Consider the following 72,089-nt stretch of genomic DNA (forward strand, 5'->3'; position numbering starts at 1 on the left):
AGATAGGACGTAACATAACTAGTATGATATACTAGAGTGATTGCTATATCAAGCTTTAACCATTTCAAAGTACCACAAGGGTTTCACAAACGGTTGAGAGAGTGACGTGAATTTTTTAGATTCAGTTTTTGTTCCTAAAATATACTAGACCTACTGTATTACTCCATAATCAATAATGATAGGTACATAGAAAAAGCCACACAAATGATCGAGTACTAAGTTATATAGTGATAAAATCCACTTACAATTGGCATACGGTTGTATTAGAATTATAGAATTTTTTGAAAAACCCACCATAACTTAAAATGTGATATGGTAAACCTACCCAGCCTTTAAATATTTGAAAGCAAGTATAAACTAACCTCACACTGATGACACCCATCAAGGTTGAAACATGTCTGTGAGTGGTTTGTACTTGCTATGCTAGTCCCATGCTGTGCTTAAAAGCTGTGTGAACGGTGATGCATCAGCTTAAATGGGCTCCATGTGAAAGGATATTCCAGGCAAAAGGTGACACATGATATATATATGAATATATGTATATATGTATGTATGTATATACAGTGTTCGACAAACCTATACATTTGCTCGCCCCGGGCGAGTGGATTTAACATCGTGGCGAGCTCCTATTGGCCCAAGCAGCACACGTGTGGTACTAGGTGGCGAGTAGATTTTTTTGTTCGGCGAGTAGATTTTTTTGGTGATTTGTCGACCACTGTGTGTGTGTGTGTGTGTGTGTATATATATATATATATATATATATATATATATATATATATATATATATATATATATATATATATATAATATGCGCGTGCACACACACACACTCACACACTTTAAGATATGGTGGGTGAAAAAGGCAACAAGAAACCTCCACTATTCGGTGGGGGTTTCTTGTTGCTTTTTTCACCCACCATAACTTAAAATGTTTATGGTAAATCCTACTGCCTTGAAAATTGCAAAGCCAGTACAACCAACCTCACACTGATGAGACCCATTAAGGCTGAAACATGTCTGTGAGTGGTTTCTCTGGCTTTGCATCTGATTTCCATGCTGTGCATAAAAGCTCTGTTAACAGCGAGCATTAGTTTATAAGGGTTCCATGTAAAAAATGGATTTCAGGCAAAAGGTAACACGGTGTGCTCATTGCATGTAATTTTCCAGAATCCCTTGCTGCATTGGAAGCACTGTATGCTACTGTAGTTGATAATGCTGAAAGGCAGGGTTGCAGACCTGTCTAAGACATGTGTGTGAATGTGCTCACAAGTGATATTTTTATTTGATATATATATATATATATTGTGTGTGTGTGTGGGGGGGGGGGGCGGGACAAAACATTACCATAATGAGAATGTGACAATAGCCTCATTCTCAGTATTTTAGTACCCAGCAGAGAGGGAGCAGAACAGAGCCTGGGTTACTCCAGCCTCAGGAGGATGGCAGTAACTCAGTATAATTTTGTGCAGATGTTAGGCTGGCTTTTGATCCTAGGGCTGAGTAGGAAAGAAAACTTTTCCAGACATGCCTAGGGGACTTGCTCACCAGAGTATCAATCTCTGCAGAACAGATTACTGCTGCTGTACAGTCATCCTGTACATTAACATAACACAGTTATGGCAGTGATTGAATGCTAATTAGGGAAGTGCAGGATTGTTTACAGTACAAGACTTTTATATTAGGGAAGTAGAGAGCGTTAGAGGAATACTACAGAAAGAGCATTTAGGAAACCTACTTTATATGGTAACATACTAGTTGGGGTCTAAAAACAAATATCTGTTTTTAGTGACAACATTATAAAAAAAGGCTATATTAAAATATTTAAATTATGTATAATATTTGAAGTGACAGTTTTGTATACAGAACCCCAAAAATATATGCAAAATATGTCCTACTAGAGCAGTAACATTTGAGGTGCATAGAAGCTAAGTGGGTTAGGAAGGCAGCAAAATGTTAAAGGGTTCAACAGTTCTTAAAAATGTGAAAATCTCTGATTTAATGCCATACTTAGGTTTTTACTTAGCCAGAGAAAGGCAAAAATAAAATACCCAGTGCAACTTTTGGAAATACTGTATCTCAAAAAGAAGAAAAGAGCATCAATAAGCCAACTGATTTCTCCAAACATAAATACCATGCTTAATGTTTAATGTTTAACCTGCTCTTCATATCCTTTGGTCCTTCTCCTTCCTAAGATGCCCACTTATTTCTTATACCTGCCCGATGTATACTATCATTTTCCAATTTGGAATAAATTCTATCATTTTCTTGTCCTTACAATAAAGAACCATTGGGTAATTTGTGAACCACTTGTAACTTTTCACCAATAGATCAAAAGTGACACATCATACACAGACCATAACAGTACACTTTTGATACCTTAAAGCAACAATACTACTTTCCCCCCTTTTTTTATTTTTCTTCTTATATTTAATTGTAAGACATGTGGCAATGTATAATTCTACATTTTTACCTAAACTGGCAATCATTTGGAGCTCCTGTTCTAAATCTGTAAAAATCCTGATTGTGTGCCGAGCATAATGGTCACCTTTCAGTTTCAATCAATCCATCAATCAGTGTACTGTACAGTAACTCAGGAGCTACAATATATCCTTATATTACTACGGTAACATTGCGTATTGTTACAGTTTACAGCTCAAACTGCTGGGAACATTGGCAACAAATGATCACATACAGGAAAGCGTTGCAAAGTCCCTGCTTTGCTTGGGAGGTGGGCAAAAACCTGCCATAGACATCAAAGGATGCTTTAAGACACATTAAAAATGACATTAAGAGATGAATAAAAAAAAACATTTAAGATTTCACGTTTTGTTGCTTCAATATAAGTAAACCTACAAACCAATGGCCATGAATAATCAATTTGATATGAATACTTTTTGATATCTCAATATAAGTAATGTACTGTACTATATTACAGCAGCCTAAAATATAATACAGTGTATTTTCTATAATACTTAATTTTAAAAACTTTTAAATTAAAGCTGCAGTTCAGGCAATATCCTGCATGTGTGTGTTTTTTTTTTTTTAAATAAATCAGTTCTGTAGTAAGAAAAAATACTTTTAGCATTTTCTGTTTTTAAAAAAAAAACAATTTTGAAAGACCAATTTTCTTGTATTCTATTTTTAAAAGCATGCTTGTTGCTATAGTAACCATTTACATTCCCCATATTTAAAGATGTCGCCAAACTTTGCCGATCAATACACGGAGAACGAATTGACCGGCAGCTATGCAGTTCTTTAGGTAAGTAGAGATAGCCCACATGAAACTATTGAAGTAAAAAAAAAACTAAAAAAAAAAGACTGAACTGCAGCTTTAAAGAAATAGATTTATATTTAATGATATTCTATATCAGTATATTTTTAATAAGTATCACTAGCTCATCTATTGCATATATTATGGTAATTGTCACGTATGGCACACCTATGAGCATGTGATTTGTACATGTGACAAGGGCTCATACACAGCTATCTAGCTGATCCAATTTTCGCCTGCCGTAAAAGGCCCTCAAATGTCTAATATCTCCCCTCATCCATCCCAATATACAGTCTATCACGTGTATCATTGTGAACACATGACAAAGGTTAACTAGCTGACTCAGCTTTAACTGCGCACAGGGCCATCACATAAATAATAATCTACCCTCAATCCATCACAATATATATTTAATCCGCCGCCACCACAAAATAAATATAAAAAATATTAATTTGCAAAGTCTCTGGTCGATGTTTGTTAATAAAATTAATGCAGTTAACACACAAAAATCTGTTGTAGCAAAATGTGTCTGAAAATGTGTCTGTAAATTACTCGCTACAAAGCATGCAACAGTTCAATCCGAGAACAAAGTCATTACTTATTAAAGTTTACATTTAATATACAAAAAAGTACAGTGCTTAGGTTACAGAAAAGGATTATTACAAGAACATACAATATCACCACAAGTATAAGGTTTTTCCCAGAGAGGTCACTCGAGTAGAAAAGATGAAAATTCACGTGTCTGATCTCAAAACACACCTCTGTTGAATTCTAATTCATAATTAAAATGCATGAATTATATACTAATTCCCTTTAATTGAAAATAACATATGGTCCCCCCTTTTGGGCGTGTTCTGAACCCACCCCTTTTCATCAATCAACCTCACGACCGTTTTCTGGAGAGAAAAAACCCTTTCTTTTGATGTTTGTTTCAATCTTTTTTATTGTTTTAACAGGGATATACAAGTTTTTACAGTACATTAATCTCAGGACATCAGAGGAAACAGAGTACAAGATCTGGAATTATAACATGCATTTCTCCATTTTGATGTTAAGTTTCTATTAACATTTTGTGGGTTGTGAGTTTAAACATGTTTTATATCCGTCTGTCCCCCCGGTACATTGTTGCCATCAACATTATTTTATTCCCTGTGACAAACTTAAAGTGGAAAGAGAGAGATGAGAAAAAAAAGGATAGGAGAAGAAGAAGGAGCCAGATGGGGATGGAAAGAGAGGGGGGATGGGTAAAGGTAGGGGGGAGGAGGGAGGGGTTCTTTATAGAGAGACGGAATAGGGGGACAGGGGGAGGAACAAAAAAACCCCTCCCTCTGCCCAGCCCCCCCCCTCCCAGCCCATCCAACACCGCCCTATTTTCAAAAGCCTACTGCTTTTACCCTCAGATTAGGAACCTTTATCTTCTATTGGTTTCTACATTTTCCTAGTTCTGAAGCCACGGCTTCCAAATTTTGTAGAATTGTTTGATGGACTGTTTCAATTGGTCTGTTAATTTTTCCATGGTCATAACCTCGTTTATTCTTTTAGTGACAGTTCTTCTGGAAGGTGGGTTGGATGTTTTTCCATGCCGCCGCTATGGAGCATCTAGCAGCGGTTAGGATAAAAGAGATCAGCCGCCCCATGGGAGCCGGGAGATTTTCTATTGGCTTAGCTAGCAAAAAGGTCAACGGGTCTAAGGGGATTCTCAGTTCTGAGATTTCCTAGATTATATTTTGTACCATAGTCCAGAAATTCTGTATTTTCGGGCATGTCCACCAAATGTGGGCCATATCAACCTCTCAGACCACACCCTCTCCAACAAAGATTGGGCGATCCAGGGAAGATCTGGCTCAGCCTACTAGGAGTTAGGTACCATTGAAATAGAATTTTGTATATATTTTCCTTTGTTGTTGTACAAATTGAGGTTTCAGCTGCCGATTCCCAGATATCCTCCCAGTCGTCCCTATCTATCGCAACATTGAGGTCTTCTGTCCATTTTAGCATGTAGTTATGCTCTGGGGATTTTACTGACGACTCTATTCCCGCGTATATTCCTGATATCTGTCCTCTCTGGTAGGATCCCTTTTTGCAGTATGTTTTGAATTTTGATCAATTTGGGAGGCTAGTGTTGTGAGAAATTGCTGAGAGAAAATGTCTAATCTGAAGAAAAATGAAAAGCTGGAGGTCTTGTGTTTGGTATTTGGTTTGGAGTTGCTGGAAAGACATGATCTTCCCCTTCTCCACCAGGTCAGCTGCTATTTTAATATTTCTTTTTTTTAATTGGGTGAATTGCTTTTGGGAGCATCCAGGGGAAAACGCTGGGTTATTGAATAAGGGTGTTAGCTGGGATGGGAAGGATGCCAATGCAAATGTCTTCTTATTTTTGGACCATATGTTCCACGTACACCTCATCGATCCCAAGTCAAACCTTCCTATAGGCGTCTCCCTGGTTCCTGAGGACCACAGAGCCGCTGTGAGGTCTCACATAATAAGCTTCAATTCCTTGCCAGCAGCAAGTAACTGGGTCATTATTCCATACCACGACTTGTTCTAATTGGGCTGCTTGATAATATTTAATAATATTCGGGACTCCCAGGCCTCCTCTTGCTCTTGAAGTTAGCATTACCGATGTTGTAGCATTACCGATCACTCTCAGTCTTTTATCTTTCCAGATTAACTGAAATATCCGGTTTTGAATATTTTTTCGCTCAGACTCGGGGAAGTTTATCGGGAGGGTTTGAAAATTATATCGAAGTCTGGGGAGAATGTTCATTTTGGTGGAAATAATTCTCCCCATCAAGGATATCTGGTGTTCATTCCATGTTTGTAAATCTTTTTTCATTTTATCAAAAACGGGCGGGTAGTTACACTGGTAGAGGAATTCGCGCGAGTTTGCAATCTTAACTCCTAGATAGTTAATATATGTGGAGCTCCATTTATAGTTACAATTTGATTGCAGTATCTTAATCTTTCTTTTGACGTTTAAACTTTGCCTCAATATATAAAAGACTTCATAACTTTGTTTCTATAATACTTAGACAAACTCCATCTTCACTGCTGTATCTGTGTACTTGATATGCACAAGTGAATATGAAATATGACCACATAATTTCTATTTTTGCATGAGAAACAGATATCAGAGATTATATATAGAAAACACCTTTTGGTATAATTTGATTTGTGTAATCGCAGAGGTTACAAATATCTATTTGTTATTCTTGTAAATTGCTGGCAGGCCCATAATTTAATATTTAAAAACTTTGCTCCAACCTTAGGGCTGTCATCTTTGCACACACACCCTCTCCCTTGATATTTCACAGATCATCTGAAGAATGCTGTAAGAGATGTGTGTAGAGGTATGCTAATGGAGACCGTTTACGGTGAAATTAACATAAGGCTTTATTGCTTGTTCCTTTAAACAACATAGAAAACAAAAATATACATAAAACAACAAACACCTATCCCTGTGTAAGGGCTAACTCACTCCCCAGTCCCTATCTGTAAGACTGGGAGGAAAAGCCCGTTACCAGCATACCACCCTCAAAGTCTCAGCGGTAACTTAAAGCCGGTGGCCCTTCAGGTCAGTGGTGTCCAGTTATCTTGGTGTGTTTGAGGGTCCTTCCACTGGCAGGTTCCTGGGTCCTTTTGTCCAGGAAAAGAGGTCTGGTCCCCTTCTGTCTTGTTTTCAATACACAGTCCTCCGGTGCACTCAAGGCCTCTTCTCATGTCAGCATCCTTGTGTGCTGAGGAAAATCTCTCTCCTGTGTCTCACATGACACTCTTTCACTGAGCTCTGATTAGTCCAGGTGGAGGCTGGCTAATTGAATGGCTGCAGTTAACCAGCTCTGTGCTGGATTCAGAGCTTTTCTCTAAAACAGGGATAAGTCCCTGTTACAAATGCCTTTCAAGGTACATTTAAATGGTCTACGTTTATTCTAGTGTCAGGACAGTCATATTTCAATCCCCCCAATTAGAAAAACAGAGATCCTTATCTCTAGATAGCATCAGTCCTATAAACCACAGGCCTGGTCTGTGGTTTAACATGCCATAAAAACAATTTTTGTGTTTTCAAGGCAAGTTGTCACCAACGTGTGCCAGATTGATTCTACTACTTAATACTTTCTGCCATATTCATTACTGTAACTATTAGGGGTATTACAGTAGAACTGTTTTGTATGTAAAATGTATGTAAAATGAGTAAGGCAACGATGTTGCGAAACGCGTATGGAGTACGGAGTGGGCCCGGATTCCAGTTTGCTTTTTCACCTGCACCATGACTGTAGATTTTAAATGGGGAGAAAATAAAGACATGTTTTTATGAAGGTTTGTTTGGGGTGGTATGGCTTGAATATTGTGCAAGGGGAAGATGTCTGAATGCATGGCCTTCTGTCTGAGCCCTTCGGAAACTTGTTTTCTTTCTCTAACAGTACACTTGACTGTTATTAAACCTTAGCATCTTTATTTACTACACTGTAGCCATTTATATGACACATCTGACCTCTATTAAAAGGGAATGCACCTTTCAAGGATATTTAGACAAGTCAAATGGTCATTTTATATCAATGGAAAGTGGAGTGAGAGGGAGAATGGAGAAGTGGATAGTCAGAGCAGGGAAGGGAGAAGGACCAGGGGGGGAACAGGAAATATGGTTCTAGGACTAGACTGAGGTAATAATCCTAAAAGGAACAGATGTAAATGAGAGAAAGCAGGATACCTTAGCTCATAATGACATAATTTCATAGCACGGATACTTTTGCTAAATTTTTAGCTTAAGAACACTACCTGAAATGAAAAACCAAAGGAAATGAAAACGAGTTTAAATACTTGCAGATTTCAAGGCAGCTTTTAAAAAGAGGGTTGCACTGGTATACGACTGATTGCTTAAACCAAAATATGGTCACTAATTGCATTGAATTGATGGTTGAATGCAAGAAAAGGTCAACCTTGATTAATACATAATTCAAGTGGGATGTACAATTCTGAATGTTATTTCCTCAGAGTATAATATTTGATAAATCAATCAACTCTTTTTTTGTGTGTGTGTTGGAACCGCACTTATTTCAATAATAATATTACGGTAAACTGGAAACTGATTCGGAAAAAAAAAATGCTTAAGTAATGAAAATTGTGAATTAAGCTTCCTAATCATTGAAGATTGGTTGTTAGGGACAACTGGGAACTCCTCCCCCCACATCTCATTGTGTGAAGCGATAATGTAACTCATATGGAATGCACCGAATTGATGCTTAAATAACACCGTGAAAGCCATCAGGGGTTTTCTACCAAAAGTTTCCAGTAACATAAATTTAGGAAACCAGCCGTGCTCATTATTTGTTTTTTTCTGCAGCAGCAAGATCTGACGTCATGAGACAAAAATAAGTATCAAAGGAAAAACTATCGGACCGTTTACAGGTCCATGATTACAAATTTTGACACTAAAAGAAAACCTAGTGAAATAGGAATACCTCACTCTTATGGTTGCGTAGCAAAACAGCAACATTGAGCGGTGTATTAGAGAATATTTGCATGTGTGGGTCTGTGTGTATATGTGAAAGTGTGTATACAGTATATCACACACACACACACACACACACACACACACACACACACACACACACACACACACACACACACACACACACACACACACACACACACACACACACACACACACACACACACACACACACACACACACACACACACGAGACACAGATTTTCATTTACTCAATCAGGTACCAATATACCAATATATTTATACAGTAGTTGAGTGACCAGCACCATTAGTGCAATAATATCAACCGCAATTGGCTATATATCTGTGTCATTCAGACAAAAAGATCTCCAACATACACCACACTTCCTAGCCATACCTTCTGTGTTTTAATTGTAAATATTTTTGGGATTTTCACCATTAAGTTTGCCTGGTATTGGGAGCATGTATTTTAAAGTTGAATTAAACATTATCTATCTATTAACAGCCCAGGGTGTGCTCCACAAACATACATATTTTCTTGAGAATCTGTGACTTCGGTCGTGAGATTGTCGTCTCTATTCATTCATCGTGCAGCTTGTAGACCGAATACTACCAATTTCACTGCCAGAAACTCAAGTTTGTGGACTGGGTAGTTATTTTCTGATGGAGCTAGACCCCAACTAACAACACCGCTCTGAGTCCTTGCAGGCTGGCTCCTACATGAAATACATAGGGTTTCTGGGGGTCAGTAAAAGCCGGCACGGTAGCATTGGATGGGTCTTGATTTTCTGGAATGCTTCCTCACACTTTGTACTCCACCTGGCTCCAGACAGCTTTCTAGTTTTGAAATAGTCCTGACCACTGGTGCTCGGGGTCAAACTACATCCACAAGATGAGGATAGCCCATCGTTAGTTGCGTCAAAGGCTGTACTATGGCTATCCATAAATCTGGCATTTGCTCAACCGGTTCAGCACTTTCATCAACAGGACCGTATCTTCTTCTAAGGTCCTCCCAAAACTGAGGTCATCTAGGTAGGATGGTATTTCCAGTAGGTTCATATCCCCCACAACTCGCTCCATTAGCCTCTGGAAAGTAGGAAGCGCCCCAGACACTCCTTGGGGCATACGTTCAAATTGGTAGAACCCCAAGGGTCATATGAAGGCCGTCTTCTCTGTCTCTCATGCATGGGGATCTGGTAGTAGCCACTTTGAAGGTCAAGGACTGACAACCATTTTCTCCCTGTGAGGCAGTCCAGCACATCTTCTATTCACGCATAGTATACTGGTCCGGAATGGTCCATTTATTCAACGTACAGTACGTTAATATATACACATCCACACTGTTCCACTTTTCTTTCGGACCACCACAATTGGGGAAGCATATGGGCTTCTTGACTCCGATATTATACCCGCGGCTACGAACTCCTGCAGATGACGCCTCACATCTTCAGCATTGGCTGGGGACAGTCTCAGCGACCAATCTTTAAATGGACATGTTTCATGTAAATGTATTCAACTTCCTTGGCTCGTTTCACGTCCTACTTGTAAGTAGAGAATACTTTAGGCCTTTTGGTCATCTTCTCACTCAGGCGCCGCTTCAACTCTTCTGGGGCAATACAGTCATCAAAGTTGAACATATTCCGAGTCATTCTCACCAGGCCAGTCTTCCTCTGTCGAGCTTGCATTCAGCATTGTACAGGTTAGCAATCAGTGTACCTCTTCTCACCAACACATTGTGTGGTTCTGTTCCTTACTTCGACTGTTATCTGTCCTAGCTCCTTGGTGGACACTGACATCACCCCACTCTTCACTAACAATCCACTCAGATGGTCCCCCTCATGGAGGATTCCTATCATCCAAGTGAGGTCATCAACATCTCAATGGAGGGTCACCCTTCCTTCTATTCGATGGACACTGTTTGGGAACACTCTCACAGGACGAGGTGCATTGGATCTCTGCTATCGGATCTTCGGCCAGGGTACTGGCTCTCTCCTCAACTTGCCAGTAGGCATTTAAGCACAAAGGGTCTTGTGTCCAAAACTGGGACAGAAATAGCACCATGTTTATCAAATTAAAGCAACGCATTAAAATGGAGGGAACTTTATATACACCGAGTTTGTTTTTGCTTATTTTATGAGGTTTTGAAAGCTCTGAACACTTTAATTGTATTTGTCAAGATTAAAGAACACTCTTGTTGTCCTAGTGTAACAACCTACAGTAAACCGATCTTCTTCAGGGCCAACAGGACTACTAGCACTTTGAACTAGGACTCATTGGAGGTTATTGAAAAAGCCCCCAAACATTCTTGCTTTCTTAGGCCCAGGCCATAGAGGGGGGGAGCCGTGCTGCACCGCGCTGACGCTGAGGCTCGCCTGCAGAAGCTGTGCGATTCCATGCACATACAGGCGAGCCAGCGTCCGCGATCGGAGGTGGGGGGAGACTGAGGGAGGCGGGGCAGTGACATCGCTGGGCCAATCGCCCGCGACGCACCGACGTCGACGTCACAGCGCCGACTTCACGGCGCCGTTACGTTGACGCAGCCCCGCTCTCATTGGAGGTTTTCAGCCGACAGCGCGCTGAAAAACAGCTTGGCGCTCGGCTGAAAACTCCAAAGCCTCCGCACGCTCACGCGAGCCCCCTCTCAAGGCATCCTCATTGAGGATGCAGGGGCTCAGCGCTGAGCGTCCGCACGCTTCAGCACAGCCTGTCCTTCTATGGACTCGGCCTTAATGGGCGGAAAGCAGGGATCCCGAGATGAACCACGTTTATTTTAGCTCTAGGGATCCCTGCCTCATGAGAAACTTGCCGATGAAGTTAGCGCTGGGGCTTCCGCATATTTTAATTGCCGTTTTAGTGCCGCGAACCCTCTGGCACTCAAAGGGTTAAGGGAGTTCTGTATCAACGTCTCCTGGCCGCAAAACTGCAGCAATACAACTGATTGAGCTGAGAAAGATTTCTCACAGGATACAATGGGATTTTAGTTTGCCTTGATAAATATGGCACTGTTTTTGTTTGTTTGCACACAGGAGCCTTGGAGACACACTCCCGGCCCCTATAGATTATGCAGGTAGCCTTGTAACGGGGGGCGGGGTTTATCTACTCAGTAGGAGGAGCCTCTCAGTGGTAGAAGGTACTGTCGTAATGATGGGCGGGGTTTGCAGCTTGTCGGGATTAGTGGGCGTAGCCTGTGCGCACATGGGCGGGGTTTACAGCGGCTGCGCGTGCACAGTAGCTACAACGGGGTATATCAGTGTGTGGGCGTGGTCTATCGCCGCAGGGCGTGGTTGTGGCTCCCGGAGTCCCATGCTGGAGGCGGAGTCCAGCCCTCTCCTGGGGCAGCTCTCTCCTCCTCTCCGTGGGAGGTGCGCGTGATTCGGGGGCAGCTCTGCGCCTGCGTCCTGGGCAGGTAATTCCGGGCGGGCGCTCGCGTGCTCGCTTCCAGCAGCGGTGACGCCAGTGATGGAGCTGAGGTGTTGGGGTGCGGACTGGGGGCTTCCCTCCGTGCATCCCGAGTGCCTCGTTGTGCTGGTAAGAGGGCCCCGGTAGAGTGGTCTGTTAAGGGGCTCCTCCCCCCACCCCCTAAGCCATGCAGTGCAATAGAGGGGTAACATCAGGAATCACTCTGTGTCCTCCTCATCCACAGTCAAATATTTCACTAAACATTTATAGTGCGACAAAAAAAAATGCAGAACACTACAAGAATACAGTACATTAAAGAAAAAGTGCGTGTGTGTATATATGTATATATATATATATATATATATATATATATATATATATATATATATATAATTACATGCCTAATGGAAAATGACATTAAAGGTGCAAAGCTAAAAATGGAACACAATCTCTTTTAAAAAAAAATACCTGGGTTTTAGAAAATATATGTTGATATGACTCAAAAAAGGCCCTATCCCCTTTAATGTACGAGGGGCATGTAATACAGTGCAAAGAGGTACCTGACCATCCAGGACTAATAATATTTGTTAGTGGGCAGAGCTGTTGTATTTGTACAAGTAACTGCCATTTCAGAACTAACCATGTGTTAACGGGTTATCGCACCCTGATCTGGCATTAACTGCCTTTGAACAAATGTATTTATTTATGAAATGTAATACATTGAGTTACCTCTCGTTTTCAAGTATGTCCTGGGCATAGAGTTAAGATGACAAATACATAGTTACATAAGTGAACAGGGTATACAATATATACAAGACATTGCCCAGAAAGTATTTGAAGGCAAGACAGGAAAGGTGAACTTTGCGCCTAGACTCTAGTGATGACAAATCTAGTTCTTTGAGCATTTCGCAGTGATGTGTGTTGTTGTATTGGAGAATAAAACGGCATATTGAATTGTAGAGGGTGTCACGTTTGCTAAGGTGGGTTTGAGGTGCCGAGCCGTATACTACGTCCCCATAGTCGATAATTGGCATTAGCATCTGCTGTGATACGCTTTCTGACCAGGAGACTTAGGGAGGATTTGTTCCTGTAAAGTACACCTAGTTTTGGATGTCGGGTATCAATGTGCATCCCGAACGTTAAATGGGAGTCAACCCATATACAGCAAGGCCCCGCTTCTCGACTCTCCGCTTTTTGGCGATCCGCTGATACGGCGGCACCGAGAAGGGGGCCGCCATGTTGAATTTAAAATTGCGCAGAACGGGCAGGTGCGCCCGGTTGTGCGCGCAGACCGCCGGTTGCGCACGCAGACCGCAGGTCGCACATGCGCAGAACGGCAAAAATACCGGTTTGTGCATGCGCAGCACTGAAAATCGCCGGATCCGCTTTCCGGCGATTTTCACTATACGGCGGGCCTCTGGAACGGAACCCGCCGTATACCCGGGGCCCTGCTGTACCCAAGTATTTAAAACTAGTAATAAGAGTTATTTTGCTTTTAGCATTGGTTGTGATCAGGAGCTCAGTCATTGGAAACTTTAAAAATGTAGCCTTGGACACAAATACCATTGTTAGTCTTGCTTGCTACAGTGTTTAAAAACAGTTTGTTTTGGGGAATCCAATTTTCAAGTCTCAAAGTCAGATTGAAGTATGTATTCAAGGTGAGAGGCAAGGGCTGTGTGCATGAGTGTGGCATCTGCATACATGTGTGTGGAAGCTCCCTTACAAGCTGTAGGAAGATTACTGAGAAGAGTAGGGGCCCCAGAGCAGAGCCTTGTGGGACACCACAGGTGATATCCAAGGGGTCGGAGTTAGGCCAGGGCCATGGTCCAAAAGACAATGCTGACCCGCGCTGAGCCGCACCACTTACCCCCATCATCTCTACTGAGTGCGGCTTTAGATGGCGCGTGTGGAATTGCAGCCGACAGTACAATTTAATTTTTCCCGCGGAGGGCCGGTCACGTGACCGCCAAAATCCAATGGCAGTCCGTGACGGCGCAGTGACGTGGCGCACTATTGGTGCTGGGAAGTTTCAGGAGGGCCTGACTGAATGATTCTCTGGTTATTTTATTTGCTCCATCTATGCTTTATAAACCTACTGTACAGGGCTATGGAATATTCTTACATCTTATAAGCAAATCATATCAGAAATATATTTGTTGCAAATGAAAATGTAGTGACCATCGGGAAGGAGCTGGGGTCTGTTTGGGAATGAAAAGGAACCCACTCTTCATCCTGTTCCACCGTCATCACATGTTGGATTTCAATGCTTTGGCTGTCAGCAGTGAAGGGGTGATATACACTCAATCAGATCTTTGCTTTTTTTTTTTTTTAATTTAATTTAGGTCCACATTTTTTAATAAGTACTATAGGTGGGTCAAAACTGACAATTATAAACCTATGAAATGTGTGTTCACCCATTGCAGACATAAGCATATTGCTTATTCCCACGTCCCCCACGTCGGGGATTTCAATATAATCGTTCACTTTAAGCTTTGATTTTCAAGAAGTTGATCTCATTAAACACTGCAAGTGTGTAAGGCTAAGGCCCCGCTCCCTCAGTCAGCGCTCCCGCACTGCAGACAGGCGGGGCGCTGACAGACACAGACAGCGATATGCGGTCTGTAGGGAGCGGGAGCCGGGCTGGAGTGGGAGGGGGGCGTGTTTAAGCGGAGGGACCCGCTTCCCCCCTCCACGGGCTCGGGCGATGCTGCGGGCTGACACACACACACACACACACACACACACACACTACTTTCCGTCCACACTCTCCTCCCCGCTCCCCGAAGCCTCCCCTCCTCATTGGCTCACAGCCACACCACATGACGCGTCGACGCTAGGGATTAGAATTCTCTTGTATCCCCTAGCGGCTGACGCGTCTCAGCATGTAGTGAGCTGTGCAGCCAGGGGGGACCGGGACCGGCTTGGGCGGATTCCCCTGCTGGTGGGAACTCTCTTGTGGCCGCCCGCGCCGCCGGGCGCTGCGGGTCCCAGGCCTAAGAGGTAGAATCACCACAATTGGAGGTATTTAAAAGCTGTTCCACTGATAGAGCAGGCAGTAACCAGTGCTGGAGCCTCACAATACCTAATTTCTTACAGATAACATGGGCTAAGCTCCAGCCTGTAAAATATCCCTCCTTGATTTTAAGTTTGCTTAGTAGCATTATAGACAACAAGACCTAACGATTGTATGGTCAGTTATTCCATTCAGAACATGACTTCTCTGTAATATTTCACAAACTGCTTAAAAAGACTTTCCTTCCTAGGATGAAAGTGAACGGAGGACAGCAGCATGTTGAATGTATTTGATTGACACCTTTTTTTTATAAAAATCGGACAAGTGACTTAAAATAACTTTAAGAGCCATGGTAGACAAATGCCATGGTAGACAAATGGATAGGTTCTACAATGTTTGGAAAAATAACCTTATCACTAATTGACCATCCAAATTGTTACCTTCGCACTGTTCCTTTGTTTACAATATGGTCCCAGCATTAGTCAAACAGATAAATATGTGGTTGAGAACCCAGTGTCCATGACCAGAAGCATTTTCGTTTTTCCATTTTTCATGACTTTGTGTGTGATTCAGACTTTCTAGCCTCCAAGAACTTAGGACTGAACTGAATATTTTTCCAAGCAGACATTTGTCTGAAAATGGCTCAGTCGGCCGCATTGGAGTATATTTAATTTACCCTTACAAGGAATTTATAATATATCTGCCGAAGTGACCAATCTGACCTTTTTAGACCGAAATTTCTTGTTAAAGTCCGTAGGGAATTTCAGGTGAAAACAGCCTGATCGGTTGCTTTGGCTTATATAATGTAAGCCCCTTAGGCTGCATCCCAGCCCGTGCTGAGTGGGTGACGCTTGCCACGTTAACTTACATATAAATATGTAAGTTCCCGCTCATGCGGTGCGCGCGGCGCTCGTGCGCGGGCACACACGCTGACCCTCGTTCGGTGCTTTCCAAAACAAAAAACCTATACTTCCCCGCGCGCTCTGCTGGCCCTCAATGCCGACCCCCTCCACCCCTACGCGCGCTTGCGTAAATCGGAGGACACCCGGCGCTCGTGCTGGAGCGCTCTCCAAGCATGAGCGCGCTAAGCGCCAGCGGGGACTCAGCCTAAGGCCTCGGGCATGGTCAGCACTTACGCGCTGAGCCGTGCTGAGGCGTGCTTGCACTTACCTGTGAGCCCCTACAGCCGCACTGAGAGCGGCTTTAGTAGGGCTCGCCTACGCTTCCGCAAGCGCGCGAAAGCGTAGGTCTTAGGGAATTTTTAAAATCACGCGCTTGCCGGAGCGCAGGGCCGGTCACGTGAGTGGTTCGCCCAATGAGGCCAAACCATCTCAGTGACGTCACTGGCCCGCCCCCTGACGGCGCGCTGTTTAAGGCCAGGGAAAGCACCCACTTTCCCTGAGCCTTAGCACGCGAGCAACAACCCTGGACGAGGCCTAAGTCTTCTTCAGATGCAATGTCTGATTGTTTGTTGTGCACAGAACTATCAGTGTGTCTTACACCAGATCCTCCCGCTTTAAAGATGGTGCAGTTATTATATGCTATTCTCATGTGAGGAGGCTAGCCGCCAGTGTCATGCTTATTTTAGTTCGATGAATTCCATAGATGTAATGTAAATAAAGTATACTTTGTTTATACTGGTGTGAGTAATATTTTAAGGCCAAACTGTGTTTTTAATCTCGCTGTTCCCGAGAGGTACTTGCCAAAAAGTAAAAATGTATTTAATTTTCATGTTTTACCACTGGTGCAGCATTCTGCCAGCTAGAGAAGAATGCACGTGTCTAAAAACATGCAACGGTAGCATGGCGTGGTTGCAGACTGGGCAGCTTATTCAGTAAGCCCTGAAGCGGCCGATCACCGCGAGACTACCGTTGACTTTAATGGGAGTTTTCGGCGGATCGGTTGGTTCGGACTACACTGGATAAGCCAATAAATCAGAACATATACATATGCTCCCAACTGTATTTATAATTGCTTGGTAGTTTCAGTTACTATTGGAAACGTGATGGTATTACCATATAGATATGTTCTTTGTTTTAATAGTAAGCAAAGCAGCTGATTTGGAAATCGGGGAAGAGGTGACACAGGCTCTTAGGCGGTGAATGTGCAGCTTCCCTTAGGCCTAGTATGTGTAGGGCATAATTTGTTTGCTGGCAGCACCCCAAGTGTTTGAGCAGCACATTACAGATCCCTGCATGGGTGTCACCACTGAAAGGCAGATACATCATCTCCTTTGTGATGAGGTTTTGAAGCGTTTTCCAGGCATTCCCAGGTCACGAATACCTTGAATGCTATATAGACATACGTTGTAGGGGCGAAGTCTTGGCACTTTGGAGGCCTTTGACGTATGCCATTGTTTTTCTATTGTTTTTAAAGGTAGTTTGCAGTCAGCGCTGCAGAGATGTAGCGATCATGTGAACCCACAGGAGCGATTATGATTGTCATTTGCCAGAAAGACAGTGACACTCGGGTACCGCAAGGCTCACAGACAAAAGGAAAAAGGGAAAAAAAGTTCGCTGTTTTCAGTCGTTTCATGGACCTTTGTCATCTTGATATGACCGAGACGTCCATCTCTGCACATTAGCACTTTTTAAATATATATTTTTTCCATGTGCATGGGAGTGTGGTTTTTCCCTTAGTCTGTGAGCCTGCTGTACCTCACTACTTTGGGGTTATGTGAGCACCTGTGGTAGTTTACTGTAGGATTTGTGTGTGAACCTTCCGGGTTTCAATTCATAATTTAAACCAATCAGAAAACTACCTTTTTGACTGGTGCAACTGTTTGCCTCCGTCACTCCGCCGCTTCTGTTTAGCCGCCGGACATTTTGCCAACAAGGTTATGTATAGCGTAACTCGCTTACTCTAAAAAAAAAAAAAAAACCTTTACTCCAGTGGTTTTCAACTTTTTTTTTTGGTTAAGGAACCCTTAACCGAATTGTGAAATTCAGAGGAATCTCTAACTGTGCGCCTCAGATCAGATGCATCGTAATGAACCCCAACCCTCTCTAATAGCCCGTCTACATAAATTCTTCTGTATTTGGTACCGTTTTAAAATGACCTGAAAATGACAGGGAACTCTTTAGGGATGCCCGGGGAACCCAAGGGTTCCTAGCAACCCTGGTTGAAAAACACTGCTTTACTCCTTACCCTAACACATTAACCCCATACCCTAAATCGCCTTAACCTCTTACCCGGAAAAGCTTAACTCCTAAAGTTAAGCCATAATGCTAACGCTAATCACTTACCTTGCGGGAGAAATGACTGGCAGCTGACTGCCCTTGGCGGCTGAACAGCAGCAGTGGAGTGGCATCGGCAAAAGGTCCCATTCCGGACATTGTTAGCCTATTTTCATACATGTAATAAACGGCACAAAGCAGCAGGAGCCCCACAGATCTCTTCTGCTATACAGAAACCACAAACCCACAATGGTAATATACACTTAATTTGTGTTGATTTCATTTTTAATTATTTCTATTTTCATATATACAGTACCAGGGTACTATGTAAGCAGAAAAATTGGGACACAAACCAGAATTAGTTTGAAAGTGGGTGTCAAAAACCTGTGATATGTGAAAAAAATGAATGGCTTACATCTGGTGTAAAGGGAGCTCTGGATCCATAAAACCTGAGAGGACTTCCACATTGGAAGAAAAAGATGGAAAAAGACACAATAGTGCAATATAGTCTAGTAACGTAAAATGTATTTTAGCAAACGGCTTTAACCTGTGCTTCTCTCTTGTTTCCTAGGCTTATGCAAGATTTGCAGATGCTCCCCTGAAAGTAAACCCTGTTGATTATACTTGGGCAAGTCCAAAAGGTAATAAATAGTATTGAAGACCTACATCGGATACACTATTCAGATTTAATCATATAGTACTTAAAGCAGCAATACTACTTTCCCCCTTTTTTTTTCTTTTCTTATTTGTATATGTAAAGCAGTGTTTTTTTTAACCTTTTTATTTGGTTAAGGAACCCTATAATTATATTGTGACAGTCTGAGGAACCCCAATAGCGCATTGTAAATTCTTCTGTATTTGGTACCATTTTGAAATTATCTGAAAGTTGCAAGGAACCCTTTAGTGATGCCCGGGGGGGAACCCCTGTTGAAATACACTGATGTATAATTCTACGTTCTTACCTACACTGGCAATCATTTGCTGCTCCTGTTATAAATCTGTAAAAATTCTGATTGTGTGCCTAACATAATGGCTGCTTCAGTCAGTGTAAGGCCTCGTTTATAGTAGCCACGCACGCGCGACGAAGCTCATGGCGTGACAAGAGCGATAGGCTCGAGCGATTTGCTAAACATAGTGGTTCAGGCGTGGCGTGGCGAAGGCGTGGCCGTGACATCACAAAGCTGGTTCGCCCTCATTGGCTGAACCGCTCCCGTGACGCGGCCGTCGCTTGAAAAGACACCATTTTTGTCTTTCCAAAACGTGGTTGCGCCTCATTGTGCGCGCATGATGGGCGGCCTCATTGACCTCACTGAGGTTTGTTGAGCGCGGCGCGCACCGTCACAGTTACTATAAACACGGCCCAACTCGGCAGCTACAATGTACCCTTCTATTATCAAGGTTACATGATCAATTGTTACTTTTGCAGCTCAAACTGCTGGCAACATTTGCAACAAATTACCCCAACCAGGAAAGTGTTACAAAGATCTTTCACTGATTGGGAGGTAGGTTATAGAAATCAAAGGATGCGTTAAAACTCATAAAAAATGCCATTAAGAGTTGGTTAAAAAAAAACAAAAAAAAAACACTTATCTAATACTACAGAACTAATTTATGTAAAAAAAATAAAATAAAAAAAAAACATTCTCCATGTTTTGCTGCGTTAGCCTCTTCGTTGCTGTGCAATGAGTTGCAGGCCCCTGTGGCAATCGAAGAGTGTAAATACCAATTGACACTTTTTTTGTTTTGTTTTAGGCCCTTAACCCCGGTCCTGTATTCTCTATTCAGTGATCATCTGTGCAGCTAGAATTATGCTCTGTTTGTCTGGTGCATGATAACTAGAAGAATGTAATCAGGAATAATGTGCCATTGCAGCTTTTCCTCTAGGGTTGTGCAGAGCACTTAAGTGGCTTCATCCTTGCATTTTACTAATAGATGTGAGAAAATTGGCATTTCAGAGATTTTAGAAATTCTGTCTTCAGGCTGTAGACTTTTTATTTTTTATTTTAATAAAGGTGAAAAGAATAGATACTGTATTCAAGTATTTACTAGTCAGCCATTTACGTGTTCAAAGCTAGAATTTGTTCTGTTTACATGACAGTACAAACTGCTTATGTATAGTGATGCTCTTTAACCAGTTTATTAAGAATTGAAAATAAATGTACCTTGGCAGAGGTAAGCAGGAGAACCAAGCTGTCCCTCTCATGGGGAGGAGAGTAAGCCGTCTCTCTCCTCCCCATGGAGGAAAGTTTATATGTGTGTGTGTAAATAAGTATATTATATATAAATACTCCTGTTGGAGTCCTAAGGGCAGCTATGGCGTGTACTGTGTGCGGGAAACTTTTGGGGAGAATCTGCTGCCTCTGCTCCGCTCTCTAGTAGTCTCTCTGCTAGTAACGGCTGAATTGTATGTGTATGCGCACGCACATACATGCACGCACATACATACATGCACGCACATACATACATGCACGCACATACATACATGCACGCACCTACATACATGCACGCACCTACATACATGCACGCATCTACATACATGCACGCACCTACATACATGCACGCACGCGCATACATGCACGCACATACATGCACTGATTGTTTAGGAATATGCTACTTCTATGGACATTTTTTACTCTGTAGTTGTGGCAGATCCAAAAAAGAACATAGAACAATGTGGCAATAGATATTTCATGTAGAACACGCAAAAAGAAGCTCGATTATCACAGGCAGGTCAGTGCTTTGTGTTCCTGTGCTGTGGTTGGCTTCATTCTCCTTTTTTTTCAAACATTGTTCCAGGAAACGTACTGAAATTAAAATCTCATTTTCAAACACATTCTGGGTTACATTAGAAAAAAGAACAATACATTTACAGAATTGCGCAGTAACCGTAAACACAATTAACAGTTACTGTACATATAGACATGACTAAGTTAGGAAAGAACGTCGGTCTTTAGTTTTCTTAGGTGACACAGGCTTATTTAAAGGAAATTGTGTAATGTAATCCATAAATTAGGGGTCTGGTATTAAAAATAAATAAACTAGATGTTCTTTCTTTGTTTTAAGTCTGTGGATAGAAAACAGATTTCCTGTACATTATTTTAGGTAAGTGCTGGATTGTGATAGAATGATTAAGCTATTCAAGTCAGTGGTGAAACTAGTGAAAGGGGGGCCCTGGTCCAAAAATATCTGCACGTGACCCATCAGCCACTTGTCGGGATGCGACATGCTAAGAATTCTGGGACGCGCCAGAATTCACACACCATGTGGCCCACAGGGGAGATGGGCAGCGGAGTGGCCCCAAAAGGTCGTGAGGCCCTGTGGGCTTTGCACCTGCGCATCCGATTGTAGTTCTGCGCTGCCTTCCGTAATCTGGTAACTTCTTCAGGGAGACTTTTAAATATACCCCCACCACCCCCATACATATTAAATATACCCCTACCACCCCCATATATACACCCCCATATATATATATTAAATATACCCCTACCACCCCATATATATATTAAATATACCTCTACCACCCCCATATATTAAATATACTCCTACCACCCCCATATACATTAAATATACCCCTACCACCCCCATATATATTAAATATACCCCTACCACCCCCATATATATTAAATATACCCCTACCACCCCCATATATATTAAATATACCCCTACCACCCCCATATATATATTAAATATACCCCTACCACCCCCATATATATATTAAATATACCCCTACCACCCCCATATATATATATTAAATATAACCCTACCACCCCCATATATATATTAAATATACCCCTACCACCCCATATATATATTAAATATACCCTTACCACCCCCATATATATATTAAATATAACCCTACCACCCCCATATATATTAAATATAACCCTACCACCCCCATATATATTAAATATACCCGCATCTCCACAATACATATAAAATATACCCCCCACCACCCCCATACATATATTAATATACCCCCACCACCCCAATACATATATTAATATACCCCCACCACCCCAATACATATAAAATATACCCCCACTACCCCCATACATATTAAATATACTCCTACCACCCCAATACATATTAAATATCCCCTCACCTCCCCCCACATTGTACTTTACCTATCTCCTGCAGCACACAGTCCGCACCGGAACATGTATCTGGCCCGCCGGGGTGTGGGCTCCGCCCCTGCTGTCCTCTCCTCCAATCAGGGACAGCACACCAGTCCTCCTTGCTCTGCCCAGCCACCGTCCCGGCCCGCCCTCTCACTGCCTCCGCCCTCTCGGCACATAACGCTCGCCGGACACCTGGCAACACTATGGGCACGCATGGGCCGGGCGCGTAGGGCCCCCCTATGCTGTAGGGCCCCCGGGCAACTGCCCAGTTAGGTTAGCGTGCGCGCAAAGTTAGGTTGGCGCGCAGGGGAATCCCATGGCATATCTCCTCCATCCCACGTTGGGGGCCGAGGGGTGGGGGCGGAGGGGGGGGTTAGGCATGGGTGGGGGGGGGGGTTAGGCATGGGCGGGCCCAGAGGCAGCAGCCATTTATAAAACCGACCCTTTTTTTAAATTTTTTTTACTTGAACGGGCATGGCCGGGCCCCCCTGACTCACGGGGCCCGGGACGCCAGTGCCCTCTGTTCCCCCTTGTTGGCGGCCCTATGCCTGACCCTCCACTTAACTCCCTCGTAAAATGCTTTGATTTGAAGAGAAGGAGCAATCTGCTTAGATCATCCTGGGTAAAACAGCTGCATTAATAGGTTTGTTGATGCTTTATAAGGAAAATTACTTTCTCATGCACAAAACATTCATGTGGGTGAAGAGCAGAACTCATAAAACATATGCTAAAGATCAGTTTTCGCAATTCTTAGTAACTGAATATGACTCAAACCTCTTTGTTTTCACGTAATGGTGTGTACCGTGATATTGTACTGTAAAAAACACATTTGTACTCAATTACACCATTTCACAAGCATTGTATGCTTTCTATAGAGAGTCTGTCTTTTATATACATAGCTCTCTAGAGATATAAAAAATAGTGTGAAAGTAGCTGCCTTTTTGTCTGCCTGTCTCAGAAATGATAGAACCCTGTAAAAGCAGAATGTTCATTAGATCAGGTTAACATTTTTGTTTAAGGATCCACTCTTCAGTGTAACTCTCTTTAAGGGCTTATTGAATAAATGGCCCATCTCAGAAAACACTCATTCAAATCAATATGAGTTTTCATCCGGTCACACTTCCATTGACTTGAATTTGAATTTTCTACTGATCAGCTGCTTCGGGGTTTATTGAATAACCTCTGAGCGTTTGATGGTCCTGCTGTGTATTTCTTCATACTTCTTTGCTGCCCCTTTCTGCAGGTACAGAGGTGCCCTGGTTTGCTTTGAACAAGTTCACTATTTTTAAAGAAACTGGCAATCCATGAAACGTCTTGAGGTGAAGCTTTTTGCTGATTTTACAGGGTCAAAACAATGCATACTTTTTTCAACTTTTGCTGTATTTTTAAAAAAAAATTTTGGTCAAGTTTATCAAAACAAAAAGACGTTTGAGTGAGAGGTGCAATCTAAGCAACATCATCCTTTTTTTTTTTTGTTGTTGTAAAGTTTGGTAGCGTTGGAAATTTGTCTGCAGGTGGTCAAAATGTACTGTAACCGCAAATGTTTCTCGTCTTGGAGCACAGTAGCAAATGACTGAATTCTCTAGTTGACTGTATGGAAAGGGATCATCAGACCTAAATGTTTTCTGGACAACACATCTATGCTAATAGACCTCTGTGCATTAAAAAATACTTTAATGTTGACTAAGCATATGCATTGCAGATGCTTTATACCTGATCTCCTTCCTTTCTGGTACTTTCTCTGCAGAAGGAAACAGATTCATTATGTCTGAAACCAATATACTCCATGTTTGCCCAATTTTTAAGATACTGTTTCTTATTACAACATGCAGGTATTGTGCCAGTCTTGACGTCCGAAGAGAAAGTTATTACTCAGCCAGTCAATATACTGAACTTTTTGAGGAAGCAGGTGGGTCTTTGTTTTGTGTTTTTGTATTTGTTTTTTTTTCCTGGTGCTTTGCCCCTACACTGCCTCTTAATAAAATGTCGCATATTTTTTCTAAATTGTTATGTTTTCTCATTTCTTTGAGTGCTGGATCTTTGTGTACTATCTAACACATTTACTGATATACGCATGTTAATTATGGGTAAAGCTGGTAGTTAATGAAAAAGAAAAAAAAACTGAAAGTCAGTCGAGGACCCAATAAATTAATTAATACTAGGCAGTCTTATGCAGTAAGATACCTTCCATTGCACGAAAACACCTTTTGGGCTATTCAAGTCAATGGGTTGACACAAGTATATTTCCCTCTGTCTCTACTATAATCTTTCACTTCAAGTGAACTCATCCTGGCCATATTATACCCATTAACTCGTTCGCATCTGATTGTTTCCTTGTATCTGCTAATTGGTCACAATCCCTCCTTACTTTGTATAATCACTTGATATTGTTGGTTTACCTTTTGGGCCTCTGTTTAGCCGCTTATGGTCATATTTGGTGCAGGGCTTATCCACAAGCTGCCACTGCCCTACCATAACCCAGGTGCCATATTTATCTCCCAAATGGCTGAGATGCTCTGCTGTGGGAGAAACCTTGAAGTTACCAGCCTGGTGCAGAGGGAGTGATGGCCTTGCATGTGAGATTCAAAAGGAGCTGCATCTGGAGGTACTGGGGAGTCAGGTTGCGAAGAGCTTTCTACTGCTGTTTTTTCCCCCTTAAAATCGGTTGCCCCTTATATCTAGTCTGACCGTCTTCTTTCCTGTCACCTTCAACCCCTGCCTCTCCTTCTGGAAGTAAGGCAGAATCTTTGACGAGCCATCTGTCGACCAGTTAAAGTACTGTCAAACTAAGGCATGTAAATTGTATATGCTGTAACTAAAGGCTGCCTGCTGCACACATTGGTAAGTTATCATCTCTGCATAAGGAAGGTAGCTTTAGTGGAATCCCCAGCACAAATGTTAGCATTTTTCGATTGGTTCAAAGCATCCATGGTGTAGTTCATCAAAGCTGGGAAAGAGGAAGCATTTAAAGCTTCAAGCAAGTATCCCAGCTAAGGCATTATATGATGTGGATTCTGATTTTTCTGGAGCAGATTGAGATATCTGCAGTTATCCTCAGATGTGGGTGAGATTAAAGAAAAACATTGCAACTTCAACGTGGGTATCATTGACTAGCTTGTCACGGAAATGTCATTAACATTAGGATTAGAAGAGGAGAAAGAAGACCTCAATACTTCAAGATTTTTTTTTTTTTTTATGGATCCAAGAAAAAGTCCAGGAACTTTCCGGTTTATAAAGTGATCAAAAACCTACGAGTGAATGGAAATGCCCAGGCATGGAGTGGAAACCACAGGCAAGTTTCAAAAGATGTACCCATTTATATCTAAAGATAGGGAAGAATGTGAGAACACCCAGAGTACAGTAGATGCCGCAGTATCCAGATTGATAAGAAATTCCATTTGAAAATGCTGCCTCATTCAAGAATCAAATGCACAGTGAAAGGTTTAATAGAATCTGATTTACAGACCGGTGATTGCTTCAGTTTGTTTGGTTAGAACAATGAAGAATGGATTGTGTGAGAATTGAATCCAGTCGTACTCAATGTGATCAAAGAAGGCTCTTTTGTAGAGTTTATAAACAAGCCTTTGCAAACAAAGATTTCTTACATAAGATATGGCCAAGAATCCTCTGAAACTGACGGCGCTCAAACTGTTACAGAAAGGCTTCAGCAGGGAGTAATGTTAGAAGTACCAATAAACTAAAGCGATTGTTTTTTTTACGCCAACCTGTGCATGGCGCCCAAGAAAGAGGGCTTTCTGTCCAGTATTAGATCGACAGATCTGAACAGGTTTATCAGTAAGAGACACTTGAAAATGGAATCCATAAGATTAGTTATCGGCGTCTTAAAGCTTGGGGACTTCCTGGTGGCCATAGATTTGAGACGTACCTTCATATTTCTATCTGGAGGTTAGACTAAAAATCCCTCCGATTCTTTGTTCTCCGCTTTCAGTTATAGGCTTTTCTCTGTGTTGTACACTACTCTGACTTTCTCCTCCTTCCTTCACTTCTCAAGTCTTCACTGTGCATTTTAAAGGCAGGATGAATGCTATCCACTAAAAGATTCCTTCTGTCCCTTCGTCCTCATCACTGCTTCTGCCCAAACGACCTCTTTCTATGCCTGACTTTCTCTTCCTGTTACAGAGCTAGAAGTTGCTCAGGTGTTCTCTACTTCCTCTACCATTGCCCTCTCAATCCTATGCCCTCACAGTTTATCAGGCTTCTTGCTCCTATCCAAGCCCCCATTCACACCCATTTTCAACTCCTCTCTATCATGTGGCACTCTTTTCTCTCATTCTTTAAACATAAAGTGATCATGCCTATTCTCAAACAACACCCTTGGCTCTACGTGCCATACTAGCTACTGCCCTGTCTCCCTCCTGCCTTTTGCCTCCAAACTGCTAGAACATCTTCTCAGACATCAACTGTATTCATTTCCATACCTTCCTGAAGTTAAGATGCAGTGCAGGCATATCCAGTGCTCAAGTGAAATGAGATAACGACATGGCAATAACAGTTAGAGACATAAGTAAATGTAACTTTCAAGTTGCAATATGGTTAAATAATGCATCTGAAAGGCCCCGATTTAAACGTTGCATCAATAAACAATATACAGAGGAGTCCTCGCTGCTGCTTTGACTTACTGTATTCATCCGGACACTAATATTGTTTGTGTCTTGGTTATGGTGCACCCTGATCGTATTATTTCTTCCGTGGTTCATTTTATGGAGTGCATCAAATTACCCCGAGGACGGTCCCTCTGGGGGATCACAACGTGTGTGTGTGTGTGTGTGTGTGTGTGTTTTATGTATGTACTTTTGTTTATATTTATAAATAGATCATATTGATGTGCTATATTGTATATAATGTACTTGCGCAATCACAAAGGTTATTACAAAACTTCCTTGGGTGGCAGTCTCACCCCGATCAACCTTTCTAAATATATGAAGTGAATGACAGACTGTATTCTACGCGGAGAGCAAAGAATCAGGATTGGTTTATTTACCAACGCGTTTCAGTCTTTAATATGACCTTTGTCAAGGCTTAAAGAAGGTCCTATTAAGGACTGTAACGGTTACTAAAACATCCTGATCCTTTGATCTCAGCGTGGAGTGCTACTCTGTTATTTACTACTTCTAATATATACCATATTGGGAGAGAGTTTTTACAGGACCCAAAACCCATGTAGTAGGTATATTGTTCTCCCTGGCAGGGTATATTGCTATATTCTGCGTTATCACTGCTATTGTATCCTATGAAAGCTTTGTAATCTGATTGATCACAGCTGATTTGAAGGTTTGCCCCTCCCTCCCAGGTTTAAAGCTCGTCCCATTCCACTTTCCACATGCACAGGTCTTTGCATGCAGCTGATTGCCACAGGTCTAATACAGAGCATTCTTCCTGGTATTGTACAGGTAAATAAGAATTTCAATCAGATTTAGAACCATGCAGCTAATTATGATCATTCTTCCTAGTATTGTACAGGTTATTAAGAATTTTAATCAGTGTTAGGACCTGTGATTTTGTGGTCATGCCTTGAAGGGGCTCACAGTCTTACAATGCTTTGACCAAAGTGTTAAACTAAATGACCCTTTTATTCAAGAGATATATACAGGCATACCCCGCAAAGTGAAGCACTACCTTTTATCCACTTTATGATGCATGTACTGTACTGCAATCGTCATATATGTGCATAATTGATGTAAATAACGCATTTGTAACAGGCTCTACAGTCTCCCTGCTTGCGCACAGCTTCGGTACAGGTTGGGGGCTGCTATTTCTGTACAGGACGTGGTGACAGGCGCATGCGCGAGCTGCCGTTTGCCTATTGGGCGATATGTCCTTACTCGCGAGGGTACTTAAAGTGAGTGTCCGTAAACCGGGGTATGACTGTATAGGTATTTCACTGTGTATGTTTGCCATTTGATGTAGCACTGGGCTCTGTTTGTTTGTAGTGATCACAGGATATGTTGTCTTCTTACAAGGAGCAATGAGGCTTGCTACATCAGTGATTATATGTACATACATGAAGATTACATACATACATATATATATTAAACATTACCCATTACCTCCCAACACCCTTTCTTAGCGAGGGATGATGGTAGGGAATCAGAAGAACGTGGTTTAAACTACATTGCTGCTGACGGACGATATCGTAGTGTTTCCGTCCCCTCGATCAACTGAAGTAAAACTAGGCTTTACTCCCCCCACCCCCCTGTGCACGGGGGATGGGATGGTGTTAGCCAGGGGTTTGGATTGTCATGGATCAGGTGTGCTCATATTTTCCTTCTCCACCTCACCCCCCCTATTGAACTTTCTCATGTCTAAATTATTGGTCAGGTGTCTTGTAGCCAGCTGTGGCTCTCCCACATCATTGAAACTTGGTGGGTGATGGGAGACCATACTAATTTTACAATCGCACAAAGAAGCATTTCACACAATCTGCAGTTTCCATACTCCAGAGGAAGCGAGAGATTTTATTGGGTGTGATTGTGAGGTTATTATGGGCCACTGCCAAGCACAATGCCTTTTATGATCGAAAAGAAAAGCCGGGTAGGATTGGAATGAATGCTTACATGCTTACATGCTTATGAGGATTGGAGGCAGTAGTCCTCAGAGTGAAGAACTGGCTTTTATACAGTAGGTAGGTATCTCACACACTACAGGGTTTTTTTGGGCATCCCCCAGAGTTCTGTACTACAGAAACATCTAATCAATCTCTTCTGTAAATTATTCAAATGTTGGAGAAAGTGCTATTTAGTTGATGGACATTGATGGCCTATGTTGGCGTGATACAAATGAACGATGATGTAAGTGTAACACGAGTATGTGCTTAAACGAGGCCTTCAGTTGCAGAAAATATTAGTACACAATCTCTGCCCTCCCACATCCCCAAATTACATGATGTAGTCCCAGTCCCCTGACAAACCAGCCGTTTTTGCTAAATACGTCTTAAATACATAAAGATGGTCAGGCGGCTGAATGATGCAATCAATTTTTTCATTTTTTTTCCCCTGAAGAAAATATATACATCTAGTCATCATGGGCAGTGGCATTTTTCCTTGTTGCCACATATATTGGAGTTGGGATAATGTTAAAGCGTTCAGCCATGTAACATTTTATTCCATTTTTAACAGTTAATATGGAATTTGCAATGAAATAAATGAAGGCCCTGAAGTTCCGATGGGAAAAGTACGAAAACAAGTCTGAATGTACATTATCTGCTGCCTTTAGCAGAGACGCGTTGCAGAGCGCTACATGTTTTAGAAAAGAATGGAGCCACAATTCCACGTTAAACCCCATTGCTGTGGGGAGGCTGGAAGCACATTGGGGGTTACTCATTCAATTGAGAGTGCGCCGATCGAGCATCGTGTTGTCCACAAGTATAGCTGATTCAGCAGATTCATTCAGGTTTAGAGGCAAGTAGTTTCACTGTGTCAGAGCTACAAACTTCCCTCCGATCTTCAGCTCTCAAAGAGGAAAAGATGACAAATGGTTTTTAATAAAAAGATTGCCGTATATAGAGACCTGGTATGAGTCGGACGTGGAGTTCAACACACTGCCGATGAAATGTGGATTTTCAGCCTTGAGCAGCTCTTCGCTGCAAAAAGGTGGTCTTGGATTGCAAGCTGTTTGGGGCACGGGGGGCTCCCTTTACCTGATGTTATAATTTACTTCCTCTTCTCTCTTTCTCTTGGACTTTGTTTTCCCTGCATTGTGATGTTGTGTACAGAGCTTCACACGCGGCTAGTACTTCATAAAAAATAAAATGATTCGCGCATACAAGGTGCGAGCAGAGCTCAACAGTAGATAACATTTCCAGATCTGCTGACATCAATTTTAATGCATCTGTTCGAATATTGAATACCTGTTCCGTTTTTAGCAGCTCCCTTAGTGACTTGACCTTACCATATGACCCCCGAGTATATAGAGCACTCCTTTGTAAAAACCCAGATGTGCAGGAAAGGTGTTATTTTAAAGATTTGGCATTGAAATGCTTACATCTTTTTTTTTTTTTTTTTTTTTTACAGTGCATCTATTAGGTTTTGGCAGATATTTTAACAAGTAATAAGAAATGAATTTGATTTCCAAGTTAAAACTGTAATCTAACACTACACCCCCCCCCCCCCCCCGAGCTGAAAACACCAGCGCTGGTGTGGTCCATTTATCCTACTGCAATGAAAGATTTTGGGGTTGTTTGTTATTCCATTGGCGTGTGAACAGTAGGCGTTTGTTTTCGAAGTATATCAAAGTACGACAAAAGTGGGGAAAAAGAAACAAGCTGACTTATTACACTGTGGTAAATCATTTCACAAATAGCACATTCTTGGAGTGGAAAGCAGACCTATTCTTTAATCCCTTCATGGATATGGGGTCCAGCGCAACACTGCTATACAAATCATTGCAGGCCCCACTGGTGTATAGAAAGAGCTGCGGTTTATGTTGCTTTTTCCAATTACTTTTTTAATACTGTTTCTTTTTCTACTTAACGGTCACATTTTGGCAACTGCTTTGTTTGTAATATTGTTTTAGTCTCTGGCTGTCATGATATATGCCAACACAGAAAGGCAGGATTTAGGAACAACACTGCATTTGTATCAGGAGTGGTGTTAGTTCCATCCGTGTACTACATGTACTCCCAGCAATCTGTAATGGACACTGATGTTTTAGGACACTTGCCGGTGACTCTGAAGCTTACCTTTCGACCCATCTTGCCGAATAGGACAAGGCAAAACCTGCACACGGTGTATGCTACTGGTTTCCATTTTATTTTTAGAGGTGTATGTGTGTATGTATGTGTGTATATAGGTGTGGATGTACATGTATATATCATTAATTGCATACGGCAAAGGGGGAGGAGGGATAGGTTTCAGTCACAGATAACATTCCAAGGTGCACAATTTTTAAGTTAAACCTTTCTTGCCTTATCCATTGTAACACCCCCGGAAGAAGAGATGTGTTGCTCTAAAAGGCAAGATCTCGATAATTTTCTGCTAACCCCCCCCCCTTGTTATTTCTATTGATACTTGTAGTGTTACTTTTATAGACACAATTCATACTCCTCTCAAGCATAGATGTTTTTTTTTTTTACATTGGTGCTTTTTGAACCTCCCTGTGCCAGTTTTGCATTCCTGAGATTCTGAGAAAAGGAAAACTTGGTGCCTTGCATGGATTAAAATGATCACCCGTGATTACTATACAACAGTGTTGCTTATAGGAAACCTTTTCCTTAGTTTGGTCCATTAGTGTATATAATGTGATATTTATTATACATATTGCGCGCACATACATAATATAGCAGCCTTTATCCCTGGTAAACAGGCGGTGTGAGAGAAACGGATTCCAGGACTGCATCAAGTTCATTTTGAACCGTGTTAGGTCATGTGCTTGCATTGCTCTCCTTACTACTTGCTTTATTGTTCAGAATATTTGACAAGTAAAAGGTATTACAACCGGGGAACATATCTGTTACAATATAAAGGGCCCGACTTTAAAGCACTGCGATAATCTGTATTGAGTCCCCAGACACAATCCCAATACGATTTTAGATGTCTGCATTAAACGCACATACTGAGGGCCACAACTTTTACCTGGGATTAACCCGATGACTGCCACAAGGTGCTACACTGCTCTGTTAGCCAAGGGGTTCTCTGCATGCAAATTAATAGTTTGTATGTGATTTCCCTCTGCAGGAACATTGGATAAAACCGTGTTGTGTTCTTGATTTTCACAGAAATATAATGCGGATTATGTGTTATCTGCAAAAGAGGGGTCTGATACCCTGGCATACATTGCACTGCTTGAAGAGAAGCTCCTTCCTGCTACGGTATGTATAAATCCTCACTGCCGCTTAGACTAGACAAGCATTAGTTTTCCTATTCTATAACAGGTCATTTACTTTGAAATTGTCCAGCAGCTTTGATGAACAGAGTAATACACACACCCCATTCCCCCATTCCCCCATTCCCCCATTCCCCCCTTGGGACATTGGTCTCCCAGATAGCGCAAAATATCTAAGTATAACACCACCACTGAATCCTCTGGAACAATGACACAGAGTTGGCACTGCACAGAATAGATTCCGGCTTATCACACTGATCAATGACACCTTCTGCATATACCATGGTAACATATAGTAGATGAGCTTGAAAAGAGATGTGTCCATCCGTTGAGTGCTATCTTTGCTGCATTTGTGATTGGCTGAGATACTCGTTCCATCTTTAAAGTTATATTGATCCAGAGGAAGACTAACAAAAAACTTTAGTGACTTAAATCCTGACTCCAGTAATGGAAATCAGATTTCTCTGTGGATCAACATCATTCCTTTAATTTATTTGTTCTAAACCCTGTATTCCTTTCCTTTCTAAAAATGTCTAATATTTTCTTTACGATATCTGCTCTATCTGCCATCAGTCTCCGTCTGTTTGTGAAATGTGTTCTGAGCCCTTTTACATTTGCCCTCTATGAAGGAATGTGCTGCAGCTATTTATAATATCCACTATCCCATCACTGAATCCATGTTAATTAAATATGTCCTTGAGTTATATTGTTGGAACTGAAGGAGTAGCTCTGTGGCAATGCCCCTGTATTTGGATTGGGTGAATACGGTTTCAATCCCAGTGCCAGCTCCCTGTGACCTTGGGCAAATTACTCAAGCTACCTGTGCCTCAGGCACCAATATTAGAGTGTTGGCTCTGTGGTGCAGCGACTCATTGTGTATGTGCAGCACAGTGTACAATGTCAGCGGTATATAGGGAAAAATATATAATGGTATTTTTGGCTTTAACTTGACCAATGTATTATACTTCCATTAGAGTAGGACAAGGGGAGGCAACCTGACTGGGAGCTGGAGCCAGAATGTACCGGTCTTATTATCAAAGGGCCACAATAAGAACAAAAAATCAAATTCGTACCTGTATACACGGACACAGAGCATAACCCGACCGTGTCAGTGTGTAGTGCCGTCAGGTTATGCTCTGTGTCAGTATATAGTGCCGTCAGGTTATGCAGTGTCAGTGTATAGTGCCGTCAGGTTATGCTCTGTGTCAGTGTTTAGTGCCGTCAGGTTATGCTCTGTGGCAGTGTATAGTGCCGTCAGGTTATGCTCTGTGTCAGTGTGTAGTGCCGTCAGGTTATGCTCTGTGTCAGTGTATAGTGCCGTCAGGTTATGCAGTGTCAGTGTATAGTGCCGTCAGGTTATGCTCTGTGTCAGTGTATAGTGCCGTCAGGTTATGCTCTGTGTCAGTGTATAGTGCCGTCAGGTTATGCTCTGTGTCAGTGTATAGTGCCGTCAGGTTATGCTCTGTGTCAGTGTATAGTGCCGTCAGGTTATGAATTGCGTCAGTGTATAGTGCTGTCAGGTTATGCTCTGCGTCAGTGTATAGTGCCATCAGGTTATGCTCTGTGTCAGTGTATAGTGCAGAGTACAACTTGACAGCACGATACACTGACACAAGGTAGAACCTGACAGTAAACCCAAGTGAGAGGGGAAGAGGGGGTGACACATGGAGAGGGGGAGAAAGGGAGTGACAAATGGGGAGGGGAGGAGAGGGTGATACATGTGGAGGGAGTGACACATGAGGGGTGAGCGGGTGTAACACATGAGAAGAGGGGTGGGATGGGGGCCAGTTTTTTTCCCCTTCAGGGGACGCACATGTAGCACTGAAGTGCCACATGCGGCCCTTGGGCTACAGGTTGGCCAGCCCTGGACTACTGTATGTCACAAACATTAATACATTATAGAAAGTTTTCCACGACTGAGTGCTTACACTTGCAAATTGGATATGTACTGCTTAGTGCTGGCTCTTTGAAACAGAGGTTGCGTTACATTTTGCGTATTCTTTACTCTGGGATTCTTATTCCGTCCTTTTGCCTGAATTGATATGTGATTGAGAAGTTAAAAGGTGGACCTCTCTAGCCCATTCTTTCCCCTCAGTAACCTTGGTATTCCGGATGTTATACCTGCTCTTGTTACTTTCCTATACTGTTTATCTGTCATTTATTTATTTTTTTGAAACATGTCTTCACAGCTACATACTTTTTGGGTTGATTCTGAAAACTATTGCACTGTCACAAGGCCCTGGTATGCCTCACGGACGCCTTTCCCACTGAGTTTGTACTTGCCCGGGAAGATGTCCCGAGAAGCACTGAACAGAATTCTTGTCACCCAGGGGCAGCCACCTTTATACAATCTGAATGAAGTGGAAGCTCGGGTAAATCATTACTTATTATAAGGTCCTTCATTTGTACTCAAAATTTACAAAAAAGTTGGAGCGCAGAGAAAAAGAAAAAATGGATATTAAACAATCATCACTTTATTTAGTACACTGTATATTAAAAACTTACAATTAAGTATAACTGCGTGCACGATGGGGATCCCACATTCATCCGTTGTTTACGCCGTCACTACCTCTGCCCAGACTGTCCTCTCCTACTGCGGATTCCCACAGAGTTCCTGAACCGGAACCAGAAGTCTAACCACTATAGAATGGTAGGCGAGCTCTTTCGTGAGATGGCAAAAGCTGGCGGGGGTGACGTAGGGAAACAATACCGGGTACCCCTATCGTGCAGGTATCACTCTCCTAAGGAGACGTGTATACCATATAACTGAGCAACCCCTCAACGCGTTTCGCGCATACTAGCGCTTCATCGGGAGGTATTGGGGCATATCAGGAGGCGGCCTTATATATGCAACCACCCCCTGATTGCCCCTAACACAAAAAACATGTGTGTACTTGCTACAGATAGTTCCTAATGATATTGTGACTGTGGACATACGAAAACACATAAGATCAAGAGATTACAATAAATTTAACCCTTCAAATATTTCTTTAAAAATCTGTAAGATGTTTTAAAATTCCTAAAAAGCAATATGATTACTCAAATTAGCATATACTATTTAACCCCACTTATGCAAAAATCAACTTCAAATAATTATTACCCAAAACAATAAAGTTAAATAATATTACTACCAACAATTAATACAATCTAGAGTTAATATAATCTTCACCGTTGCATAAATAAATAAAAAACTATCTTATTTTGAATTAGTACATATTCATAATTGGCTGTAATTTACTAAAATATCTCATTAATAACATATTAAAACTTGTACTTTTGTTCCCTATACTACACATAAATGAATTGCCAAATTTGGGTTAAAAATCTATATATATCATCTGAGGAAGGGGTTAAGTTCTATCATTTCATTTAGGCCACCAGGTATTTTATTTTTTAATGTGTATATCCAGTATTGTTCTCTTTGGAGTAACTTTAATTCCCTATTGCCCTTCCGAATGTCCCTTTGTATAATCTCCAGGCCTCTAAAACGTTAACCTTTTGTTTCCCCATTATGGTACTCTAGAAAATGTAATGCTAGATTATGTACTTTTTTACCTTGTTCAACATTACGTTTGGCATTCTTTATACCATTTATGTGCTCGCCAATTCGCACTTTTAGGGGTCGGATGGTCTTCCCAACATAGCATTTCTTGCATGGGCAATCAATGATATAAACTATAAAACTGGTTTGACAGGTGATAAAATGTTTTATTTTATGATGTAGCCCTGTCTGCTGATCATTAAAGACCTTGTCTGGAGACATGTATTAGCACATCACACATTTTCCACACCTAAAATTGCCCATCGGTTTACTTAAAAAATTGGCTTTCCTATCAACTTGAATCTTGGATCCCTTTAAAAGACTGGGGGCTAAAATGCTTTTTTACATTTTGTGCCTTTCTAAAAACTAACTTGGGTTTGTCGGCTAACTTATTATGTAAAATAGGGTCCATTAGTAAAATATCCCAATGTTTATAAATCAACTTCCTTATCTTAGATTCCTGTTTAGTAAAATCGGCAATGAAGATTGGTGTGGGGTTGTCTTTGACAGGTGCTACTTTCTTTTTAGGTACTAATGAAGTATTTCTTGGTCTACTTTGACTTTTGATAAAGGATTCTTGTATCATATCTTGGTCATAACCTTTATCTATAAACCTCTGCCTTAAAATATTTGATTGGTCATCACAGTTACATAGTAGATGAGGTTGAAAAAAGACGTACGTCCATCAAGTTCAACCTATGCTAAATTTAGACAACAGATACTTTATTCTATATCTATACATACTTATTGATCCAGAGGAAAGCAAAGAAAAAGGGGGAAAATTAATTTCTTCCTGACTCCAAGAATTGGCAATCGGATTAATCCCTGGATCAACATACTTCCCATGTATACTTATTTGGTATATCCCTGTATACCTTTCCCATCTAAAAAGATGTACCTTTTTTTGAACAAATCTATTGTATCTGCCATCACAGTCTCCATGGGTAATGAATTCCACATTTTAACTGCCCTTACTGTAAAGAACCCTTTCCTTTGTTGCTGGTGAAATTTCCTTTCCTCCAACCTTAAGGGATGACCCCAAGTCCTTTGTACTGCCCGTGGGATGAATAGTTCTTTGGAAAGCTATTTGTAATGTCCCTGAATATATTTGTATATAGTTATCATATCCCCTCTTAGACGCCTCTTTTCTAATGTAAATAAATCTAATTTAGCTAGCCTCTCCTCATAAGTTAGAATGTCCATCCCCTTTATTAATTTGGTGGCTCTTCTCTGCACTCTCTCTAGTTCCATAATGTCTTTTCTTAGGATTGGTGCCCAAAATTGTACTCCATATTCAAGGTGTGGTCTTGCTTTGTAAAGGGGCATAATTATGTTTACTTCCCTTCCATCCATTGCCCGTTTGATGCAAGATAAGATCTTGTTTGCCTTTGCAGCTACTGCATGACATTGGGCACTATTGCTAAGCCTGCTGTCTACAAGCACTCCTAAATCCTTCTCCATCAAGGATTCCCCCAATATATCTCCATTTAATTTGTAAGTCGCCTTTTTATTCTTGCATCCCAAATGCATAACCTTACATTTATCTGTATTAAACCTCATTTGCCATTTACCTGCCCACGTTTCCAGTCTCTCCAAGTCCTTCTGAAGAGACATTACATCCTGCTCTGATTCTATTACCTTACACAATTTAGTATCATCAGCAAAGATGGAGACTTTGCTCTCGATCCCAACCTCAAGGTCATTAATAAACAAGTTAAAAAGCAGGGGTCCCAGTACCGATCCCTGAGGTACTCCACTCCCGACTTTAGCCCAACCTGAAAAAGTTCAATTTATGACAACCCTCTGTTGTCTGTCCTTTAACCAGTTTTCAATCCAGGTGCATATATTATTACTGAGTCCAATTTGCTTTATTTTGTACACCAACCTCTTGTGTGAAACCGTATCAAAAGCCTTTGCAAAACAGTCTTTTTGCTCGGAGCAATTTCTACGTATCCTTAGAAATTGTCCTTAAGGAATATTGTTGAGCCAATTAGCAGAATGATTACTTGAATAATCTAAATAGGAGTTGGCATCCACCTTTTTAAAAAAGGTTTTCGGAATGATTTGGTGATCTACTGCTTTTAAATTCAGATCCAAGAAATTAATTTCTGTAGAGTCAATTTCTCCACGTAGGACTATATTCCGATCATTTCTGTTTAGGAATGCATTTGTACTCGCCTGCATTTCATTTTGATCATATTTCCGACACCAGTTAACGAGGAGGTTGAAAAACCCTCCCACCCCTATGGAGATAAACCATGATCTTTAGTATATGTATTACTTCATCATACTGCTAACCACTTAAGTGTGAATGGTTTGGAGGACCACCATAATTGGCTTTGTTAATATACCGATGTAGCAACGTTATTGCACCCATTAACGCAATGCATTGCGATTAAAGCTGGTACAGTACGTTATTGATCAGTAGTGCTGTTGAAAACAATAGTTAAGGAAATAAAACACGTTATTTAACGTTTTATTTAGTGCGTTCGTATAGGTAGAAAAGATCGCAAGATAGCTGCCTGAAGTGACACTTGGAAGGCGTTAAGGTCTTCCAGCACCAATGGTGGTCAAATGATCATAGTTTAGTGACCATTTCTCTACTGTGTATGCGTCAATTATCTAAAACAATAAAATATCTCCTCTAATAAATTAGGCGTATAAGAAATGTGCCTGATATCCACATCTGATAACCTGCAACCTTGACCAGTTTTATTGAATCTTCCACATAGTTTCTTTTCTGCCAGTGTTTGGGAATGTTTAAAAGAAGCGATGGAAGTGTGGTTGAAAAAGATGTTTGGAAGTGTGGATACATTCAATGTTTCTCTCTACTGCGGCATGTTCTCCAGCTTGTCTAGAAATTCATAGGAACTATATATTAAAGCATACTTCCAAACATTTTGTGCCCCAATCACTGTATATGGACTTTATATTCAAGCATTCATTTTGTTCTGATATTTTCCCCTTTATTTTGATAGATTTATAGAGACGCCAAGGAATGTCTAAATCTTCTGTCCAACAGATTGGGAACATCTCAGTTCTTCTTTGGAAACATGTGAGTTGTATCTAGTAAAAACAATCATTTAAACAAATTGTAAATCCCTTTTGTAAATTAACATATCTAGGGCTGCAAAATTTAAGTAAATTACTTTTAAAAGGGTTTTACATGAGAGTACAGACCTGGTATATGCGTAGTGCTATAGACTTCACAGCCGTATTGTCAATGGATAAATAGATAACCAGATACTTGTGAGGGGGGACCCCTAAACATAAGCTTGATAGAAGACAGGTACTGGGTTGCAGTCCTGGATAGTGAGCTCACTGATGAGTGACGCTATGGTATACAATGATACCAGGACAATTGAGTATAATGACACCCTATAACGTACCAAAATGTCTAAACAAATAGTCCTGAACAGGAAAACATGTAGCAAGCGAATAACTCACTTTGAGTGCTGCATAGTCCATGCGATCCACAGGTGAGGGGTCCCCAGGTGTGCGTCCGTCCAAGGGGTAGACAAGTAGAATAGAGGAAATTGGAGGAGCACTACTATAAGTATCAAAAAGTATGAAAAAGAAGGTGCGTATCCTATAAAAAATTATTTATTAGTCATGGATAAAAAAGGGGGCACAGGAGAACCCCACCAACGTTCACGCTTCACAGAGCGCTTTCTCAAGCTTATCCATGACCAATAAATAATTTTTTATAGGATACGCATCTTCTTTTTCATACTTTTTGATACTTATAGTAGTGCTCCTCCAATTTCCTCTGTTCTACATGGGAGTACAGCCTGAACTGGCTAGGATTAAACTATTTGTACTATTGTAAACAATGTCTACATGGTTGGCACAACTTGGCAATACTTTAAAAATCGCGTCTAGGCAGTTGTCGATGCCTATAAGTTCTAAGTACAATCCTCTAGATCTCCGATCCTTTATTCTATTAATGGAGAAGTAGGGTGACTGTTCTGAAGTATACTTTGAGGAGTGATATGTAATTCCGTGTTTTCTAAATAATCAAAAGTTTGTAAATGTTTGAACGAAAGCACACAATGAGCCCCTCTTTTGGCTATAGTCCTCCTTTTGCTGGATTTTGGGGGAATTTCAGTGTAATCTTACCAGCTACTTTTTGATTTATAATAATATATGCAAAGTCCTCATGAGTTCTTCACTGTCACTTTGTCATTGTAATCACTGCTTTATAACAAAATCACTCCTGAGCAATAATACGCTTTTCTGTGTTACTTCTATGTCTGTAGTTCATGCAGTCTTTTAACCACACTCTACATTTGTTTGTAGGCCTACATCCCTGGATGCCTTTGTGTTTGGTTTCCTAGCACCCCTTTATAAAGCTCACCTTCCAAAAGTCCAGTTGCAAGAGCACTTGAAGCAGCTTTCCAACCTGTGCGACTTCTGTGACAACATTCTTTGTGGCTATTTCACGCAGAACGTTGCAAGTATGCTGCATTCTAAGCACCCAGGGTCCACACAGTGCATCGTGTTACATTATTGAAGTACTCATCAACTCTCTCTTCTGGCAACCTCAAGCCAGGCCATGCTTTGGGAATAATCATTTACCTGCATGCACAATGATGACTGAATAGGACGTGTGTTTTGTTCTGCCTGGCGTTTATTTAGAAAAAGTTGACGCATTATTTTTTGTTTTGTTTAAAAATGTAATTGACTGTAATGTTTTCTTTTAAAACATTATTTGTTCTTTAGAATTGAATGTTTTGTGATATAACCTAATGTGTACAATGTAGCTCACACAGTACAAACCCTTATCTATACCCACAGTAATAACAAACACGAAAGACAGGTGAGTCCTCCTTCGTTGAAGCTGCAATCCCCCAAAAAGTCACATTTGAAATAAAATGTGGCCATCTGATCAACTCAATGGGCAGAAGTAGCAGTTAATTTTTTTTTTTAAGTGGTCAACCGCTTTCAAATTTACAAACATACATTTCTGGCATTAACTGACAGGGGCACTTATAAAATAAATGAATGGGCTAAATGTTCTGATAAGTCAAAAACTAAGGAACTAAATTCTGGACAGTAATGCTTGGATATTTTAACTAATAACAGCTAAAACTCTGAAATAAAAATTAATTCAAACCAAATAAAACCAAAAATAGGCCACGGGTACAAACCCTCTCAGAACAAGGCACTCTAGGACACACCCTTCAGCCGGGACATGGAATGCTCGGGAACACCACGTTCTTCTGGAATTAGTGTTTCATTTGAGGGTGCTGCATGTTCCGTCTCGGGAGGGAGCCCTGATATTCTGAAGTTGCAATGAATCAGGCTTTGCTTGTGGAGAGCCGTTGTGGAGGAAGCTTTATTCGCTTACATCTTCTATAGCCCCCATATTGTTTTGTTTTTGTTTTTTTAATGTCACAAGCTTTATGCTTTCCATTGGTGCATTCAGAACATATACAAATGTAGCTCACATGCAACAACGGCTCCAATCAGAGAAGCTCTTTGGTTCCAATTCAGTAACAATATCAAAGAACACCTAGGATTATACCTGTTTGAAAGAATAATTGTCTCCTTTTTTAATTTTTGTTGTGTTTTCCACCTGCGGGATAATGATGTTCTTGCTATATGTTTATCATAGAGCTGGAATGTACTCGACGCCTTTACAGTATTTAATCCGGGTTTTACAATGCAGGCAGTGTGCCCGCACATGGTATTTAGGAGTGATTTCTCCATACACTTTGAGCAGGCGAGTCCCTGCCCTGGAATATTTCAGTGCTTTGTACCTGTAGTGTGTCCATTTCTTTTCCAGATCTCAATGACTCTTATTAACTTAGGCTGTGTTTCTGCCTTTTTCTGCTATCTGACGCTGGTCTCCTGTCCATCTTGGTGTCTTGGCTGTGTAGGCACATCTCCCGCTGGGCATGAAGCAGTAGATGCAAATCTGCAGAAGCTCACACAGCTTGTAAATAAGGAGTCCAACTTAATTGAAAAGGTTACTGCTGCTTTCTCTCTTCTTCCTCCCCCTTTTTTCTTTCTTAATAACTATCCTTCCAGCATACAGCATATTTGCAGAACTCTGGACACATTTCATTGCTTTCATTTAGCAGCCCATAAATGGCAATAACAAAATCAAAGCATTCTTAAAAAAATAAAATAAAAAATATATATATATTTTAAAGTCTTATAACTGTAAACGTTGCATTTAGCCCAGGGCTGGCCATCTACAGTCCTCAAGGGCCACCAACAGGCCAGGTATTGGGGATATCCCTGCTTCAGCACAGGCGGCTCAATCAGTGGTTCAGTATGTGATATATCCTCCAAACCTGACCTGTGGGTGGCTCTTGAGGACTGGAGTTGGTCACCCTTGATTTAGCCGCATAGGCATTACTGCTGTTACTATACAAGAAAGTGAGTCATCAATCCTCTTTTTTTTTAAATTAATTTATTTTTTTGGTGGGGGGGGACAAGAAAGTACAAATGTATAAGAAAATCTCAATTGAATTTTAAAGCTATTCCTCAACAGAGGTGTTTATTTTTTTTACGTTGTTTGGGGGACAGGGATGCTTTGAAATCATCAACACACACCATGTTTGAGAGGAGGAGGAGTGGTGCACTGGTTAGGTGTCTATATTCTGTACGGAGTTTCCTGTCTCCAATTTCAACAAAAAATACATTATAGCTCAATATGCAAAGTTTATATCTTCCCTATAGATTTCTGGGAATCTGTAATCATAGTAATAAAATGAAATGCATGTAAAACACAGAAGTGCACCTATCACAGATGCCTGGCACAATGCTACAGCATCACTGGCTACTTGCCAAGCAGGCAAATGAAGGAAGAAGCTGCCTTGTACACAGAAAAGCTGCCAACGTAAAGCTATATTGTGCCTTGCAATCCTCTTTCCCCAAGATCTTGCACCACGTCTATTTGTCCAGACAAGGTCGGCACAACTGGAAGACCTGGGTTGTGTTTTTTTTTTTTTTTCCTTTCCTTCTACTTATTTCGGCAGCACAATGCAAATATTAAAAACATCTACTGCAAAAATCCAGTGTGATTGTAGTACTGGGAAGCGTGAAGCATCTGATTAATTCGGTAAACATGAGGATGCCATGTTCCAAGACAACTGTGATCTATCCATGTGCCGTGCTCTGTGCTCGTCTTTCCTCTGTTCTGCTTGCTGTTCTGTCTGTTGCGTGGCAATTCCGAGGTTGGAACGGTGGTTTGAGGAGCACGGCATATGGTCCAACTGTAAGCTGGCTTGTAAGAGAGAAGACCGGTGCACAGTTTGTGGTTAGCTTGGTTTTTCAGAAGCATTCCACCTTCTGAATCCAATAACTTTGTAGTCGTGCAGTCTTGACAATTATGTGGGAGGATAAAGCACACACCCTGGTCTTCCACACATGGCTCTAGATCAGTGTTTTTCAACATTTTTTTTGGTTGGGGAACCCCAGAATTTGATTGTGAAATTCTGGGAATCCCCAATCCTCAGTCTCTCGCCTCCCCTCACCCCCACGTGTCTTGTATCTCCCCCCTCACATCTCCACATTATGCACCCTCTCCCCCACACTTTCTCCCTTACGCACGCTCCCCCTCTCTCTCCTCTATACACACACACACACCCTCTCACTTACAGACACACTCCCTCTCTCACATACAACCCTCTCTCACACACCCCTCTCTCTCACACACACACACCCCTCACTCACATGCGCACGCACACTCACTCGCCCCCTCTCTCACACACACACACACTCTTCCCCTTCCCCATACAGACACACACTCTCTCCCTTTTCCACTCCCTCTCTCCTCCACACCCCCCCCCCAACCACACACACTCTCTCCCCTTCCCCATACAATATCTATCTCTCCCTCCATCTCTCCCTTCCCTCCTCCACCCCCCTACCCCGTGCCCCCATCCCAACCACACACACACACTCTTTCCCTGGCCTTAATCACACCTTTTCTGAATAGAGGGTATCAAGGAGTGGGAGGAAGTGGTAGAGAAGAGTGGATGACATTAAAACAAAGGACTAATGTGGGCAATGCTAGAAGAGTGAGTACACAAAGTGGAATGAACGAATGGAGTTAAAGAGAATTAAGTACATTGGAGAGAAGACTGGCAATTTTTGTTTTTCTGTGCCAACGATGGCCCTTATAACGTGATGTTGAAAGACCAGTCCTAAATAGAATCTCAGTGAATTATTATTTTTTTTTGTAAAAGACCTGCAATTTGTGACCCAAATTCTCTGCGGTAAAGGACAAGTAATACTAATAGATTGCATTTACATAGGATCTTTTCATTCCAGAGCACTTTGCATCTGTGGCGTGAGTGTATATTTACATGTAAGTAATCAGACGTGTTTTATCTTCTACAGATGGATGACGATCTTCGGAGGAGCCCTCAGAACCGACCTCAAAAGTTAACGACTTTAAAGGCAGCAGCAGCTGGAGAAGACAGGAATTCACAGCACTTCTCTCCGTGACCACTCTTATTTCTTGCCTTTGCTGCTCAGTGGTTGGCGTCCTGTATGGGACAATGCAGTCAGGCCAGGCTTATAATTGGCTGTTTAAGACAAAGGGAGAGCAACACAACTGTTCTCTCAGATTCCGTTACCCGCACTTGATGATTGTATAGTGGCCTCAAGTGTGAGGTTCTCTTTGGGTTTACAAACCTTCTTCAGTGCAGAACGGGTTTGCAGCTTTCTGCTCAGCATTAACCCCAAGCTTTAACTGACCAGATGGTTAGTGGTAAAGAGAATTTCCACAGACCATCAAGTAATTTGGAAGGTACTTGGAGCAGACAAATTCATGAATAAATAACTTGGTATTTGTTTTCACTTTATATTTCATTTTGAAGAATTAAGAATTTCAAGCTTGCTTCTAATTTCCAACAATTTAATTGTGAGGGAAAAAACTAATCTATATAACCCTTGTTTATTACCATCCTTTATAGACCTAGAAACATTCCTAATGAAATTGAATGTAAATAAGTTAATTTACTGAGGGGTGACAAATATAAGAAGGGATCAATAAAGGGGATGTATTGAGGAAAATGGTACTGTAGGTTTCACTGATCAAGAAATTAGTATATTTTTTAAATATATTAAACAAAGTATCAAAATAGAAAATCAGTATCAGATGACGTTATAATAGTGACCATGTTTGCAATCACATGGTTACAGAGCACACATTTTTGTATGTAAAACATAATTATTTACTGTGATTTAAGCATGTTCACCATCATACGATGATACTCGTTGCAACACCGATGTAGATCTCTACTGTTATGGTCTTTCTTGTGCTATGTAAACATGCGTGGTTAGTGACATTGCGAAACCACACTTGTTATAGGTGGGTTACTATCAGCCACAACACACACATCTTATACTAATGCAGGGCTTGTCAACTCCATTCCCCAAGACCCCCAACAGGTCAGGTTTTTCGAATATCCCATTATGATTGAGTCACCTGTGCTGAAGCAGGGATATTCTCAAAACCTGACCTGGGGGAGGGGGGGGAAGAGAATAAAGATAAAGTATGAAAATACAAAGCATGGATTATCTGAATACAATTTATTAGGAAATAAGTGCTCTTAATTCCTTTGAGCTCTTCTATTCCCCTGTTCCTGTGGAGATATCTTGCCTGTAATATCTTTACATGATCTGCCTACTATTTGTTTCTGTTCTGAACTCTCACACCTGCTTTTCTCCTGCTTCCTGTTCATCTTTGGAAAACTCTCACTATACACCATTGGGGCAAACTCTCTTGCTGAAGTTGTAATGATCCACCTTTTAATAAAGCAATTTGGGTCCAGATGCAGAATAGGGTGCTAAGCTTCACTACGCCTTCACGCCTATTCATACTGTAAATACATAAAGTACATCTGGCACTCTTTTATGTATCTGGGCCTTAGGTGGTTTCCAACTCCTATATGGTACCTAGGTAGATATATTTGCCTTATTGCTTACATTAATATACATGTTTAGAAAGGCACATTGTTTAGTTTTAAAAGAAACCAAAACAGTAAAATCTTAAAAATGCAAGAGTTTGTTTCATAGTGAGATAGGCAGCGACTTTGCAATTTGATGCAGCACTATACTGTGTCTTTACTCCGATTTAGGATTTAATTTCACAATGACGGCTAGTTTGCCTATTCCCACGGCATTTAGTTCAATGGTCTTACTGTAGGCTAATGCATAAATTGACAGGAAAATTAGCCATATGCGAGCAGTGCATCCCAAAAGATGTTATAAAAGTACATTTTTAGTAGAGTAAGTCCACCCCATCCCACTTTGTTACACACATACTCTCCTCTACCTTGGCCCCGTGGTGGGACAAACCTGGTAAATATGCAAATAAATATGAAATTATTTTATTTAAAAAAAAATTCTGTTTGTAGAATGGCCAATTTATCAAATATTTAAGACCCGCCTCTGTGTCCTCCCCCTTCCCCCGGACCCTTGCCGATGGCAGCGATGATGCGTTTTGGCTCGCTTAGGCTGCTACAGCAGCTTACTAGCGTTCGTGCCCCCGCTGCGTGTTTATGCAGCACTGCGATCTGTGCTCAAACAGCAGGAGCCAAATCGGGGCGTGGCGGGGGCGTGTAACGATCGCATCACGGAGCTGGTTTGCCTTGATTGGTTGAACCAGCTCGCGTCACGCGACTGTAGCCCAAAAGTTCAATTTGTGCCGGCAAAATATCGCAGCCTGTATAGTGCCTGCCTGGGGTAGGAAATAAAAAATGAGTGATTATATTTTGGTGTTAGTCCGATATCTGCAGGTATCAGAGTTGAGCAAATACTGTACATGTGAATGAGAAAAATTGGCATTAATTACTAATGTTCAGTTACATAAGAGTATGCCAAGTTAAATGGTTAATGCTGACGTATCACTATCGTAGAAGAAGAAAAAAACCTGATCACTGCTGGCGACATGGCTTTAGTAAATAGGATGAATTAAAAAAAGAATGATGTAGTGAAATCTAGGCACTGTTCTCTCCCATACATTCTCCCCTATTTCTATATTCCATTTAACCGAACATGTTGGTTTCATGTTGAGACTATATTACTGCATAACAATCAAAACATATCTGTGGCAATCAGTATTTGCAAACCGTCTGCGGCTTGAAGATGTCTGTGGTGTAGCCTTGAAATCCAAACAAATTGACGGGAAGCATACTGTACATTTCCCAGGAAGGCTGCTTGAGACAGCAGCAAAGTTAATTCATTTACCATTGCACCCACGCTTACCCCGTGCCAACCCCGGTCCTGCAGAACAGAGAAAGGTATGTCCCTACTCCCTACTGCCAGGGACAAGCACACCCTGTAAATCGTGTGTGGTGATTACTTTGTGTTTTGTAGACGCTGGAAAAGATATCAAGATTGTGTCAAGTTGAAACTGAGGCCCAAACGATGTAATCTTTAGAAGTACTTTGTAATGGCTATAACAGAAGGGAATGCTATGTAGGATCAGTATTATACAGTTGCTTCTTATGTGCTGTTACTCAATTTTCATTCTATTTCCAGGTACGGGAGCATGTGTGATCGTGTAGTCTGGTTATCTCATCAGGGGTCCTCTTCATTTGGAAGGAATTTGTTTTCTCTATTCATGCACAGAGGAGTCTTGTGTACTTACTAATGGATATGTGGAAATTGAAGTAATTCAATATGCTTATTGGACATTCACATTCTGGGAATAAAAGGTTCAAGGAGTTTCTTAAGAAGGCTTTTTGAGTCTGGCCAACATTACCCCCATGGCGAGTTGCTGTGATTTTGAATGTCGTGGTGTAAGACGAGATTGAGCTATGTTATCACTTAGAAGGAGAGTTCATAATGCTATTATACTATGTATAAATCAATTAGTACAGTATACCTAATCCATTCAAATCTCAATGTATGCATTTATAAATAATTTGTCCTTATTAATTAGAGCTTTTACAACCTCACAAGTAATTTCTTTAAAGGCATGTTCATATGTGTGTGTGTGTGTGTGTGTGTATATATATATATATATATATATATATATATATATATATATATATATATATATATATATATATATATAGTGCAGAAGACTTTCCCCACACTACACTTTTCATGAAATAACCCTCTGTCTCTCCCTCTTTCTTTCTCATCTTTTGTCCCTTTCTCTCTGTGTTGCTGTCATTTATCGTCCCCATGAACCTACATCTCAATGTTTTTGATAAGTTTGCTGCCTGGTTTCCTCACTTCCTCTCTCCTGATACACCTACTGTCACCCTGGGAGACTTTAATATACCTACTGACAATTCCAATGCCACTTCAGCTGCCCATCTCATCTCTTTAACCTCCTCCTATGGTCTCTCCCAGTAGACCACCTCCCCTACACACTAATATGGACACTCCCCATATCTGGTTTTCTCCCTCTTCTGCTCTGTCTCTAACTCCTCTGCTGCGTCCATGGTGCCCGCGCGTGCGCCGCATCACTCTCACCTGGAGCGATAGACGGCCTGTAGGTTTGCGCAATGGGCAGGGGGGAGAGTGCCGAGGGCGTGCAAGTAGGCTGTTCACCCTCATTGGCTAAGCCTATTTATTTTTTACCCTTGTTTGCTGAAACTAAACGGTATTTATCAGAAGTAGAATCCCATGGGGGAAGAAATAAGCGGTGCGCTGCTTGAAAAAGGGCACACATGCGCAAAACGTGTCAGAATTTTCTGCCTGTTCTATTTATTTTTATGTTGCCAATGGCCCAATAAATATTTTTAATATATTTTTCAGTGATCCAGCCTTATTACTTTTTTTTCAAGCAGTGCTCCACTTATTTCTTCCCCCATGGGATTTCAATTCCGGTTTTCAACTGCAAGCAGGGAGCATGCTGCCTCAGGATACCAAACAGCATGGTCGTGAGTAAAATGGATATACACCTGATTTTTATCCCCTCTTAATGCTATTATTAAAGTGTCTTTCTCCAACCTGGGAGTATTGCTGCCTTTCCTTTATACATGTGCCACTACTTGGTTATCCGGATATACTTTGTTCATGAACATTATAACAAATTATTTGGATACCATCAGCTCACTCTAGAGCACTGGTTTTTGGGAAATATTTCCCATCTCATTAAACGATATTTATGTTGTAAAAGTTGTGGCCAATAAAAGCCTATATGATTTTCGCCTAAAAACAGTCTCCTGCTTTTAAACCTCTGCATGCATCTCTTACACTCACCCTACAACCTACCCCCTTGATCCTAGTCTCTCGCATCTCGTCCGGTCCCTCTCTGGCACACTGAGCCCCACCCCAACTCACCTTTTTACCCTCTATCTCTGGCACATTCCCATCTTCCTTCAAACACTCGCTCATCATGCCAATTCTAAAGAAACCCTCTCTTGACCCAATCTCCCTCTCTAACTACCACCCTATCTCTCTTCTCCCCTTTGCCTCCAAGCTACTTGAGTGAATTTTTGTACAACTGCTTCAGTCACTTTGTCCCCTCCAACTCCCTGCTTGACTCTTTGCAATCTGGTTTCCGTCCTCTACACTCCACCGAGACAGCACTAACAAAAGTGACCAATGATCTACTCCCAGCTAAGTCTAAGGGTAATTTCACTTTACTAATTCTGCTAGATCTCTCTGCTGCCTCTGACACTATCAATCACCCCCTTCTCCTTCACACCCTTCACTCCATTGGCCTCTGTGATGCACATGCTGCCCTCTCCTGGTTCAAGTCCTACTTATCCAACCACTCTTTGTGTTTGCTTCTCTGGTGTTTCCTCCTCTTCACTCCCTCTATCTTCTAGGGTTCCTCTGTCCTTGGCCTTTAACGCTTCTCACTTTATAACTATTCTCTTGGGGAACTGATATAATCTTTTGTTTCAGTATCATCTCTATGATGATGACACCCAATTCTACCTCTCCTCCCCTGACCTCTCCCGCTTTCTCTTGTCCTGTCTCCCCAACTGTCTATCCGCAAACTCCTCCTGGATGTCCCACCGTTACCTGAGGCTTAACATGTCCAAAACACAATTAATAATCTTTCCCACTTCCACTGTGACCCCTACACCCAAACTCTCCCTCGCTGTCAATAATACCACAATCTCATCAACACACAAAACCCGCTGCCTAGGTGTCCTCTTTGACTCTGGCCTCTCCTTAATTCCTCACATTCACGTCCTCACTAAGTCCTCCCGCTTCCCCTTCAAAAATATTGCACGGATACACCCTTTTCTCACTCATGATGTAACTAAAATTCTAATTGACTCACTTTTCCTGCCTCATAATTGGCATTCCCCTCATCCGCCTGTCCCAACTTCAATCCATCCAAAATGCTGCCGCAGACTCATCTACCTCACTCACCACTCCACTTCTGCTGCTGAACGATGCAAATCCCTACACTGGCTTTATATATCCTCTAAATTCAAATGAAAAACCCTAGTTCTGACTTACAAAGCTCTCAACAATGCTGTCCCCCCCTTTACATCTCAGCCCTCATCTCCAAATATATCCCTAAATGTACCCTCTGTTCTGCCCACGACACCCACCTCTCTTACCTTATTACCTCCTTTCACTCCCACCTATGCCCTGCTGCTCCCGTGCTGCCCCCTCTCTCTGGAATGCCTGACCGCGCACCATCAGACTCTCCTCCAGCAATCAAACATTTTTAAGATAACCTATTTGGCATACCTCTAACATCAAAGTAAATAGGTGGAAGGCGGTCACTGCATGTAGAACTCAGCCAAACGATGGATTAAAATAAAATCAGCTTTAATAAGACATGTTGCTGTACATCACAGAATAGTGATTCTGCTGTACATCACAGAATAGTCCTCTGACGCGTTTCGTTCCGTGTAGGAACTTTATCAAAGATAAAACGGAGATATACATAAACAAGCGCAACTCTGACGCGTTTTGTTCCGGTAGGAACTTTGTCAAACACTCTTTGCTCATTAAATTGGCTTTTTTTAATCAAGTTGCGTTTGGTAGTTTGAATTAGCTGTGCGCCGCCTTCCGACCATTTTTTCTGAAGTTGAAAATAAAAATGTACATGAACCTATAATTACTGGTGTAGTGCAGCGTCAATGGCTTTATTTGTGCTGAAGACATATATTATCATCGTATATTTGTAAAGCGCCAACATATTCAGCAGCGTGGTACAGTGAGGGTACAGAGTGACATCAACTGCATAAACAGAACAACAAACAAATGACAGGCAAGTGCAAAGAGATACAGCAAGGTGATGAGGGCCCTTCTCCTCAGAGCTTACAATCTTGTATCTCTCTGTTTTTCCTCATTAAATTGGCTTTTTCATCAAGTTGCCTTTGGTAGTTTGCATTAGCCGTGCGCCGCCTTCCGACAATTTTTTTTCTGCATTACTTACCTCAGCTGGAGCACGCTTACACCACGGATGGACTCACAGCTGTTTTCTCTCCTGTCGGCACCTTATTCATGAGGATCTACACGGTGCACAGGTTTGCAGTCGTTGCGTGACACCAGGTATAGTGGAATTGTGGGATTGCAGGGAGGGGTATTGGTGTTTACTGGGCTTCTCATCTCACGGTGGGCACTTCAGTAGCTCTGTTTCCCTCCTTCATTCATTACCCCTCCCCCCAGCCTGTATGCATGTCTGCACCAACATATGGGACTTGGTTATTCATTCAAATATACAGCTCTTCTGTCCTACCTTATTCAACTGACTTGTCAAGGTTCTTATTGTTCCAGCAGTACTTGAGCACTAGTTTGGGGTTCATATTTCATTTATCTTATTTTCAACTTCAAACAGCAAGGCAGGCTAAAGAGAGCACAAGACTTTACATAAGGCATACTCTAGTAAATTGCTATATTCAGCCATTATTCTTAGGCGTTCTTCCAAAAAACAACTAACTGCTCACCATAAAAAATAGTACTGGTGCTGAATCTTTGGATTGGCAAGAAGACTTCTCTAATAAAAGGATACTGCAGAGCTTACCAAAGATGTTAAATTCTGCGTTGTAAAATTATAAGCATAAAAATGAGCTGCAGTTATGGTGGGGAGAATAGGGCCTATATTACTCTTGGAAGAGTTCCTAGCTATGAGGGAAAGTATAACTTCCTGCTCTAGGGGAGGATATTTAAGTAATGAAGGGTGGAGCAGGAGTCTCTCCCTATTACAGTTTACAGAGATCTTATAATACTAAAAGCCACAATGGCAACTCCACTGATTTTTATACAGTCCTCATACTTTTATAGAGAAGCTTTCTAAATTTTTTCCGAGCAATGGAGTATAATATTTTATTAGATAATTATTTGTGCCATTTAAGTATTCCTTTTTTTCTTTGAAAATACAATGGATATTCAGTCATTTTAAACTTAATGAAGTTTTCTATAAATGATCCAACATGGACTCCTATTCAATATACCTTTAAACTGTCTGCCCATTGCTTGGAAAGATTTAATCTCCATTGCTTAGAACTGTGAACTATTCTCTCCCAGCATCTTCACCTAGAGTCCACAATATGCATAGCACATGCAAAAATAGAAGAATTGTCTATATACTGTAGTGATCATATTTGTACTCTCAAACATAGAAATCCAGATACACACCTGAGGAAGTGTAACTATGTAGAGCGGATGGACTGTTTGTGAGTGAAACTCTGTAAAACCTGCTATTTTTGCTTTTGTAGAATGTTCACTGGATTCTTATATTTTCACAGAATGTTATATATTTTTTCCCCATTTGTAAATGGTCACAAGGAATCCACAAATGTATGGACTTACTGCAGCTAAAGAGCTGCAGATAAACCTCACCAGCCTTATTAAACGGCTATTTTATTTCTGCGAGAAATCCGCAGTTTGCCATCTAATTCTTAAAGATTGAGTCCCTGAGTATACACTTTTTGTATTCTCATACTGTGGATTTGTTTTATCTGCAATTTAAAAAAAAAAACACCTGAAAGAAATACTAACAGCCCTTGTAATGGGGACTTATCCCTGGTTTAGAGAAACTGCCTCTAAATCTAGCAGGGAGCTGGTTAATTGCAGCCCGGCAATTAATCAGACTCCACCTGGCTAAATTAGAGCTCTAAGAAAAATCCTGCTGTTGGAAAGAGGAGAGAGATTTCCTTAGCACCGTTGCAACTGGGCTGACAGAAGGAGAGGAAAGTCTTGAGAGTACAGGATACTGCGAACACTACTATTACCGCCATGGATGAAAAGCAGAGCAAATCTGACCGAATGATTGCTAATCTGAAACAGAAGTATGGGGAGGCACTGAAAGAGATTAGTCTCTCTCAGCAAGAGGTTCGCGATCGCCATAGAGAGTTGGAAGTCTCTCAGAATGAGGTTCACACTCTGCATAGAACTGAATGCCTCACACCAGGAGGGCAACAGTGTCTGGACAGGGGTGGACATATCGCAGAATTAGGTTCATACTCTTCGCATAGCACTGAAAGCCTCACACCAAGAGATCAGCATTTGCCGCACAGGAAAAGCTGTCCTCCATCTTAGTATGGATGATTATAATAGCATGTTCTTGTATAGCACTGCTAGTTTTATGTACCACTTTACAGACATTTTGCAGGTACAGGTCCCTGCCCCGTTGAGCTTACAATCTATGTTTTTGGTGCCTGAGGCACAGGGAGATAAAGTGACTTGCCCAAGGTCACAAGGAGCCGACCCGGGAATTGAACCAGGCTCCCCTGCTCAAACTCAGTGCCAGTCAGTGTCTTTACTCACTGAGCCACTCCTCCCTTAAAGTCTCTAAGAAGGAGCTTCACCCCCTCAATGCACCATAAAGCCCCAGCTAATTATATCAACCCTGTTCTTAATAGAGCACAAGAGAGGAAGAGTAGGTGCTCAAATAATTCTGGTCTTAATATTCTGAATATTTTTCACAAATATAGAAAAATATAAGAAGAGTACTGTACACTCGTGCATGGAGTGGGTATTGAACAGGATCCGTGAGATGTCTTACACATATAGGTTGTTGTGAACCCTCCTGAAGGTGACAGCAAAAAATGGTGTCCCACAATGCTGCAACCTCATTGGAGGAAAATATACCATAAATTCTTCAATAAGACAATGTACTCACTTCAGATTTAAATGTCAGTTGTAAATAGTCTTACCCACTCCTAGAGTTTCTCAGATGAGGTGTGCCAAGCTGCAGGTAAAAGAGATTCAAGTAGTATATGCAAAAGTCAGCAGCGCACAGCCATGGGAGCCAGACCAGTTGATAGTAAAAAATATACATTTATTGATCAATCAACAAAAAGGTGGCCAAAGACTCCTACGCGTTTCGCACCTTTTGGGCACGTTATCAATTTACTCCTTGATAAAGTGCCCAAAAGGTGCAAAATGCGTAGGAGGGTCTTTGACTTCCTTTTTTGTGATTGATCAATACATTTATTTTTTTATTATCAACCGGCCTGGCTCCCTTGACTGTGCGCTGCTGATTTTTGCATATACTACCTAATGAGAATCAGAGGTCCTCTAATGGAGTCACCACTACCCTAGCAACGAAACGCATAAGGATTAAAACGCTCTTTTGGCCGAGTCTGGAACCTGTCTTTACATTCTACCTGCTACTATGGAAGGAGGCTGCGGAATTGGAAGTGCAGATACCATTGTGCCGGGGACCGTTGTGTGGAGGCACACTACTGAAGCTACCCGGCTGTGTATGTGGAAGATCAGTGCACGCTTCTAACCGCAAGATTTGAGCTCCGTACCGGCAGAAGAATCGCAGGATACCAGAGCTTTTTGTCCAAAGCATATTCTACTGATTTTGTTGTGAGTGACCTGATTTTAGCATTGTGGTAATAAACATTTTACTATTTACACTATGGAGCCCGCGCTGTCCCTTTTTGTTTTTGAGAAGTATCGAGGTAGATGGTTGATCCTGCGGATAGCTGTCTGGGAGTTCCAGTGTTTTGTATTTATTTTATCTTTACGGTTTATTATTTTAGGCTTTCCCTTTCACCCCCTTTCTTCTTTTGTTTCATCTCCATTTTTCAATCCCCCTTTTCCTTGTCTTATATAGTGTTTGCTTGTATGTCTTTTTGTGGTCTGTTATATTGGCAAATTTCACTTTAGTGCTTACTCCCTCACATTTATTGACCTTCTAATACTTGTGTGGCGCTGTAATTTTATGTTTTGATTATATTATATTATAATAATGATGTGGTGGGTTCTGGTGTTTGAGCTTGCTGGAATTGTGTGTTTATTAATTTTCAACTGGTATCAGTTGATTGGAGGTTAGTGGCCCCTCCTCCCAGGGTTTAAGCTCACCACTCCCCACTTTTTAAGTAGCAGGTTTTTCCATGTACCTGTGCAGGACAGGTCTATTAAGACCATTCTCCCTCCACTGCAGAGGTAAATGAGAATTCTCACAGGTAGTGTTAGGACTGCATACTGGTCATGCCGTGAAGTGGCTGCAGGCTTATAATGCTTTGGCCAAAGGGTATAACTGCTAGGATCAGTGCAAGGCCCCTCCCCCGTCATGCATCTCGCAACGTCTCTAATGTCGCACGCCTGCCACAACCTGCACCCAGGCACCCCGCTGGTGGAAGGGCAGACACCGCAGGGACCGTTCCCAGGCTCTGTCCCCGTGATGCATCCCGCGATGTCACAGCTGACGCATGTCAACCACAGCCTGCGCGCAGGGGCAGGCCCGCTCAGAAGACTGACACCGCGGGGACCGCCTCCAGGTCCCGCCTCCGTAACGACATGGGCACCGCACAGCGCACACGGAATAAATGCAGACGCCGCGCATACACGGGCACTCAAGGGGTTAATGGGATCACTTATTCCACAGCTGCTACGGGCTCCGCCCCTGCCTATCACTATACAGCATTCTCATGATGCTCACTCCCTGCAGCCTTCCCATTGGCTCTCTCTCCTTTATATGCTCAGCCAGCCCCTTGGCAAAGTTGCTGAGCATAATCTTTTTGTGTGCTTACCTCCTTGCTTCCTGCTGCCTTGCCTTGTTCGTGTTTTTGTATTTTTGACCTCAGCTTACACCCGGACTCCCAACTTCTCTGACCCCTGGATCACGGCTACGGACTCGACTATTCTTCTCTCTACCCCTGGACTCTGGCACCGCATCTATGACTATCCGATCTCTCCTCGACCACGGCAAGTACCTAGACCACTCTAACCTCTCCTACTCAGACTCGGCTACACGACTACCACTCTGCACTCCGGACGTGTCTGCTCGGTTGTTGGTCGGTGGCAGTCAATATCCCCTCCTCAGCCTCGCGGTCACGCCTTGTTTGTGGTGAGCATTCGTGACACTAAATGACCCTTACTCATGAGAATACTAACATTGAAGTATTTAAATACTCTATGTATTTTGGCACATTGAATTTAGCATTGGGTATTTTTGTCGTTTGTTAGAGCAACTCTCACTGTGACACGTCCCTGGACTCCTAATCTAGGGATCCCTTACTTGAAGTGTCACGCACATCCTCTTTCAAGGAAAGATCGCATTCTTCGGCATATTGACTGTTACTGTGGAAGTTCCTAGATAAGAGACACTCTTCCCTAACTTTAAAACAATAAAAGGTGACCATACTTTACACATGAAGTTGCACATATAAGCCTATGCACTTAACACAGTGAGACTCCCCGCCTCTGTTGTCCTCCAGGAGCCTGGGGCCTGGAAGCTTCTACAGCTTTTTATACCCCTGTATGATGTCATCATCCTACCCCTGAAACCAGGCAAGATACAGAATCCTTAGGATTCATACATGTCAGGTGACTATTCTATTAGGTTCTGCAAGTAAGTGTGGCCAACTACCTGGCATGAGCTACTTTGGCAATCTTTCATATACATTAACCTGCTAACTCCCCAATTAGCCCCTTCAGTATACATTAGTAATCCCACTAGACGCAGGCATGTCAAACTCCAGTCCTCGAGGGCCGCAAACAGGCCAGGTTTTCAGGATATCCCTACTTCAGCACAGCTGGCTCAATTAGTGGCTCAGTCATAGTGACTAGAGGTGTTTCATATTCATATGTGCACCTCCAAAAGGGGAAGCCATTCATTATTAGCTTTTAAATTCCCTTCTGGTTTCCTTCAAGTTTGTTACTAGGGTTGCCAGTTGTTCGGTATTGAACTTGACTGTCCTGTATTTGGATACTCTGTCCAGTAAAAAATGAGAGGTACTGTAATACTGGACATGTATGTATCCGGTATTTTCCTCTCTGGACATAGTGACCTGACGCACCTTTCACCATTGAGTCCAGTATTTTCGGAGAAGCCACTTGGCAACCCTACAGTAGTTGTTACTAATAATATGCAAACAAAAGTCATATGATGTCCACAAAAACCACTATTGCAGTAGCCCTCTGGGTCATAATCTGAATATAATAACTTCACCTCTGTAGGTGCTCTATATAGCATTGCTTCACAATGTGTTATTATTACAGGCACCTTCCCTAATTAAGGAATGGAAGAAAGCATTTGGAAGACATTAGTAATGGCAAAAGCTTCCCTTATGCCTTATTACGAAATCATAATGCATATCCTCCACTTTACCTCCCGCCGTATGGAAAAGTACATATGCCAGCGCAATTCTATTAAGAGTGGCTTTACTGGCAGGCATGTTAGCAGTAATATACATTCCTTCCGTAAACTTGCAGATCTTTGAAATGTAAGTTTCTTGGATGTGCTGTTACATCTTCAAAGGCACTCATATTCTGTTAGCTGTAGTAGTCAAATAGCATAGAAAACAGGAAATTGGAAGAAGAAAAAAAAGCGGCGGAATTAGCCAGCAGAAAGCGTTTTTTGAGAACATTTTTCAACCCTTGATTCCCCAAAGAAAATAATCAGGCAATCAACATGGAAAGCTATTTTTTTTTTTGCAGATAATTATTTCCTCCCTCAAAAACAGCAACTAGTCGTTTGTAGACATTAACCCAATAGTTGCGACATATTGCATTGATTTGCAATGCATTGCAGACACTTTTGGCAGAGGAATGGGTAAAGGATTATGGGGCTTATTCCAGTAGCGCCGAAGTTCTCATTGCCAAACCGCACTGGTTGGCATGTTCACACAAAGCGGAAATGAAATGTGAGGAAAAACGGTATTCTCTATTGCAAACCACTTCTAAACCGCTTCCAAGTGACAAACCGCTCAGTGTAACGGCCAATCCGCCCAGTTTATACTTAAAAAGCGGAATGACCAGAGGTGGTGCTCACTCCATCTCCAGTCTGCTTTATGGGTTTTGCTCTTTCTCAGCCAAACCCATATTTCCGGCTCTGGCTGTCACTTGCAATACCAATCTCGCCCACCCATTAGGAGGTGTTAAAAAAAAAAAAAAACAACGCGCGTTTTTAGAAGAGGCTTGCATAATGGAGCTACTAGAAGTTTGAGGTTTTTCTGGTAAACGATCGGATTAATAGAGCTTCTAAAAAAGCCGTTTACACACGGTTTGGACATGCAGGAAGGGCTTACAGAATAGCAAAGCATGTCATTTTGCTTCTAAAGTGCACTACGGAGCTGCTAGAATAGGCCCCTATGTATCAACAAAGCGTTAACACAACGTCCTGGATCCACAAAGCTTAGTTAATTCAGGGATAATAGCGTGATGTTACCTTAAACAGGAATGGACATTATTTTCTCTGAGGTTAACAAGTACCTTCAAAGATAATTTATACCAAAACAACGCCCATTCTACACCTCAATAGCATAGACTTAAAGTCACATTATTGTAGCACAATGTTGCGTTATCTTCCAATAATGTGACGTTAAGTACACTTAGCGTTACTCTGATTCAGAGCCTGAAAAAAGTTTTAAAGCTACGGTGGTTACGGCTGCACGCGCGCCGGATCGTCTGGTAGCGCGTGCACCCGTTTCAGCCGCGACCTGTGGTCTGCGGCTGTGCTAGGAGTGGAGAGCAAGAGATCAGACGGGGAGAGGCGCGGCCATGATGTCACATGGCTGGTTCCCCCTCATTGGCTGAACCGCCAACGTGACAAAATCTTGTCTTTTGGCACGTGCCGACTCGGGCCTACCCCATAGAGGGCTGTGCCTTGTTTGCGTCGCGCAAGCCGTAGCGCGTGCCGCAGCGGAGAGTGGGGACCTGGCCTAACTCAGCCTGAGAGAGGAGAGGGAAATACGCTATGTTAGTTAACTCCTGTTTAACTGTGTTTTTTTCCACTCATACAGACCCTGTAAAAGCCCAATTTCATTGTCTGGATGTGAGTAATGCCAAGTTCACATATGAGAAAAATGGGGATAATCCCCTGGTGGTGCTACAAATATGCCAGGCAGTCAAAAAAATAAGCACTTAATAGAAAACCAAATACTGAATGAATAAACGGTAAGGGTGTCCCAATTGGTATGCCGATGGTATGTGCGGGCCTGAATACCCCCACCTCACCTGTTTGGAGCCGTTGGAAACGATGTCCCCACGCCGATGGAGCACACCCCCCCCGGGGAGGAGATGATTGCTGGTGTTAGCCTCCTCGGCTGAACGTGCGGCAGACCCGGTGAAAAAGACTGACAGGTGTAATGGAGCCCTGCAAGCAGAGTCTCTGGCCGTCTAACCGGGTGCCTGCTGGAAATCTCCTGATGAACCGGTCCGTTGCTGCAGGGGGGTAAGTGGTGGCTGTTAGTGGGGAGGACGACACACTCAAAACCTCCAAGCTGGGTCCGTCAATGCTGGAGTATCCCGGAGCAGGTGAGGGAAGGGGTTATCGGCTGCACACTGGCTATGTCCAAGACACTACGCAGCTAGTGAAGGAAATCCTCTCAGGTGGAACAGCTGCTCCGTGTATGAAGTGCCGGTGCGTGCTGCAATGCAGGGAGAAGGTCAAAAAATGGTAGTGAAAGAGCAGAGCACTGCCAAAAATAATAAAGAGGGCTTGATGCAAAAAATGAGTTTATTTATTAGGCATAATAGCCAAAAAAGGACAGACACACTAAATTTAAAAACTCTGACGCGTTTCCCGCCGTGGAGGCGCTTTATCAAAGAGTACTACTGCTCCATGGGAGTCGGGTTATATAATGGTCAGAGGCTAATGCACGCCCACAATAAGGTCAATGTAAATGGTATAAGCTGAAGGGTATGAGTAATCAATTGAATCCTCCGCCCTGCAAAATCTACCCCTAGAAGAGCGTCCAACGCCTCTGAGCATCACACAAGTCCAATGGAGCTTAACAATAAACAACAATTAACATATTAACCAATCATCAAAGTGGAAGACTAATATCCCAACAAAACAATACTATATAACATGTAGTCAAAGAAAAATAAGTATGTCTAGTGACAGATAAAAACTATATCTAAGTTTATACAATAGTGTAATATATGTATATGTGAAAAATTAATGATATTATCCCTTAATGTTTAAATGTGGTCTAATGTGAATGTGCTATAATGTGTGAAAAAATAATAAAGAATAAGTGGATATAAATGTGCAAATAACCAATAAATATATAATGAAAATAATATTAGTCTTACCAATAAATGTGTAAAATAAATGCAATAAAAACAAGAAAAAAGTATAATAAAAAACCCCAATTAAAATGTAATATATTATTTGATAGTCACCAATGTATATAATGAAATAACAAATTTCATGTCTTAAGTTGATATCAGTGTTAAATATAAGAAAAATAATCTGAAAGTTTTAAACTTTGAGCACTTTTGTGGATATGCGATCTTAGCGTAACACCGAATTTGCATATAATTTATGTCATTATCACTGATGGGTGATATTGTTAATGCTATGTGCTATATTTTACACGGGTGAGCAAACTTTTTATGCCGAGCCCCCCTTTTCATCCATGAAAATTCTCTGGCCCCCCCTGCCTGATGTAATCAAAATCACATGACAGCGCACATGAGCTGGTTCAGCCAATGAGGGCGAACCAGCTTTGTGACGCGTCTGTCTGCCATGCATCTACAAACTCCTGCAGCCAAGTTCACGAATCGCTTGGGCTGCAGGCGTGCGCGCAGGCAATATACTAGTATTGGATCACTGCTTATTTTATTGTTTGCTGGCATCTGGTAATATGTTTTTTTCTGGTGCACAAAGGCAATCCATTTGAGGGGGCATTCATCCACCTCTGCTACATCCCTTTCCTCTCTGCCCCCCCCTTTTTTTCTCCTCCCTTTTTACCATCTCCCATTTGCTTTCCCCTGTGTCATCCACTCCTACCTACCAGTTTTATGTATTATTTATTTATTCCCGTTTTAAATGTTGCCCAGGGATCAGGGACTCCCATAACCAAACTCAAAGGGGGTACTGATGAATCTCCCCTGCTGATCAATACTCCGAAGTAACCCCCCTAACCCAAAGAAGAACCCTCAGCCCCCAAAACTCATCCTTCTCCCAAGCCCCTCAATTCTGCAATCTCTGCCTGACCTTCATCCCTCCGTTTAGTTGGGGGAGGGGGGGCTCTGTTGATCTCTTCCTGGTCCTGCTGGAGCTCCCTGGGGATAGGCGATCATGAGGCGGGGGCCTGTTCTGGCTCCTCCAGGTGTTAGCGTGCCCTGATACCAGTGGGTGTGCAGCTCATTGGTCTGAAAAAGGAACCACCTCCTCCCATGCCAGAACACACACTCTCACTCACCATTGTGTCTTTTTCTCTCATCTTCCCCCAGTGTCTTTCACCTTCCCCCAGTGTCTCTCACCTTCCCCCAGTGTCTCTCACCTTCCCTCAGTGTCTCTCTCTCATCTTCCCCCAGTGTCTCTCTCTCACCTTCTCCCAGTGTCTCTCTCTCACCTTCCCCCAGTGTCTCTCTCTCACCTTCCCCCAGTGTCTCTCTCTCACCTTCCCCCAGTGTCTCTCTCACCTTCCCCCAGTGTCTCTCTCTCACCTTCCCCCAGTGTCTCTCTCACCATCCCCCAGTGTCTCTCTCCCACCTTCCCCCAGTGTCTCTCTCACCTTCCCCCAGTGTCTCTCTCACCTTCCCCAGTGTCTCTCTCACCTTCCCCCAGTGTCTCTCTCACCTTCCCCCAGTGTCTCTCTCACCTTCCCCCAGTGTCTCTCTCACCTTCCCCCAGTGTCTCTCTCTCACCTTCCCCCAGTGTCTCTCTCTCACCTTCCCCCAGTGTCTCTCTCTCACCTTCCCCCAGTGTCTCTCTCTCACCTTCCCCCAGTGTCTCTCTCACCTTCCCCCAGTGTCTCTCTCTCACCTTCCCCCAGTGTCTCTCTCTCACCTTCCCCCAGTGTCTCTCTCTCACCTTCCCCCAGTGTCTCTCTCACCTTCCCCCAGTGTCTCTCTCTCACCTTCCCCCAGTGTCTCTCTCTCACCTTCCCCCAGTGTCTCTCTCTCACCTTCCCCCAGTGTCTCTCTCTCACCTTCTCCCAGTGTCTCTCTCTCACCTTCTCCCAGTGTCTCTCTCTCACCTTCCCCCAGTGTCTCTCTCTCACCTCCCCCAGTGTCTCTCACCTTCCCCCAGTGTCTCTCTCTCACCTTCCCCCAGTGTCTCTCTCTCACCTTCCCCCAGTGTCTCTCTCTCACCTTCCCCCAGTGTCTCTCTCTCACCTTCCCCCAGTGTCTCTCTCTCACCTTCCCCCAGTGTCTCTCTCTCACCTTCCCCCAGTGTCTCTCTCTCACCTTCCCCCAGTGTCTCTCTCTCACCTTCCCCCAGTGTCTCTCTCTCACCTTCCCCCAGTGTCTCTCTCTCACCTTCCCCCAGTGTCTCTCTCTCACCTTCCCCCAGTGTCTCTCTCTCACCTTCCCCCAGTGTCTCTCTCTCACCTTCCCCCAGTGTCTCTCTCTCACCTTCCCCCAGTGTCTCTCTCTCACCTTCCCCCAGTGTCTCTCTCTCACCTTCCCCCAGTGTCTCTCTCTCACCTTCCCCCAGTGTCTCTCTCTCACCTTCCCCCAGTGTCTCTCTCTCACCTTCCCCCAGTGTCTCTCTCTCACCTTCCCCCAGTGTCTCTCTCTCACCTTCCCCCAGTGTCTCTCTCTCACCTTCCCCCAGTGTCTCTCTCTCACCTTCCCCCAGTGTCTCTCTCTCACCTTCCCCCAGTGTCTCTCTCTCACCTTCCCCCAGTGTCTCTCTCTCACCTTCCCCCAGTGTGTCTCTCTCACCTTCCCCCAGTGTCTCTCTCTCACCTTCCCCCAGTGTCTCTCTCTCACCTTCCCCCAGTGTCTCTCTCTCACCTTCCCCCAGTGTCTCTCTCACCTTCTCCCAGTGTCTCTCTCTCACCTTCCCCCAGTGTCTCTCTCTCACCTTCCCCCAGTGTCTCTCTCTCACCTTCCCCCAGTGTCTCTCTCTCACCTTCCCCCAGTGTCTCTCTCTCACCTTCCCCCAGTGTCTCTCTCTCACCTTCCCCCAGTGTCTCTCTCACCTTCCCCCAGTGTCTCTCTCACCTTCCCCCAGTGTGTCTCTCTCTCTCACCTTCCCCCAGTCTCTCTCTCTCTCACCTTTCCCCAGTGTCTCTCTCTCTCTCTCTCTCACCTTTCCCCAGTGTCTCTCTCTCTCTCACCTTTCCCCAGTGTCTCTCTCTCTCACCTTCCCCCAGTGTCTCTCTCTCACCTTCCCCCAGTGTCTCTCTCTCACCTTCCCCCAGTGTCTCTCTCTCTCACCTTCCCCCAGTGTCTCTCTCTCTCACCTTCCCCCAGTGTCTCTCTCTCTCACCTTCCCCCAGTGTCTCTCTCTCTCTCACCTTCCCCCAGTGTCTCTCTCTCTCACCTTCCCCCAGTGTCTCTCTCTCTCACCTTCCCCCAGTGTCTCTCTCTCTCTCACCTTCCCCCAGTGTCTCTCTCTCTCTCACCTTCCTCCAGTGTCTCTCTCTCACCTTTCCCCAGTGTCTCTCTCTCTCACCTTCCCCCAGTGTCTCTCTCTCTCACCTTCCCCCAGTGTCTCTCTCTCTCACCTTCCCCCAGTGTCTCTCTCTCTCACCTTCCCCCAGTGTCTCTCTCTCTCACCTTCCCCCAGTGTCTCTCTCTCTCACCTTCCCCCAGTGTCTCTCTCTCTCACCTTCCCCCAGTGTCTCTCTCTCTCTCACCTTCCCCCAGTGTCTCTCTCTCTCTCACCTTCCCCCAGTGTCTCTCTCTCACCTTCCCCCAGTGTCTCTCTCTCACCTTCCCCCAGTGTCTCTCTCTCACCTTCCCCCAGTGTCTCTCTCACCTTCCCCCAGTGTCTCTCTCACCTTCCCCCAGTGTGTCTCTCTCTCTCACCTTCCCCCAGTCTCTCTCTCTCTCACCTTTCCCCAGTGTCTCTCTCTCTCTCTCTCTCTCTCACCTTTCCCCAGTGTCTCTCTCTCTCTCACCTTTCCCCAGTGTCTCTCTCTCTCACCTTCCCCCAGTGTCTCTCTCTCACCTTCCCCCAGTGTCTCTCTCTCACCTTCCCCCAGTGTCTCTCTCTCTCACCTTCCCCCAGTGTCTCTCTCTCTCACCTTCCCCCAGTGTCTCTCTCTCTCACCTTCCCCCAGTGTCTCTCTCTCTCTCACCTTCCCCCAGTGTCTCTCTCTCTCACCTTCCCCCAGTGTCTCTCTCTCTCACCTTCCCCCAGTGTCTCTCTCTCTCTCACCTTCCCCCAGTGTCTCTCTCTCTCTCACCTTCCTCCAGTGTCTCTCTCTCACCTTTCCCCAGTGTCTCTCTCTCTCACCTTCCCCCAGTGTCTCTCTCTCTCACCTTCCCCCAGTGTCTCTCTCTCTCACCTTCCCCCAGTGTCTCTCTCTCTCACCTTCCCCCAGTGTCTCTCTCTCTCACCTTCCCCCAGTGTCTCTCTCTCTCACCTTCCCCCAGTGTCTCTCTCTCTCACCTTCCCCCAGTGTCTCTCTCTCTCTCACCTTCCCCCAGTGTCTCTCTCTCTCTCACCTTCCCCCAGTGTCTCTCTCTCTCACCTTCCCCCAGTGTCTCTCTCACCTCTCCATATCTTTCTTTGTCGCACACACTCGCACACACTCTCACACACACACTCTCCTCATCACGCGGCATTCAGGAAGTCAAAGCCTGTGCTGCGTGAGCTGTGCAGCACAGCGCCACCTAATGGCTGCAGGAGAAATTGCAGCCACAGACTTGCTTTTCTCTCTTCTTCTCTGCAAAATTGCCCCTGCCGCCTGCGCCCCCCCTAAATAATTTTGCGCCCCCCAGTTTGCACACCTCTGTGCTATATGGCAAAAAACATTGTTATTGTCCTTTGAAGATACATGGTTAGGCTTAACGTGATGTGCAGTGAGATTCAAGCTAAATTAAGTGACTAAACAGAGTTTTGAGGATCTTGGCCTATGACTGGCATTTTAGAAAGGACAGAACCCTTAAAAATTTATTGTGGGACTTCCAGGAGGCGTGCCTTCAAGATGGCTGCTTATCATCAGAGCTCTCTTCCTGGCCGTTGTTAATCCACAGACATCCTCCTTTTACCAAATGAAATTGTTGGTTTCACCTACTATGGATTGTAGAAGCTAAGGGTTCTCTTTTGAGACCTGTATTATTACAAATCTCTCCCCAGTAGTCAAGTAATATTTATTTTATAGCAGCAGTCAAAGCTGCGTTTTTATTTATTTTTATCTAATTTTTTTCCTTTAATATGAGTGTAGCCCTGGCTGGTTTGGGGCTTTAAGTCTGCCCTCCTCCTGGCAGTAATCCCTAGTAAGTGTAGGTTGCCAGGAGTAATTATGGGTTTTCCCCACACCTTGAAGCTCAGTGAGTCAAAGAAGGTAGTGCAATCAGGCATGCTGTCCAATTATGGACAGGGGGCTGGTTCTTACTGGAAATGACTTAAGGAGCTGCACATCTCAATTTAGTCAGTTGTGCCTCTACCGTGATAGAGGTGTGGTCACTCCAACTCCGTAGTGCAGGGCTCTGCTTAATGAGGCCTTCCCTACGGGGAAAGGTGGAAGACTATTTCCCTTGCCCCACAAGGGGGTAAGGGAAGAGCAAGGACTGCAGCTGGGGGCTGGGAGTGAAGGTCCAGGGACATCCTAAAGGTGAAGACCTGAGTGATAAGAATGGAATCAGTGTAAGCTGTGCACTGCTGTGATTGAAAGCCAGAGACTGAATAAAGATCACCTGTTTCTACGTACTCCTTGCCTGAGACTGAAATCTATCAGGGACGAGAAGAGATTTCTCTCCACACATCTGGGGGCTGCAAGAGATGGAGGCGCTGTCACCGTGAGTATGTTTCGGGCAAGACCCCAGAAGCCTGTACTGACCTCCCCTATAACACCATGCGGGAGACCCAGGGCCCCCTGTTACCAGCTGGTTTGCACCACACTATCCATGAGTAACTAGAGCAGCTTTCCCCAAGATAGACCCTATGTGAGATTGGGTGGGGGAAACAGGGTTACATGTGCATCAATACAATCCACACAATGATAAGTAATTAGCTAAGTTGCCAATCGATCCATTCTTCTGTGATCGATCAGCGAAGATTCGGCTCAAGGGTTCACTAAATGGCTATGTGCAGCAGAAGAGGACCAAAGATGCAAAGTTCTGTGGGAAAGATCATGTGTGTGACCAGGCAGTCACTAGATACAATGGATGCACTGCTAGAGAGAGGGCAGAGCTCAAAAAGGGGTGTGCCAGAGTCTGTTTCAGAAGAGGAAGGGGATGTGATTTTGTAAATGATTGCTATATAAACAAAAAAATGCTTGTTACATTATAATACATAAAAAATGTAATTTAGAGTAGTTTGTGTTGTTTTTTTTTAAATACTACAAGTTGGATATTGCTTGATCTGCTGCTTTAAGGCTGTTGCCTTGTTCTGTGGTAGGTTACTTACTGAGACTGCAATGTCTGCATCAGCCTGAGGGGGGGGCCTTTTTGTTCACATACTGTATCATACAAACTTACTTTTCTCCCGGAAACGTCCCTACATGCTGTGATACTGTCTCAGACCACTTAATCACCGCACATTGTAATACCCGCCAGTGACTTGTATTGCTAGTCTCTATGCTTGTTTTGGGAACACAAAGGGGCCTATTCCCTAAACAGTGATAAAATCAGGGCATTGACAAACGACTTTGCATTGATTTATCGCGCACTAAAACATGTTGGTAAAAATGGTATTCACGAAGAAAAAATCCAAGCTTAACGTTCGATTAAAAAAAAAGCAGTATCGAACAACTTGTTTTTTTCTAAGTGCTATTGCTCTATCATCCTAGCGATAGGTAACTGATCGAAACTGCAGCTTGGAAGAGCTGCATGGAGACGCTGGGTCTCCATGCACGGCTCTTACAGGTGATCGTGCAGTTTCAATATTAATTTTAAAACTAGTGTGAGGGAGCAGGGGGTCTCCTGAGCTGAAGCGCGTTGATTTCTGCCTCGGGGACCCCCTACTTCCCGAGATACAGGCCCCATTATGGGGTGCCAGTATCCCCTGTGCATTTAAATCTCCTGCATCACGTGACCGGGGGAATTTAAATACTGCCGGGGGATACCGGCACCCCATACTGGGGGGCCTGTATCTCAGGACATAGGGGGTCCCGAGGCTGAAATCAACACGGCTCAGCTCAGAAGACCCCCTGCTCCCGCACACTAGTATCAAACTCCCCCCCACACATTAAAAAAAAAAATCATTACCGTAGTGGCTAGCCGCTAAGGTAATGAAGCTGCTTAAATTTTATTTTTACTAATAGTGTGCGTGAGCAGAGGGTTTCCTGAGCTGAACCGCATTGATTTCGGCCTCGGGGACAACCCTACTTAGTTGGAGTAAACCATGTGACAGAGTCCGTTTTTGGAAAGGATGTGACATCATCAAAAGGGAGCGCAAAATAGCGGCGTTGCCATTTACCAATTATTTATTTATAAAATGTTTTACCGGGAAGTAATACAATATGAGTTACCTCTCGTTTCCAAGTATGTCCTGGGCATAGAGTTATGATGACAAATACATGGTTACAAATACATAGTTACATTAAGTGAACAGGGTTATACGCTATATATAAAGACAATGGCAGGCTGATAATAGTAACATGCAGCTCAAATTTTGTGCCCACCTCACATCTATGGCAGACCAAGAAACGGCTTAACCGTGACTTCAGGTTCCAGCAAGAGCGCAACAAATTCATCCCGCCAAAGTGCAGCGTTGATCTGCCAATCACTTCCTCGGGTGTATTTGCGCGCCCCATAATTCTTTGCCAAGAACCACATGACAGGCTCCAGTGCACGACTTCACTCCTCTGCACCACACAGTGCCCAGTGAAAGGGTGCATGTGAAATTACCCATAAAAGGTAACCTGAGGTTAACCATATATATGTTCTTCAGTATTAGGTGATACCTTTTTTTATTGGACTAACAATTTATGTCCTATGACATAAATTGTTAGTCCAATAAAAAAGGTATCACCTAATAGTGCAGAATAAATGAGTTCTTCAGTATCGCAACTGGACTAACACGGCTATTTTCTGCTTTATATATATATATATATATATATATATATATATATATATATATATATATATATATATATATATATGCACCTTAACCCTGGCTGTGCTCAAAGCTGTGACCATGCAGCAAGCTTAAGCCTATAGGGAACCATATTAAAAATGGTTATTGAGGCAAAAAGTGACACTGTGTGCTCATTTGCATGTCATTTCCCAGAATCCCTTGCTGCAGTGGAAGTGCTGTATGCTGGGTGATAATGGGGAAAGGCGGGGTTGCAGACCTGCCTAAGACATGCAGATGAGCATACAGTTATATTTGCATATATATATATATATATATATATATATATATCTCACACATGGAGATGTATACAGATGTGTATATTTCATACAGTCTATATATGTACATGTAAAGATTTAAGTTATGTATATCATCATCGTCGCGATGGAAAGGTGCCCAGGGACCAGCATAGTAAAAGTTAAGCCCGGTCCTTGCCCATCCTTTCCTGGGTTCATCTGGCCACCAGCTACCTATGCTTCTTGCATACCCTGTAACTGTAACCCTTTTATTCCTGTGTGTTATAAATGTACCTAAGAATAAAAATGTGATTGTGCATACAGTATATAAAGCATAGCCAAGGTCTCTGGACATGCGGGGCTGGTAATAACTTTGTGCAGCCTGCTTATGCGGAGAACTGGTTAGGGCTGGAGGTGGAGAAGAGGTGTGTGGAACAAAGGGAGAGTGGCCGGGGGCAGAGATTGGGCTGGGGGACTATCCACCCAAATAAGTGGAGCATTTGGTTGTTGCCCCAGACATCCCGGCGCTGAGCCCAGCACGGGATATCCTGCCAGCTGGGGACGCTGCTCCTATTGGCCCATTCGGATTTCCCTCCCGGCCCTTTAACTTGCCTCCAGCCTTCATTGGCCAATGCAGGTGAGCCCTCGCATCCTGATTGGTTCCCGTGCAGCATCCGCGCTGTGATTGATTGCGGCCCCGTTTTCCATGATTTCCTATGGCAGCGGGCAATCTATATTAAGGGGAACTCGATAAGAGTTCCAGGGCTCATTCTGATCCTGTCGTGGAGGTGGACTAAGCGGTGCGCTCTGAGGCTGGGAGCGGGAGATGTAACAGTGCTGTGATGTGGAGCTGTGAGTTGCTGGACAAGCAGAGAGCAGGACTTTTGAGCAGGGAATTTGAAAGTGCTCAACCGTGTATTGCACCAGAGAGGTCTGGATGGTCAATAGCCCGACACAGTGTGGAAGCAAACCCCGTGAAAGTCATTGAAGTGGTGCTTGGTATCTGGTCAGCTAGGATATCCCCTGTTTTGGTGAATGTAAGCTCCGTTTGTGGTGTTTGCTGGCTCCGGACAGAATAAATACTCTTTATTGAACTGCTTTGTCCTGTCTGGTGTCTTGGTCCCGTGAAAGAGTTCTGGTCTCCCATGACAATCATCATCTTCAGCCATTGTCAATCTGGATGAAGGTCCCCCCCCCCCATTATCTTCTAGGTACTGTGGTTGCAAGCCTCCCTTTTCTACGTTGCTCAAATACATTTGGAGTGAATGGATACTTCTCGTATGCAATTTAAGTGCTTCTTTGTTCAGCTAAACTTAAAAAATACTATGGCATCTATTTGATAAAAAATCTCCTAGCTCCAAACTGGGACAGAGCTCATTAAAATAAATAGCACCACATTTATCATAGAAAAGGAATTCCACTGAAAGCCATTGGGATTTTTATTTTGATATACCTAGCGCAGGGGTGGCCAATGCTCACCCAGTCCTCAAGGGCCACCAACATGTCAGATTTTAAGGATATCCCTGCTTCAGCACAGGTGGCTCAATCAATGGCTCAGTCAGAATGACTGAGCCGCCTGTGCTGAAGCAGGGATAGCCCTAATACCTGGCATGTTGGTGACCTTCTAGGACTTGAGTTGACCCCACCTAACCTAGTGCAATAATTTTGCACTGGTTTACATCCCAGTCTTGCATGCTAATGGAATTTAGGAAGTCACCCTCCATATGTATTGGGGGATCCTGCTCTACTACTACAGTGTTTAAAACCAGAGACATAACATAAAACACAGACAAAGCTCAGTGCACATCCAGAAAAACTTATATACGGTACAGTGCCTAAATATACATGTATAAATAACTAATAAATAAAATGGTCTTTTAGTTTAACATTTTGGCCAAATTGTTGTAAGCCCTTGAGCCAAACTTCACGGCAGACCACGTTTCAAGGGTCCCTACATTAATATAAATTCTCTTTTATAATTCTTGTGCAGCTAGTCTTGGCTGTTTTGGAGGGTGGCAACCTCCTATCCAATTGAAGCTCACTCCCTCCCACATTTAAATGGTTAAAAGCTCACTCCATGGCATCTCCAGCTTTCAGGGGAACTTGCCTGCATGCAGTGTGATAGTGACAAATCTATTACAGAGTGCTTTTCCTGGTAATGTACAGGTTAATAAAAGCTTCAATCAGACTTAGAACTTTTGCAACTTATATTGACAGATTTATTATAAATCATTCTTCCTGGCAATGCACAGGTTATTAAGAATTTATATTAGTGTAGGGACCCTTGAAACGTGGTCTGCCGTGAAGTTTGGCTCAAGGGCTTACAACAATTTGGCCAAAATGTTAAACTAAAAGACCATTTTATTTATTAGTTATTTATACATGTATATTTAGGCACTGTACCGTATATAAGTTTTTCTGGATGTGCACTGAGCTTTGTCTGTGTTTTATGTTATGTCTCTGGTTTTAAATACATATTGCCATGCTCAGTAGCACTCCTCTGTGAAACTTATATGCTTATATATATGTTGTGGGTATTTTGGGGGTTCAATATGAGCTTGTAGGTGTTCTGTATGTTTTCTACTACTACAGTGGCCTGATTTTTAAAATATACATTTATAAAACAAAGGGACAGAGTATGGTATTGTAAATAAAACAGTAGTTGTGCTGTGCCCTTTAATGCCATCACCCTTCCATCCCTGGAATGCTAAAAATATATTATGTACAGACAAAGCAGATATGATGCCAGCTACAAAGTAAAGATGTTATTTATTCTCTTGGTTTTTTCACCTGAAGAAACACCATTATGTTGAGGTCTTATATCGAGTTAAATCCTTAACCTCTTCACTTCCAAAAAGAGCCCGGAACGCACTGCAATGTGTTGCAGGTCCTTCTTGCAGCATAGAGGTTATGTTGTAGCTGGGATTATCCCACCTCTGTCTCCACTGTTTGAAAGTCCTTTGCAGACATAAAATAAATGTTTTCCATAAACTCAATCTATTCTGCCTCATGGCGAGGACGAGCAAGGCATCCGCTTACTGGTTGGGATTTGCATTCAGATAGGAAGCGCTATCCAGAGATGCCTCACATCTGTGAGACACACTGTATTCATCTGTTCATTGTACGTCTTGGCTTTTCTCACTGTGGTCACAGAGAGCAGTTTGGAAGGATTATAAGAGACTGCAGGGTTCTAGTATCCTTATCAGTCCTGGAAAAGAGTAGGAATGGTTGCATGCTGTGATACCTTTCCATGGTAGACACTTAGGCCCAAATTCACTAAAGGGGGCTACGCTTTAATAAAGTGATGTGGTAATAACCTTATGCAGTCTTAGATTTGTTAGAAGATAGCAACCTAAAAGCAGGTGCCTGTGGTGTAAATAATATATACCTAATCTTCCCAGTGCAATAACACACTTTTCTTAGATGTGGTTACCAGATACTGGGGATTAATGCATACAGCACATTTATTCTACATTTAATCCAATCAGAGAAAACACTGAAGTAGAATTCTCTCTGCGATGTGACCCAGTATCCAGAGAGATGAGTGTCTTTTAAAGGGAGTGTAACAGGGGAGTAATCCCTGTTCAAGTAATGTGCCTTTAATCTAGCAGTGTGGTGGTTAACTGCTGGTAGTCAATTAATAAACACCACCTGCCTGATCTAGATTGCTTACAAAAGCCTGTCTGTTGAGACAGGAAGTGACTCCTTAGCTCACTTGTGGGCTGAACTTTGGAGACA

At 42.7% G+C, this 72,089-nt stretch overlaps 1 protein-coding gene across 3 annotated transcripts; it reads left to right on the forward strand.

The window, feature by feature from the left end:
* The first annotated feature begins 12,021 nt into the window (after positions 1-12,021).
* Positions 12,022-48,966, forward strand: MTX3 (metaxin 3). Of its 3 annotated transcripts, XM_075590719.1 has the most exons (9): positions 12,023-12,269; positions 18,901-18,970; positions 24,280-24,356; positions 32,181-32,273; positions 34,477-34,659; positions 38,807-38,883; positions 40,128-40,285; positions 41,711-41,799; positions 44,184-48,966. In XM_075590719.1, exons 1-9 carry the CDS (start codon positions 12,201-12,203, stop codon positions 44,289-44,291), a joined length of 924 nt encoding a protein of 307 aa, XP_075446834.1. In that variant the 5' UTR covers positions 12,023-12,200; the 3' UTR covers positions 44,292-48,966. The 3 variants fall into 3 exon arrangements, with proteins under 3 accessions (XP_075446849.1, XP_075446834.1, XP_075446842.1); XM_075590734.1 differs by lacking the exon at positions 34,477-34,659 and having other exon boundaries at positions 12,022-12,269; XM_075590727.1 differs by lacking the exons at positions 12,023-12,269; positions 18,901-18,970 and adding an exon at positions 27,759-27,858 and having other exon boundaries at positions 24,278-24,356.
* The last annotated feature ends 23,123 nt before the right edge of the window (positions 48,967-72,089 follow it).

The sequence above is a fragment of the Ascaphus truei genome, chromosome 1, assembly GCF_040206685.1.
Source record: "Ascaphus truei isolate aAscTru1 chromosome 1, aAscTru1.hap1, whole genome shotgun sequence".
NCBI classification, from domain to species: Eukaryota; Metazoa; Chordata; class Amphibia; order Anura; family Ascaphidae; genus Ascaphus; species Ascaphus truei.

Coding starts and splice junctions, on each gene's coding strand:
- MTX3 (XM_075590719.1), top strand. CDS start 12,201: ATGGAGCTGAGGTGTTGGGGTGCGGACTGGGGGCTTCCCTCCGTGCAT. Junction 32,274..34,476: donor AGAAGCTCCTTCCTGCTACG/GTATGTATAAAT, acceptor ATGTCTTCACAG/CTACATACTTTTTGGGTTGA. Junction 34,660..38,806: donor TGAATGAAGTGGAAGCTCGG/GTAAATCATTAC, acceptor TTATTTTGATAG/ATTTATAGAGACGCCAAGGA.